The sequence below is a fragment of the Passer domesticus genome, chromosome W (genome assembly GCF_036417665.1).
Source record: "Passer domesticus isolate bPasDom1 chromosome W, bPasDom1.hap1, whole genome shotgun sequence".
Lineage (NCBI taxonomy): Eukaryota > Metazoa > Chordata > Aves > Passeriformes > Passeridae > Passer > Passer domesticus.
Window position 1 is genome coordinate 5002626 of NC_087511.1, and position 69873 is coordinate 5072498.

Genomic DNA, 69873 nt, shown 5'->3' on the forward strand with positions numbered 1-69873 from the left:
AAATCCAGCATTGTTTGCAAATTTCAAGCTTGGGTGTTCAGGGTTGGCCAGGGCGAGTGGCCACGAACAGAGGCCATTTTTCAGGAGACACAGGAGTAATTTCCCCAGGGTCTGGGCATCAGATGAAAGCTAGCATTTGGGGCTCTGAGCACTTTCCTTGGCCTCGTTTCTGGCGGCTTGAGTTTTGGACAAATCCAGCAACATTTTCAATTGTCTATCTTGGGTGGACCGAGTCGTCCAGGGCGTGTGGCCCCCAAAAGAGGCCATTTTCCAGGGGAAACAGGTGTCTTTTCCCTAGGATCTGGGCATCAGATGAAAGCTGGCATTTGGGGCTCTGAGGACTTGCATTGGCCTGGTTTTGACCACTTAATTTTGTAGAAATCCAGCAACATTTTCAATTCTCTAGCTAGGGTGGCCAGGGTAGGCCAGGGCGAATGGCCACAAACAGAGGCCATTTTCCAGGGGAAACAGAAGTCATTTCCCCAGGGTCTGGGCATCAGATGAAAGCTGGCATTTGGGGCTCTGGGGACTTGCGTTGGCCTGGTCATGACCACTTTAGTTTTGGAGAAATCCAGCAACATTTTCAATTCTCTAGCTTGGGTGGCCAGGGTAGGCCAGGGCGAATGGCCACAAACAGAGGCCATTTTCCATGGGAAACAGAAGTCATTTCCCCAGGGTCTTGGTATCAGATGAAAGCTGGCATTTGGGGCTCTGAGGACTTGCCTTGTCCTCGTTTCTGGCAGCTGTCATTTAGGAGAAATCCAGCATTGTTTGCCAATTTCAACCTTGGGTGTCCTGGGTTGGCCAGGGCGAGTGGCCACGAACAGAGGCCATTTTCCAGAGAAAAAAGAAGTCATTTCCCCAGGGTCTGGGCATCAGATGAAAGCTGGCTTTTGGGGCTCTGAGCACTTTCCTTGGAATCGTTTCTGGCGGCTTGAGTTTTGGAGAAATCCAGCAAAATTTTCAATTGTCTCGCTTCGGTGGCCAAGGTTGGCCAGGGCAAGTGACCACAAACAGAGGCCATTTTCCAGGGGAAACACAAGTCATTTCCCCAGGGTCTGGGCATCTGATGAAAGCTGGCATTTGGGGCTCTGAGCACCTGCATTGGCCTGGTTTCTGACCAATTTAGTTTTGGAGAAATCCCGCAAAATTTTCAGTTGTCTGGCTTGGGTGGCCAGGGTCGGCCAGTGCGAGTGGCCCCAAACAGAGGCCATTTTCCAGGGGAAACAGAAGTCATTTCCCCAGTGACTGGTCATCAGATGAAAGCTGGCATTTGGGGCTCTGAGCACTTGCATTTGCCTCGTTTCTGGCAGCTTGAGTTTTTGAGAATTACTACAAAATTTGCAAATGTTTGGTTTGGGTGTCCAGGGTGGGCCAGGGCGAGTGGCCGCAAACAGAGGCCATTTTCCCGAGAAAAAAGAAGTCATTTCCCCAGTGACAGGGCATCAGATGAATGCTGGCGTTTGGGGCTCTGAGCACGTGCATTGGCCTGGTTTCTGACCACGTTAGTTTTGGAGAAAGCCAGCAAAATTTGCAAGTGTCTAGCTTGGGTGGCCCGGGTCAGCCAGGGGATGTGGCCTCAAACAGGGGCCATTTTCCAGGGAAAAAAGAAGTCATTTCCGCAGGATCTGGGTATCAGATGAAAGCTGGCTTTTGGGGCTCTGAGCACTTTCCTTGGAATCGTTTCTGGCGGCTTGAGTTTTGGAGAAATCCAGCAAAATTTTCAATTGCCTAGCTTGGGTGGCCAGGGACGGCAAGGGCGAATGGCTGCAAAGAGAGGCCATTTTCCAGGGAAAAAAGAAGTCATTTCCCCAGGGTCTGGGCATCAGATGAAAGCTGGCTTTTGGGGCTCTGAGGACTTGCATTGGCCTGGTTTTGACCACTTTAGTTTTGGAGAAATCTAGAAATATTTTCAATTGTCTAGCTTGGGTGGACCGAGTCGTCCAGGGTGTGTGGCCCCCAAAAGAGGCCATTTTCCAGGGGAAACAGGTGTCTTTTCCCTAGGATCTGGGCATCAGATGAAAGCTGGCATTTGGGGCTCTGAGCACCTGCATTGGCCTGGTTTCTGACCACTTGAATTTTGGTGAGAGCCAGCAAAATTTTCAATTGTCTAGCTTAGGTGGCCAGTGTGGGCCTTGGCAAATGGCCTCAAACAGAGGCTATTTTCCCGGGAATATAGAGGTCATTTCCCCAGGGTCTGGGCATCAGATGAAAGCTGGCTTTTGGGGCTCTGAGCACCTGCATTGGCCTGGTTTCTGACCACTTGAATTTTGGAGAAAGCCAGCAAAATTTTCAATTGTCTAGCTTAGATGGCCAGTGTGGGCCTTGGCAAATGGCCTCAAACAGAGGCTATTTTCCGGGGAATATAGAGGTCATTTCCCCAGGGTCTGGGCATCAGATGAAAGCTGGCATTTGGGGCTCTGAGGACTTGCATTGGCCTGGTTATGACCACTTTAGTTTTGGAGAAATGCAGCAATATTTTCAATTGTCTAGCTTGGGTGGACCGAGTCTTCCAGGGTGTGTGGCCCCAAAAAGAGGCCATTTTCCAGGGGAAACAGGTGTCATTTCCCCAGGATCTGGGCATCAGATGAAAGCTGGCATTTGGGGCTCTGAGGACTTGCATTGGCCTGGTTTTGACCACTTTAGTTTTGGAGAAATCCAGCAACATTTTCAATTCTCTAGCTTGGGTGGCCAGGGTAGGCCAGGGCGAATGGCCACAAACAGAGGCCATTTTCCAGGGGAAAATGAAGTCATTTCCCCAGGGTCTGGGCATCAGATGAAAGCTGGCATTTGGGGCTCTGAGCACTTTCCTTGTCCTCGTTTCTGGCAGCTGTCATTTAGGAGAAATCCAACATTGTTTGCAAATTTCAAGCTTGGGTGGCCAGGGTTGGCCAGAGCAAGTGACCACAAACAGAGGCCATTTTCCAGGGGAAACACAAGTCATTTCCCCAGGGTCTGGGCATCTGATGAAAGCTGGCATTTGGGGCTCTGAGGACTTGCCTTGTCCTCGTTTCTGGCAACTGTCATTTAGGAGAAATCCAGCATTGTTTGCAAATTTCAAGCTTGGGTGTGCAGGGTTGGCCAGGGCAAGTGGCCACGAACAGAGGCCATTTTTCAGGAGACACAGGAGTATATTCCCCAGGGTCTGGGCATCAGATGAAAGCTAGCATTTGGGGCTCTGGGCACCTGCATTGGCCTGGTTTCTGACCACTTTAGTTTTGGACAAATCCAGCAACATTTTCAATTGTCTAGCTTGGGTGGACCGAGTCGTCCAGGGCGTGTGGCCCCCAAAAGAGGCCATTTTCCAGGGGAAACAGGTGTCTTTTCCCTAGGATCTGGGCATGAGATGAAAGCTGGCATTTGGGGCTCTGAGGACTTGCATTGGCCTGGTTTTGACCACTTAATTTTGTAGAAATCCAGCAACATTTTCAATTCTCTAGCTTGGGTGGCCAGGGTAGGCCAGGGCGAATGGCCACAAACAGAGGCCATTTTCCAGGGGAAACAGAAGTCATTTCCCCAGGGTCTGGGCATCAGATGAAAGCTGGCATTTGGGGCTCTGGGGACTTGCGTTGGCCTGGTCATGACCACTTTAGTTTTGGAGAAATCCAGCAACATTTTCAATTCCCTAGCTTGGGTGGCCAGGGTAGGCCAGGGCGAATGGCCACAAACAGAGGCCATTTTCCAGGGGAAACAGAAGTCATTTCCCCAGGGTCTGGGTATCAGATGAAAGCTGGCATTTGGGGCTCTGGGCACTTGCCTTGTCCTCGTTTCTGGCAGCTGTCATTTAGGAGAAATCCAGCATTGTTTGCCAATTTCAACCTTGGGTGTCCTGGGTTGGCCAGGGCGAGTGGCCACGAACAGAGGCCATTTTCCAGAGAAAAAAGAAGTCATTTCCCCAGGGTCTGGGCATCAGATGAAAGCTGGCTTTTGGGGCTCTGAGCACTTTCCTTGGAATCGTTTCTGGCGGCTTGAGTTTTGGAGAAATCCAGCAAAATTTTCAATTGTCTCGCTTCGGTGGCCAGGGTTGGCCAGGGCAAGTGACCACAAACAGAGGCCATTTTCCAGGGGAAACACAAGTCATTTCCCCAGGGTCTGGGCATCTTATGAAAGCTGGCATTTGGGGCTCTGAGCACCTGCATTGGCCTGGTTTCTGACCACTTTAGTTTTGGAGAAATCCCGCAAAATTTTCAATTGTCTGGCTTGGGTGTCCAGGGTCGGCCAGTGCGAGTGGCCCCAAACAGAGGCCATTTTCCAGGGGAAACAGGTGTCATTTCCCCAGTGACTGGTCATCAGATGAAAGCTGGCGTTTGGGGCTCTGAGCACTTGCATTTGCCTCGTTTCTGGCAGCTTGAGTTTTCGAGAATTGCCACAAAATTTGCAAATGTTTGGTTTGGGTGTCCAGGGTGGGCCAGGGCGAGTGGCCGCAAACAGAGGCCATTTTCCCGAGAAAAAAGAAGTCATTTCCCCAGTGACAGGGCATCAGATGAATGCTGGCGTTTGGGGCTCTGAGCACGTGCATTGGCCTGGTTTCTGACCACGTTAGTTTTGGAGAAAGCCAGCAAAATTTGCAAGTGTCTAGCTTGGGTGGCCCGGGTCAGCCAGGGGATGTGGCCTCAAACAGAGGCCATTTTCCAGGGAAAAAAGAAGTCATTTCCGCAGGATCTGGGTATCAGATGAAAGCTGGCGTTTGGGGCTCTGAGCACTTTCCTTGGAATCGTTTCTGGCGGCTTGAGTTTTGGAGAAATCCAGCAAAATTTTCAATTGCCTAGCTTGGGTGGCCAGGGACGGCAAGGGCGAATGGCTGCAAACAGAGGCCATTTTCCAGGGAAAAAAGAAGTCATTTCCCCAGGGTCTGGGCATCAGATGAAAGCTGGCATCTGGGACTCTGAGGACTTGCATTGGCCTGGTTTCTGACCAATTTAGTTTTGGAGAAAGCCAGCATAATTTGGAAGTGCCTAGCATGAGTTGCATGTGTTGTCCAGGGTGTGTGGCCCCAAACACCGGCCATTTTCCAGGGGAAACAGGTGTCATTTCCCCAGGGTCTGGGCATCAGATGAAAGCTGGCTTTTCGGGCTCTGAGCACGTGCATTGGCCTGGTTTCTGACCACTTGAATTTTGGAGAAAGCCAGCAAAATTTTCAATTGTCTAGCTTGGGTGGCCGGTGTGGGCCTTGGCAAATGGCCTCAAACAGAGGCTATTTTCCGGGGAATATAGAGGTCATTTCCCGAGGGTCTGGGCATCAGATGAAAGCTGGCATTTGGGGCTCTGAGGACGTGCATTGGCCTGGTTTTGACCACTTTAGTTTTGGAGAAATCTAGAAATATTTTCAATTGTCTAGCTTGGGTGGACCGAGTCGTCCAGGGCGTGTGGCCCCCAAAAGAGGCCATTTTCCAGGGGAAACAGGTGTCTTTTCCCTAGGATCTGGGCATCAGATGAAAGCTGGCATTTGGGGCTCTGAGGACTTGCATTGGCCTGGTTTTGACCACTTAATTTTGGAGAAATCCAGCAACATTTTCAATTCTCTAGCTTGGGTGGCCAGGGTCGGCCAGTGCAAATGGCCCCAAACAGAGGCCATTTTCCAGGGGAAAAAGAAGTCATTTCCCCAGGGTCTGGGCATCAGATGAAAGCTGGCTTTTGGGGCTCTGAGCACGCGCATTGGCCTGGTTTCTGACCACTTGAATTTTGGAGAAAGACAGCAAAATTTTCAATTGTCTAGCTTAGGTGGCCAGTGTGGGCCTTGGCAAATGGCCTCAAACAGAGGTGATTTTCCGGGGAATATAGAGGGCATTTCCCCAGGCTCTTGGCATCAGATGAAAGCTGGCTTTTGGGGCTCTGAGCACCTGCATTGGCCTGGTTTCTGACCACTTGAATTTTGGAGAAAGCCAGCAAAATTTTCAATTGTCTAGCTTAGGTGGCCAGTGTGGGCCTTGGCAAATGGCCTCAAACAGAGGCTATTTTCCGGGGAATATAGAGGTCATTTCCCGAGGGTCTGGGCATCAGATGAAAGCTGGCATTTGGGGCTCTGAGGACTTGCCTTGTCCTCGTTTCTGGCAGCTGTCATTTAGGAGAAATCCAGCATTGTTTCCTAATTTCAACCTTGGGTGTCCAGGGTTGGCCAGGGCGAGTGGCCACGAACAGAGGCCATTTTCCAGAGAAAAAAGAAGTCATTTCCCCAGGGTCTGGGCATCAGATGAAAGCTGGCTTTTGGGGCTCTGAGCACTTTCCTTGGAATCGTTTCTGGTGGCTTGAGTTTTGGAGAAATCCAGCAAAATTTTCAATTGTCTAGCTTCGGTGGCCAGGGTTGGCCAGGGCAAGTGACCACAAACAGAGGCCATTTTCCAGGGGAAACACAAGTCATTTCCCCAGGGTCTGGGCATCAGATGAAAGCTGGCGTTTGGGGCTCTGAGTACGTGCATTGGCCTGGTTTCTGACCACTTCAGTTTTGGAGAAAGCCAGCAAAATTTGCAAGTGTCTAGCTTGGGTGGCCCGGGTCAGCCAGGGCATCTGGCCTCAAACAGATGCCATTTTCCAGGGAAAAAAGAAGTCATTTCCGCAGGATCTGGGTATCAGATGAAAGCTGGCTTTTGGGGCTCTGAGCACGTGCATTGGCCTGGTTTCTGACCACTTGAATTTTGTAGAAAGCCAGCAAAATTTTCAATTGTCTAGCTTGGGTGGCCAGGGTGGGCCAGGGCGAATGGCCGCAAACAGAGGCCATTTTCCAGGGAAAAAAGAAGTCATTTCCCCAGGGTCTGGGCATCAGATGAAAGCTGGCTTTTGGGGTTCTGAGCACGTGCATTGGCCTGGTTTCTGACCACTTTAGTTTTGGAGAAAGACAGCAAAATTTTCAAGTGCCTAGCGTGGGTGGCCTGTGTCGTCCAGGGTGTGTGGCCCCAAACAGAGGCCATTTTTCAGGAGACACAGGAGTAATTTCCCCAGGGTGTGGGCATCAGATGAAAGCTGGCATTTGGGGCTCTGGGCACCTGCATTGGCCTGTTTTCTGACCACTTTAGTTTTGGAGAAATCCAGCAACATTTTCAATTGTCTAGCTTGGGTGGCCAGGGTCGGCCAGTGCGAGTGGCCCCAAACAGAGGCCATTTTCCAGAGGACACAGGTGTCATTTCCCCAGTGACTGGGCATCAGATGAAAGCTGGCGTTTGGGGCTCTGAGCACGTGCATTGGCCTGGTTTCTGACCACTTTTGTTTTGGAGAAAGCCAGCAAAATTTGCAAGTGTCTAGCTTGGGTGGCCAGGGTCGGCCAGGGCGAATGGCTTCAAAGGGAGGCCATTTTCCAGGGAAAAAAGAAGTCATTTCCCCAGGGTCTGGGCATCAGATGAAAGCTGGCGTCTGGGACTCTGAGGACTTGCATTGGCCTGGTTTCTGACCACTTTAGTTTTGGAGAAAGCCAGCATAATTTGGAAGTGCCTAGCATGAGTGGCCTGTGTCGTCCAGGGTGTGTGGCCCCAAACACAGGCCATTTTCCAGGGGAAACAGGTGTCATTTCCCCAGGGTCTGGGCATCAGATGAAAGCTGGCTTTTGGGGCTCTGAGCACGCGCATTGGCCTGGTTTCTGACCACTTGAATTTTGGAGAAAGACAGCAAAATTTTCAATTGTCTAGCTTAGGTGGCCAGTGTGGGCCTTGGCAAATGGCCTCAAACAGAGGTGATTTTCCGGGGAATATAGAGGGCATTTCCCCAGGCTCTTGGCATCAGATGAAAGCTGGCTTTTGGGGCTCTGAGCACCTGCATTGGCCTGGTTTCTGACCACTTGAATTTTGGAGAAAGCCAGCAAAATTTTCAATTGTCTAGCTTAGGTGGCCAGTGTGGGCCTTGGCAAATGGCCTCAAACAGAGGCGATTTTCCGGGGAATATAGAGGTCATTTCCCCAGGGTCTGGGCATCTAATGAAAGCTGGCATTTGGGGCTCTGAGGACTTGCCTTGTCCTCGTTTCTGGCAGCTTTTATTTTGGAGTAATCCAGCATTGTTTGCAAATTTCAAGCTTGGGTGTCCAGGGTTGGCCAGGGCGAGTGGCCACGAACAGAGGCCATTTTCTTGAGAAAAAAGAAGTCATTTCCCCAGTGACTGGGCATCAGATGAAAGCTGGCGTTTGGGGCTCTGAGCACGTGCATTGGCCTTGTTTCTGGTGGCTTGAGTTTTGGAGAAATCCAGCAACATTTTCAATTGTCTAGCGTGGGTGGCCAGGGTCGGCCAGGGCGAATGGCTGCAAAGGGAGGCCATTTTCCAGGGAAAACAGAAGTCATTTCCCAAGTGACAGGGCATCAGATGAAAGCTGGCATTTGGGGCTCTGAGGACTTGCGTTGGCCTGGTTTTGACCACTTTAGTTTTGGAGAAATAAAGCAACATTTTCAAAAGTCTAGCTTGGGTGGCCAGGGTTGGCCAGGGCAAGTGGCCACAAACAGAGGCCATTTTACAGGGGAAACAGAAGTCAGTTCCCCAGGGTCTGGGTATCAGATGAAAGCTGGCATTTGGGGCTCTGAGGACTTGCCTTGTCCTCGTTTCTGGCGGCTTGAGTTTTGGAGAAATCTTGCAAAATTTTCAATTGTCTAGGTTCGGTGTCCAGGGTTGGCCAGGGCAAGTGACCACAAACAGAGGCCATTTTCCAGGGGAAAAACAAGTCATTTCCCCAGGGTCTGGGCATCTGATGAAAGCTGGCATTTGGGGCTCTGAGGACATGCATTGGCCTGGTTTCTGACCACTTTAGTTTTGGAGAAATCCAGCAACATTTTCAATTGTCTGGCTTGGGTGGCCCGGGTCAGCCAGTGCGAGTGGCCGCAAACAGAGGCCATTTTCCAGAGGACACAGGTGTCATTTCCCCAGAATCGGGTCATCAGATGAAAGCTGGCATTTGGGGCTCTGAGCACTTGCATTTGCTTCGTTTCTGGCAGCTTGAGTTTTCGAGAATTACCACAAAATTTGCAAATGTTTGGTTTGGGTGTCCAGGGTGGGCCAGTGCGAGTGGCCGCAAACAGAGGCCATTTTCCCGAGAAAAAATAAGTCATTTCCCCAGTGACAGGGCATCAGATGAAAGCTGGCGTTTGGGGCTCTGAACACGTGCATTGGCCTGGTTTCTGACCACTTTTGTTTTGGAGAAAGCCAGCAAAATTTGCAAGTGTCTAACTTGGGTGGCCAGGGTTGGCCAGTGTGTGTGGCCTCAAACAGAGGCCAGTTTCCAGGGAAAAAAGAAGTCATTTCCCCAGGGTCTGGGCATCAGATGAAAGCTGGCTTTTGGGGCTCAGAGCACTTTCCTTGGCCTCGTTTCTGGTGGCTTGAGTTTTGGAGAAAGCCAGCAACATTTTCAATTGTCTAGCTTGGGTGGCCAGTGTGGGCCTTGGCAAATGGCCTCAAACAGAGGCTATTTTCCGGGGAATATAGAGGTCATTTCCCCACGGTCTGGGCATCAGATGAAAGCTGGCATTTGGGGCTCTGAGGACGTGCATTGGCCTGGTTTTGACCACATTAGTTTTGGAGAAATCTAGAAATATTTTCAATTGTCTAGCTTGGGTGGACCGAGTCGTCCAGGGCGTGTGGCCCCCAAAAGAGGCCATTTTCCAGGGGAAACAGGTGTCTTTTCCCTAGGATCTGGGCATCAGATGAAAGCTGGCATTTGGGGCTCTGAGGACTTGCATTGGCCTGGTTTTGACCACTTAATTTTGGAGAAATCCAGCAACATTTTCAATTCTCTAGCTTGGGTGGCCAGGGTCGGCCAGTGCAAATGGCCCCAAACAGAGGCCATTTTCCAGGGGAAACAGGTGTCATTTCCCCAGGGTCTGGGCATCAGATGAAAGCTGGCATTTGGGGCTCTGAGGACTTGCCTTGTCCTCGTTTCTGGCAGCTGTCATTTAGGAGAAATCCAGCATTGTTTCCTAATTTCAACCTTGGGTGTCCAGGGTTGGCCAGGGCGAGTGGCCACGAACAGAGGCCATTTTCCAGAGAAAAAAGAAGTCATTTCCCCAGGGTCTGGGCATCAGATGAAAGCTGGCTTTTGGGGCTCTGAGCACTTTCCTTGGAATCGTTTCTGGTGGCTTGAGTTTTGGAGAAATCCAGCAAAATTTTCAATTGTCTAGCTTCGGTGGCCAGGGTTGGCCAGGGCAAGTGACCACAAACAGAGGCCATTTTCCAGGGGAAACACAAGTCATTTCCCCAGGGTCTGGGCATCAGATGAAAGCTGGCGTTTGGGGCTCTGAGTACGTGCATTGGCCTGGTTTCTGACCACTTCAGTTTTGGAGAAAGCCAGCAAAATTTGCAAGTGTCTAGCTTGGGTGGCCCGGGTCAGCCAGGGCATCTGGCCTCAAACAGATGCCATTTTCCAGGGAAAAAAGAAGTCATTTCCGCAGGATCTGGGTATCAGATGAAAGCTGGCTTTTGGGGCTCTGAGCACGTGCATTGGCCTGGTTTCTGACCACTTTAGTTTTGGAGAAAGACAGCAAAATTTTCAAGTGCCTAGCGTGGGTGGCCTGTGTCGTCCAGGGTGTGTGGCCCCAAACAGAGGCCATTTTTCAGGAGACACAGGAGTAATTTCCCAGGGTGTGGGCATCAGATGAAAGCTGGCATTTGGGGCTCTGGGCACCTGCATTGGCCTGTTTTCTGACCACTTTAGTTTTGGAGAAATCCAGCAACATTTTCAATTGTCTAGCTTGGGTGGCCAGGGTCGGCCAGTGCGAGTGGCCCCAAACAGAGGCCATTTTCCAGAGGACACAGGTGTCATTTCCCCAGTGACTGGGCATCAGATGAAAGCTGGCGTTTGGGGCTCTGAGCATGTGCATTGGCCTGGTTTCTGACCACTTTTCTTTTGGAGAAAGCCAGCAAAATTTGCAAGTGTCTAGCTTGGGTGGCCAGGGTCGGCCAGGGCGAATGGCTTCAAAGGGAGGCCATTTTCCAGGGAAAAAAGAAGTCATTTCCCCAGGGTCTGGGCATCAGATGAAAGCTGGCGTCTGGGACTCTGAGGACTTGCATTGGCCTGGTTTCTGACCAATTTAGTTTTGGAGAAAGCCAGCATAATTTGGAAGTGCCTAGCATGAGTGGCCTGTGTCGTCCAGGGTGTGTGGCCCCAAACACAGGCCATTTTCCAGGGGAAACAGGTGTCATTTCCCCAGGGTCTGGGCATCAGATGAAAGCTGGCTTTTGGGGCTCTGAGCACGTGCATTGGCCTGGTTTCTGACCACTTGAATTTTGGAGAAAGACAGCAAAATTTTCAATTGTCTAGCTTAGGTAGCCATTGTGGGCCTTGGCAAATGGCCTCAAACAGAGGCGATTTTCCGGGGAATATAGAGGGCATTTCCCCAGGCTCTTGGCATCAGTTGAAAGCTGGCTTTTGGGGCTCTGAGCACCTGCATTGGCCTGGTTTCTGACCACTTGAATTTTGGAGAAAGCCAGCAAAATTTTCAATTGTCTAGCTTAGGTGGCCAGTGTGGGCCTTGGCAAATGGCCTCAAACAGAGGCTATTTTCCGGGGAATATAGAGGTCATTTCCCCAGGGTCTGGGCATCAAATGAAAGCTGGCATTTGGCGCTCTGAGGACTTGCCTTGTCCTCGTTTCTGGCAGCTTTTATTTTGGAGTAATCCAGCATTGTTTGCAAATTTCAAGCTTGGGTGTCCAGGGTTGGCCAGGGCGAGTGGCCACGAACAGAGGCCATTTTCTTGAGAAAAAAGAAGTCATTTCCCCAGTGACTGGGCATCAGATGAAAGCTGGCGTTTGGGGCTCTGAGCACGTGCATTGGCCTTGTTTCTGGTGGCTTGAGTTTTGGAGAAATCCAGCAACATTTTCAATTGTCTAGCGTGGGTGGCCAGGGTCGGCCAGGGCGAATGGCTGCAAAGGGAGGCCATTTTCCAGGGAAAACAGAAGTCATTTCCCAAGTGACAGGGCATCAGATGAAAGCTGGCATTTGGGGCGCTGAGGACTTGCGTTGGCCTGGTTTTGACCACTTTAGTTTTGGAGAAATAAAGCAACATTTTCAAAAGTCTAGCTTGGGTGGCCAGGGTTGGCCAGGGCAAGTGGCCACAAACAGAGGCCATTTTACAGGGGAAACAGAAGTCAGTTCCCCAGGGTCTGGGTATCAGATGAAAGCTGGCATTTGGGGCTCTGAGGACTTGCCTTGTCCTCGTTTCTGGCGGCTGGAGTTTTGGAGAAATCTTGCAAAATTTTCAATTGTCTAGGTTCGGTGTCCAGGGTTGGCCAGGGCAAGTGACCACAAACAGAGGCCATTTTCCAGGGGAAAAACAAGTCATTTCCCCAGGGTCTGGGCATCTGATGAAAGCTGGCATTTGGGGCTCTGAGGACATGCATTGGCCTGGTTTCTGACCACTTTAGTTTTGGAGAAATCCAGCAACATTTTCAATTGTCTGGCTTGGGTGGCCCGGGTCAGCCAGTGCGAGTGGCCGCAAACAGAGGCCATTTTCCAGAGGACACAGGTGTCATTTCCCCAGAATCGGGTCATCAGATGAAAGCTGGCATTTGGGGCTCTGAGCACTTGCATTTGCTTCGTTTCTGGCAGTTTGAGTTTTCGAGAATTACCACAAAATTTGCAAATGTTTGGTTTGGGTGTCCAGGGTGGGCCAGGGCGAGGGGCCGCAAACAGAGGACATTTTCCCGAGAAAAAATAAGTCATTTCCCCAGTGACAGGGCATCAGATGAAAGCTGGCGTTTGGGGCTCTGAACACGTGCATTGGCCTGGTTTCTGACCACTTTTGTTTTGGAGAAAGCCAGCAAAATTTGCAAGTGTCTAACTTGGGTGGCCAGGGTTGGCCAGTGCGTGTGGCCTCAAACAGAGGCCAGTTTCCAGGGAAAAAAGAAGTCATTTCCCCAGGGTCTGGGCATCAGATGAAAGCTGGCTTTTGGGGCTCAGAGCACTTTCCTTGGCCTCGTTTCTGGTGGCTTGAGTTTTGGAGAAAGCCAGCAACATTTTCAATTGTCTAGCTTGGGTGGCCAGTGTGGGCCTTGGCAAATGGCCTCAAACAGAGGCTATTTTCCGGGGAATATAGAGGTCATTTCCCCACGGTCTGGGCATCAGATGAAAGCCGGCTTTTGGGGCTCTGAGCACTTTCCTTGGCCTCGTTTCTGGCGGCTTGAGTTTTGGAGAAATCCAGCAAAATTTTCAATTGTCTAGCTTGGGTGGCCAGGGTGGGCCAGGGCGAATGGCTGCAAAGAGAGGCCAGTTTCCAGGGAAAAAGGAAGTCATTTCCCCAGGGTCTGGGCATCAGGTGAAAGCTGGCGTTCGGGGCTCCGAACACGTGCATTGGCCTGGTTTCTGACCACTTTTGTTTTGGAGAAAGCCAGCAAAATTTGCAAGTGTCTAACTTGGGTGGCCCGGGTCGTCCAATGCGTTTGGCCTCAAACAGAGGCCATTTTCCAGGGAAAAAAGAAGTCATTTCCCCAGGGTCTGGGCATCAGATGAAAGCTGGCTTTTGGGGCTCAGAGCACTTTCCTTGGCCTCGTTTCTGGTGGCTTGAGTTTTGGAGAAATCCAGCAACATTTTCAATTGTCTAGCTTGGGTGGCCAGGGTCGTCCAGGGCGAATGGCTGCAAAGGGAGGCCATTTTCCAGGGAAAAAAGAAGTCATTTCCCCAGGGTCTGGGCATCAGATGAAAGCTGGCGTCTGGGACTCTGAGGACTTGCATTGGGCTGGTTTCTGAGCAATTTAGTTTTGGAGAAAGCCAGCATAATTTGGAAGTGCCTAGCATGCGTGGCCTGTGTCGTCCAGGGTGTGTGGCCCCAAACACAGGCCATTTTCCAGGGGAAACAGGTGTCATTTCCCCAGGGTCTGGGCATCAGATGAAAGCTGGCTTTTGAGGCTCTGAGCACCTGCATTGGCCGGGTTTCTGACCACTTGAATTTTGGAGAAAGCCAGCAAAATTTTCAATTGTCTAGCTTAGGTGGCCAGGGTAGGCCAGGGCGAATGGCCACAAACAGAGGCCATTTTCCAGGGGAAACAGAAGTCATTTCCCCAGTGACAGGGCATCAGATGAAACCTGCCTTTTGGGGCTCTGAGCACTTTCCTTGGAATCGTTTCTGGTGGCTTGAGTTTTGGAGAAATCCAGCCAAATTTTCAATTGTCTAGCTTCGGTGGCCAGGGTTGGCCAGGGCAAGTGACCACAAACAGAGGCCATTTTCCAGGGGAAACACAAGTCATTTCCCCAGGGTCTGGGCATCTGATGAAAGCTGGCATTCGCGGCTCTGAGCACGTGCATTGGCCTGGTTTTGACCACTTTAGTTTTGGAGAAATCCAGCAATATTTTCAAAAGTCTAGCTTGGGTGGCCAGGGTTGGCCAGGGCGAATGGCCACAAACAGAGGCCATTTTCCAGGGGAAACAGAAGTCATTTCCCCAGGGTCTAGGTATCAGATGAAAGCTGGCATTTGGGGCTCTGAGGACTTGCCTTGTCCTCGTTTCTGGCAGCTTTCATTTTGGAGAAATCCAGCATTGTTTGCAAATTTCAAGCTTGGGTGTGCAGGGTTGGCCAGGGCGAGTGGCCGCAAACAGAGGCCAATTTCACGAGAAAAAAGAAGTCATTTCCCCAGGGTCTGGGCATCAGATGAAAGCTTTCATTTGGGGCTCTGGGCACCTGCATTGGCCTGGTTTCTGACCTCTTTAGTTTTGGAGAAATCCCGCAACATTTTCAATTGTCTAACTTGGGTGGCCAGGTCGGCCAGTGCGAGTGGCCCCAAACAGAGGCCATTTTCCAGAGGACACAGGTGTCATTTCCCCAGTGACTGGGCATCAGATGAAAGCTGGCATTTGGGGCTCTGAGCACGTGCATTGGCCTGGTTTCTGACCACTTTTGTTTTGGATAAAGCCAGCAAAATTTGCAAGTGTCTAACTTGGGTGGCCAGGGTTGGCCAGTGCGTGTGGCCTCAAACAGAGGCCAGTTTCCAGGGAAAAATAAATCATTTCCCCAGGGTCTGGGCATCAGATGAAAGCTGGCATTTGGGGCTCTGAGGACTTGCATTGGCCTGGTTTCTGACCAATTTAGTTTTGGAGAAAGCCAGCATAATTTGGAAGTGCCTAGCATGAGTGGCCTGTGTCGTCCAGGGTGTGTGGCCCCAAACACAGGCCATTTTCAAGGGGAAACAGAAGTCATTTCCCCAGGGTCTGGGCATCAGATGAAAGCTGGCATTTGGGGCTCTGAGCACGTGCATTGGCCTGGTTTCTGACCAATTTAGTTTTGGAGAAATCCAGCAACATTTTCAATTCTCTAGCTTGGGTGGCCAGGGTAGGCCAGGGCGAATGGCCACAAACAGAGGCCATTTTCCAGGGGAAACAGAAGTCATTTCCCCAGGCTCTGGGCATCAGATGAAAGCTGGCTTTTGGGGCTCTGTGCACTTTCCTTGGAATCGTTTTTGGCGGCTTGAGTTTTGGAGAAATCCAGCAAAATTTTCAATTTTCTCGCTTCGGTGGCCAGGGTTGGCCAGGGCAAGTGACCACAAACAGAGGCCATTTTTCAGGGGAAACACAAGTCATTTCCCCAGGGTCTGGGCATCTGATGAAAGCTGGCATTCGCGGCTCTGAGCACGTGCATTGGCCTGGTTTCTGACCACTTTAGTTTTGGAGAAATCCAGCAAAATTTTCAATTGTCTGGCTTGGGTGGCCAGGGTCGGACATTGCGGGTGGCCCCAAACAGAGGCCATTTTCCATGGGAAACAGAAGTCATTTCCCCAGGGTCTGGGCATCAGATGAAAGCTGGCATTTGGGGCTCTGAGCACGTGCATTGGCCTGGTTTTGACCACTTTAGTTTTGGAGAAATCCAGCAACATTTTCAAAAGTCTAGCTTGGGTGGCCAGGGTTGGCCAGGGCAAGTGGCCACAAACAGAGGCCATTTTCCATGGGAAACAGAAGTCATTTCCCCAGGGTCTGGGCATCAGATGAAAGCTGGCATTTGGGGCTCTGAGGACTTGCGTTGGCCTGGTTTTGACCACTTTAGTTTTGGAGAAATCCAGCAACATTTTCAAAAGTCTAGCTTGGGTGGCCAGGGTTGGCCAGGGCAAGTGGCCACAAACAGAGGCAATTTTCCAGGGGAAACAGAAGTCATTTCCCCAGGGTCTGGGCATCAGATGAAAGCTGGCATTTGGGGCTCTGAGGACTTGCGTTGGCCTGGTTTTGACCACTTTAGTTTTGGAGAAATCCAGCAACATTTTCAAAAGTCTAGCTTGGGTGGCCAGGGTTGGCCAGGGCAAGTGGCCACAAACAGAGGCCATTTTCCAGGGGAAACAGAAGTCATTTCCCCAGGGTCTGGGCATCAGATGAAAGCTGGCGTTTGGGGCTCTGAGGACTTGCATTGGCCTGGTTTCTGACCAATTTAGTTTTGGAGAAAGCCAGCATAATTTGGAAGTGCCTAGCATGAGTGGCCTGTGTCGTCCAGGGTGTGTGGCCCCAAACACAGGCCATTTTCAAGGGGAAACAGAAGTCATTTCCCCAGGGTCTGGGCATCAGATGAAAGCTGGCATTTGGGGCTCTGAGGACTTGCATTGGCCTGGTTTTGACCACTTTAATTTTGGAGAAATCCAGCAACATTTTCAAAAGTCTAGCTTGGGTGGCCAGGGTTGGCCAGGGCAAGTGGCCACAAACAGAGGCCATTTTCCAGGGGAAACAGAAGTCATTTCCCCAGGGTCTGGGTATCTGATGAAAGCTGGCATTCGCGGCTCTGAGCACGTGCATTGGCCTCGTTTCTGACCACTTTAGTTTTGGAGAAAGCCAGCAAAATTTGCAAGTGTCTAACTTGGGTGGCCCGGGTCGTCCAATGCGTTTGGCCTCAAACAGAGGCCATTTTCCAGGGAAAAAAGAAGTCATTTCCCCAGGGTCTGGGCATCAGATGAAAGCTGGCTTTTGGGGCTCAGAGCACTTTCCTTGGCCTCGTTTCTGGTGGCTTGAGTTTTGGAGAAATCCAGCAACATTTTCAATTGTCTAGCTTGGGTGGCCAGGGTCGTCCAGGGCGAATGGCTGCAAAGAGAGGCCATTTTCCAGGGAAAAAAGAAGTCATTTCCCCAGGGTCTGGGCATCAGATGAAAGCTGGCGTCTGGGACTCTGAGGACTTGCATTGGGCTGGTTTCTGAGCAATTTAGTTTTGGAGAAAGCCAGCATAATTTGGAAATGCCTAGCATGCGTGGCCTGTGTCGTCCAGGGTGTGTGGCCCCAAACACAGGCCATTTTCCAGGGGAAACAGGTGTCATTTCCCCAGGGTCTGGGCATCAGATGAAAGCTGGCTTTTGAGGCTCTGAGCACCTGCATTGGCCGGGTTTCTGACCACTTGAATTTTGGAGAAAGCCAGCAAAATTTTCAATTGTCTAGCTTAGGTGGCCAGGGTAGGCCAGGGCGAATGGCCACAAACAGAGGCCATTTTCCAGGGGAAACAGAAGTCATTTCCCCAGTGACAGGGCATCAGATGAAACCTGCCTTTTGGGGCTCTGAGCACTTTCCTTGGAATCGTTTCTGGTGGCTTGAGTTTTGGAGAAATCCAGCAAAATTTTCAATTGTCTCGCTTCGGTGGCCAGGGTTGGCCAGGGCAAGTGACCACAAACAGAGGCCATTTTCCAGGGGAAACACAAGTCATTTCCCCAGGGTCTGGGCATCTGATGAAAGCTGGCATTCGCGGCTCTGAGCACGTGCATTGGCCTGGTTTTGACCACTTTAGTTTTGGAGAAATCCAGCAATATTTTCAAAAGTCTAGCTTGGGTGGCCAGGGTTGGCCAGGGCGAATGGCCACAAACAGAGGCCATTTTCCAGGGGAAACAGAAGTCATTTCCCCAGGGTCTAGGTATCAGATGAAAGCTGGCATTTGGGGCTCTGAGGACTTGCCTTGTCCTCGTTTCTGGCAACTGTCATTTAGGAGAAATCCAGCATTGTTTGCAAATTTCAAGCTTGGGTGTGCAGGGTTGGCCAGGGCGAGTGGCCGCAAACAGAGGCCAATTTCACGAGAAAAAAGAAGTCATTTCCCCAGGGTCTGGGCATCAGATGAAAGTTTTCATTTGGGGCTCTGGGCACCTGCATTGGCCTGGTTTCTGACCTCTTTAGTTTTGGAGAAATCCCGCAACATTTTCAATTGTCTAACTTGGGTGGCCAGGTCGGCCAGTGCGAGTGGCCCCAAACAGAGGCCATTTTCCAGAGGACACAGGTGTCATTTCCCCAGTGACTGGGCATCAGATGAAAGCTGGCATTTGGGGCTCTGAGCACGTGCATTGGCCTGGTTTCTGACCACTTTTGTTTTGGAGAAAGCCAGCAAAATTTGCAAGTGTCTAACTTGGGTGGCCAGGGTTGGCCAGTGCGTGTGGCCTCAAACAGAGGCCAGTTTCCAGGGAAAAATAAATCATTTCCCCAGGGTCTGGGCATCAGATGAAAGCTGGCATTTGGGGCTCTGAGGACTTGCATTGGCCTGGTTTCTGACCAATTTAGTTTTGGAGAAAGCCAGCATAATTTGGAAGTGCCTAGCATGAGTGGCCTGTGTCGTCCAGGGTGTGTGGCCCCAAACACAGGCCATTTTCAAGGGGAAACAGAAGTCATTTCCCCAGGGTCTGGGCATCAGATGAAAGCTGGCATTTGGGGCTCTGAGCACGTGCATTGGCCTGGTTTCTGACCAATTTAGTTTTGGAGAAATCCAGCAACATTTTCAATTCTCTAGCTTGGGTGGCCAGGGTAGGCCAGGGCGAATGGCCACAAACAGAGGCCATTTTCCAGGGGAAACAGAAGTCATTTCCCCAGGCTCTGGGCATCAGATGAAAGCTGGCTTTTGGGGCTCTGTGCACTTTCCTTGGAATCGTTTTTGGCGGCTTGAGTTTTGGAGAAATCCAGCAAAATTTTCAATTTTCTCGCTTCGGTGGCCAGGGTTGGCCAGGGCAAGTGACCACAAACAGAGGCCATTTTCCAGGGGAAACACAAGTCATTTCCCCAGGGTCTGGGCATCTGATGAAAGCTGGCATTCGCGGCTCTGAGCACGTGCATTGGCCTGGTTTCTGACCACTTTAGTTTTGGAGAAATCCAGCAAAATTTTCAATTGTCTGGCTTGGGTGGCCAGGGTCGGACAGTGCGAGTGGCCCCAAACAGAGGCCATTTTCCATGGGAAACAGAAGTCATTTCCCCAGGGTCTGGGCATCAGATGAAAGCTGGCATTTGGGGCTCTGAGCACGTTCATTGGCCTGGTTTTGACCACTTTAGTTTTGGAGAAATCCAGCAACATTTTCAAAAGTCTAGCTTGGGTGGCCAGGGTTGGCCAGGGCAAGTGGCCACAAACAGAGGCCATTTTCCATGGGATACAGAAGTCATTTCCCCAGGGTCTGGGCATCAGATGAAAGCTGGCATTTGGGGCTCTGAGGACTTGCGTTGGCCTGGTTTTGACCACTTTAGTTTTGGAGAAATCCAGCAACATTTTCAAAAGTCTAGCTTGGGTGGCCAGGGTTGGCCAGGGCAAGTGGCCACAAACAGAGGCAATTTTCCAGGGGAAACAGAAGTCATTTCCCCAGGGTCTGGGCATCAGATGAAAGCTGGCATTTGGGGCTCTGAGGACTTGCGTTGGCCTGGTTTTGACCAATTTAGTTTTGGAGAAAGCCAGCATAATTTGGAAGTGCCTAGCATGAGTGGCCTGTGTCGTCCAGGGTGTGTGGCCCCAAACACAGGCCATTTTCAAGGGGAAACAGAAGTCATTTCCCCAGGGTCTGGGCATCAGATGAAAGCTGGCATTTGGGGCTCTGAGGACTTGCATTGGCCTGGTTTTGACCACTTTAATTTTGGAGAAATCCAGCAACATTTTCAAAAGTCTAGCTTGGGTGGCCAGGGTTGGCCAGGGCAAGTGGCCACAAACAGAGGCCATTTTCCAGGGGAAACAGAAGTCATTTCCCCAGGGTCTGGGTATCTGATGAAAGCTGGCATTCGCGGCTCTGAGCACGTGCATTGGCCTCGTTTCTGACCACTTTAGTTTTGGAGAAATCCAGCAAAATTTTCAATTGTCTGGCTTGGGTGGCCAGGGTCGGCCAGTGCGAGTGGCCCCAAACAGAGGCAATTTTCCATGGGAAACAGAAGTCATTTCCCCAGGGTCTGGGCATCAGATGAAAGCTGGCATTTGGGGCTCTGAGGACTTGCGTTGGCCTGGTTTTGACCACTTTAGTTTTGGAGAAATCCAGCAACATTTTCAAAAGTCTAGCTTGGGTGGCCAGGGTTGGCCAGGGCAAGTGGCCACAAACAGAGGCCATTTTCCAGGGGAAACAGAAGTCATTTCCCCAGGGTCTGGGTATCAGATGAAAGCTGGCATTTGGGGCTCTGAGCACGTGCATTGGCCTGGTTTCTGTCCACTTTTGTTTTGGAGAAAGCCAGCAAAATTTGCAAGTGTCTAACTTGGGTGGCCAGGGTTGGCCAGTGCGTGTGGCCTCAAACAGAGGCCAGTTTACAGGGAAAAATAAGTCATTTCCCCAGGGTCTAGGCATCTGATGAAAGCTGGCATTCGCGGCTCTGAGCACGTGCATTGGCCTGGTTTCTGACCACTTTAGTTTTGGAGAAATCCAGCAAAATTTTCAATTGTCTGGCTTGGGTGGCCAGGGTCGGACAGTGCGAGTGGCCCCAAACAGAGGCCATTTTCCATGGGAAACAGAAGTCATTTCCCCAGGGTCTGGGCATCAGATGAAAGCTGGCATTTGGGGCTCTGAGCACGTGCATTGGCCTGGTTTTGACCACTTTAGTTTTGGAGAAAGCCAGCAACATTTTCAATTGTCTAGCTTGGGTGGCCAGGGTTGTCCAGGGCAAGTGGCCACAAACAGAGGCCATTTTCCAGGGGAAACAGAAGTCATTTCCCCAGGGTCTGGGTATCAGATGAAAGCTGGCATTTGGGGCTCTGAGCACGTGCATTGGCCTGGTTTCTGTCCACTTTTGTTTTGGAGAAAGCCAGCGAAATTTGCAAGTGTCTAACTTGGGTGGCCAGGGTTGGCCAGTGCGTGTGGCCTCAAACAGAGGCCAGTTTCCAGGGAAAAATAAGTCATTTCCCCAGGGTCTGGGCATCAGATGAAAGCTGGCGTTTGGGGCTCTGAGGACTTGCATTGGCCTGGTTTCTGACCAATTTAGTTTTGGAGAAAGCCAGCATAATTTGGAAGTGCCTAGCATGAGTGGCCTGTGTCGTCCAGGGTGTGTGGCCCCAAACACAGGCCATTTTCAAGGGGAAACAGAAGTCATTTCCCCAGGGTCTGGGCATCAGATGAAAGCTGGCATTTGGGGCTCTGAGGACTTGCATTGGCCTGGTTTTGACCACTTTAGTTTTGGAGAAATCCAGCAACATTTTCAATTCTCTAGCTTGGGTGGCCAGGGTAGGCCAGGGCGAATGGCCACAAACAGAGGCCATTTTCCAGGGGAAACAGAAGTCATTTCCCGAGGGACAGGGCATCAGATGAAACCTGCCTTTTGGGGCTCTGAGCACTTTCCTTGGAATCGTTTTTGGCGGCTTGAGTTTTTGCGAAATCCAGCCAAATTTTCAATTTTCTCGCTTCGGTGACCAGGGTTGGCCAGGGCAAGTGACCACAAACAGAGGCCATTTTCCAGGGGAAACACAAGTCATTTCCCCAGGGTCTGGGCATCTGATGAAAGCTGGCATTCGCGGCTCTGAGCACGTGCATTGGCCTGGTTTCTGACCACTTTAGTTTTGGAGAAATCCAGCAATATTTTCAAAAGTCTAGCTTGGGTGGCCAGGGTTGGCCAGGGCGAATGGCCACAAACAGAGGCCATTTTCCAGGGGAAACAGAAGTCATTTCCCCAGGGTCTAGGTATCAGATGAAAGCTGGCATTTGGGGCTCTGAGGACTTGCCTTGTCCTCGTTTCTGGCAACTGTCATTTAGGAGAAATCCAGCATTGTTTGCAAATTTCAAGCTTGGGTGTGCAGGGTTGGCCAGGGCGAGTGGCCGCAAACAGAGGCCATTTTCACGAGAAAAAAGAAGTCATTTCCCCAGGGTCTGGGCATCAGATGAAAGCTTTCATTTGGGGCTCTGGGCACCTGCATTGGCCTGGTTTCTGACCTCTTTAGTTTTGGAGAAATCCCGCAACATTTTCAATTGTCTAACTTGGGTGGCCAGGGTCGGCCAGTGCGAGTGGCCCCAAACAGAGGCCATTTTCCAGAGGACACAGGTGTCATTTCCCCAGTGACTGGGCATCAGATGAAAGCTGGCGTTTGGGGCTCTGAGCACGTGCATTGGCCTGGTTTCTGACCACTTTTGTTTTGGAGAAAGCCAGCAAAATTTGCAAGTGTCTAACTTGGGTGGCCAGGGTTGGCCAGTGCGTGTGGCCTCAAACAGAGGCCAGTTTCCAGGGAAAAATAAATCATTTCCCCAGGGTCTGGGCATCAGATGAAAGCTGGCATTTGGGGCTCTGAGGACTTGCATTGGCCTGGTTTCTGACCACTTTAGTTTTGGAGAAATCCAGCATAATTTGGAAGTGCCTAGCATGTGTGGCCTGTGTCGTCCAGGGTGTGTGGCCCCAAACACAGGCCATTTTCAAGGGGAAACAGAAGTCATTTCCCCAGGGTCTGGGCATCAGATGAAAGCTGGCATTTGGGGCTCTGAGGACTTGCATTGGCCTGGTTTCTGACCACTTGAATTTTGGAAAAAGCCAGCAAAATTTTCAATTCTCTAGCTTCGGTGTCCAGGGTTGGCCAGGGCAAGTGACCACAAACAGAGGCCATTTTCCAGGGGAAACACAAGTCATTTCCCCAGGGTCTGGGCATCTGATGAAAGCTGGCATTCACGGCTCTGAGCACGTGCATTGGCCTGGTTTCTGACCACTTTAGTTTTGGAGAAATCCAGCAACATTTTCAATTCTATAGCTTGGGTGGCCAGGGTAGGCCAGGGCGAATGGCTGCAAAGGGAGGCCATTTTCCAGGGAAAAAAGAAGTCATTTCCCCAGGGTCTGGGCATCAGATGAAAGCTGGCTTTTGGGGCTCTGAGCACGTGCATTGGCCTGGTTTCTGACCACTTGAATTTTGGAAAAAGCCAGCAAAATTTTCAATTCTCTAGCTTCGGTGTCCAGGGTTGGCCAGGGCAAGTGACCACAAACAGAGGCCATTTTCCAGGGGAAACACAAGTCATTTCCCCAGGGTCTGGGCATCTGATGAAAGCTGGCATTCACGGCTCTGAGCACGTGCATTGGCCTGGTTTCTGACCACTTTAGTTTTGGAGAAATCCAGCAAAATTTTCAATTGTCTGGCTTGGGTGGCCAGGGTCGGACAGTGCGAGTGGCCCCAAACAGAGGCCATTTTCCATGGGAAACAGAAGTCATTTCCCCAGGGTCTGGGCATCAGATGAAAGCTGGCATTTGGGGCTCTGAGCACGTGCATTGGCCTGGTTTTGACCACTTTAGTTTTGGAGAAATCCAGCAACATTTTCAAAAGTCTAGCTTGGGTGGCCAGGGTTGGCCAGGGCAAGTGGCCACAAACAGAGGCCATTTTCCAGGGGAAACAGAAGTCATTTCCCCAGGGTCTGGGTATCAGATGAAAGCTGGCATTTGGGGCTCTGAGGACTTGCCTTGTCCTCGTTTCTGTCAACTGTCGTTTAGGAGAAATCCAGCATTGTTTGCAAATTTCAAGCTTGGGTGTGCAGGGTTGGCCAGGGCGAGTGGCCACGAACAGAGGCCATTTTTCAGGAGACACAGGAGTAATTTCCCCAGGGTCTGGGCATCAGATGAAAGCTTTCATTTGGGGCTCTGGGCACCTGCATTGGCCTGGTTTCTGACCTCTTTAGTTTTGGAGAAATCCCGCAACATTTTCAATTGTCTAACTTGGGTGGCCAGGGTCGGCCAGTGCGAGTGGCCCCAAACAGAGGCCATTTTCCAGAGGACACAGGTGTCATTTCCCCAGTGACTGGGCATCAGATGAAAGCTGGCGTTTGGGGCTCTGAGCACGTGCATTGGCCTGGTTTCTGACCACTTTTGTTTTGGAGAAAGCCAGCAAAATTTGCAAGTGTCTAACTTGGGTGGCCAGGGTTGGCCAGTGCGTGTGGCCTCAAACAGAGGCCATTTTCCAGGGAAAAAAGAAGTCATTTCCCCAGGGTCTGGGCATCAGATGAAAGCTGGCTTTTGGGGCTCTGAGCACGTGCATTGGCCTGGTTTCTAACCACTTGAATTTTGGAAAAAGCCAGCAAAATTTTCAATTCTCTAGCTTCGGTGGCCAGGGTCGGACAGTGCGAGTGGCCCCAAACAGAGGCCATTTTCCATGGGGAACAAAAGTCATTTCCGCAGGGTCTGAGCATCAGATGAAAGCTGGCATTTGGGGCTCTGAGCACGTGCATTGGCCTGGTTTTGACCACTTTAGTTTTGGAGAAATCCAGCAACATTTTCAAAAGTCTAGCTTGGGTGGCCAGGGTTGGCCAGGGCAAGTGGCCACAAACAGAGGCCATTTTCCAGGGGAAACAGAAGTCATTTCCCCAGGGTCTGGGCATCAGATGAAAGCTGGCATTTGGGGCTCTGAGGACTTGCGTTGGCCTGGTTTTGACCACTTTAGTTTTGGAGAAATCCAGCAACATTTTCAAAAGTCTAGCTTGGGTGGCCAGGGTTGGCCAGGGCAAGTGGCCACAAACAGAGGCCATTTTCCAGGGGAAACAGAAGTCATTTCCCCAGGGTCTGGGTATCAGATGAAAGCTGGCATTTGGGGCTCTGAGCACGTGCATTGGCCTGGTTTCTGTCCACTTTTGTTTTGGAGAAAGCCAGCAAAATTTGCAAGTGTCTAACTTGGGTGGCCAGGGTTGGCCAGTGCGTGTGGCCTCAAACAGAGGCCAGTTTCCAGGGAAAAATAAGTCATTTCCCCAGGGTCTAGGCATCTGATGAAAGCTGGCATTCGCGGCTCTGAGCACGTGCATTGGCCTGGTTTCTGACCACTTTAGTTTTGGAGAAATCCAGCAAAATTTTCAATTGTCTGGCTTGGGTGTGCAGGGTTGGCCAGGGCGAGTGGCCGCAAACAGAGGCCATTTTCACGAGAAAAAAGAAGTCATTTCCCCAGGGTCTGGGCATCAGATGAAAGCTGGCATTTGGGGCTCTGGGCACCTGCATTGGCCTGGTTTCTGACCTCTTTAGTTTTGGAGAAATCCCGCAACATTTTCAATTGTCTAACTTGGGTGGCCAGTGTCGGCCAGGGCGAGTGGCCCCAAACAGAGGCCATTTTCCAGAGGACACAGGTGTCATTTCCCCAGTGACTGGGCATCAGATGAAAGCTGGCGTTTGGGGCTCTGAGCACGTGCATTGGCCTGGTTTCTGACCACTTTTGTTTTGGAGAAAGCCAGCAAAATTTGCAAGTGTCTAACTTGGGTGGCCAGGGTTGGCCAGTGCGTGTGGCCTCAAACAGAGGCCAGTTTCCAGGGAAAAATAAATCATTTCCCCAGGGTCTGGGCATCAGATGAAAGCTGGCATTTGGGGCTCTGAGGACTTGCATTGGCCTGGTTTCTGACCAATTTAGTTTTGGAGAAAGCCAGCATAATTTGGAAGTGCCTAGCATGTGTGGCCTGTGTCGTCCAGGGTGTGTGGCCCCAAACACAGGCCATTTTCAAGGGGAAACAGAAGTCATTTCCCCAGGGTCTGGGCATCAGATGAAAGCTGGCATTTGGGGCTCTGAGGACTTGCATTGGCCTGGTTTTGACCACTTTAGTTTTGGAGAAATCCAGCAACATTTTCAATTCTATAGCTTGGGTGGCCAGGGTAGGCCAGGGCGAATGGCTGCAAAGGGAGGCCATTTTCCAGGGAAAAAAGAAGTCATTTCCCCAGGGTCTGGGCATCAGATGAAAGCTGGCTTTTGGGGCTCTGAGCACCTGCATTGGCCTGGTTTCTGACCACTTGAATTTTGGAAAAAGCCAGCAAAATTTTCAATTCTCTAGCTTCGGTGGCCAGGGTTGGCCAGGGCAAGTGACCACAAACAGAGGCCATTTTCCAGGGGAAACACAAGTCATTTCCCCAGGGTCTGGGCATCTGATGAAAGCTGGCATTCACGGCTCTGAGCACGTGCATTGGCCTGGTTTCTGACCACTTTAGTTTTGGAGAAATCCAGCAAAATTTTCAATTGTCTGGCTTGGGTGGCCAGGGTCGGACAGTGCGAGTGGCCCCAAACAGAGGCCATTTTCCATGGGAAACAGAAGTCATTTCCCCAGGGTCTGGGCATCAGATGAAAGCTGGCATTTGGGGCTCTGAGCACGTGCATTGGCCTGGTTTTGACCACTTTAGTTTTGGAGAAATCCAGCAACATTTTCAAAAGTCTAGCTTGGGTGGCCAGGGTTGGCCAGGGCAAGTGGCCACAAACAGAGGCCATTTTCCAGGGGAAACAGAAGTCATTTCCCCAGGGTCTGGGTATCAGATGAAAGCTGGCATTTGGGGCTCTGAGGACTTGCCTTGTCCTCGTTTCTGGCAACTGTCATTTAGGAGAAATCCAGCATTGTTTGCAAATTTCAAGCTTGGGTGTGCAGGGTTGGCCAGGGCGAGTGGCCACGAACAGAGGCCATTTTTCAGGAGACACAGGAGTAATTTCCCCAGGGTCTGGGCATCAGATGAAAGCTTTCATTTGGGGCTCTGGGCACCTGCATTGGCCTGGTTTCTGACCTCTTTAGTTTTGGAGAAATCCCGCAACATTTTCAATTGTCTAACTTGGGTGGCCAGGGTCGGCCAGTGCGAGTGGCCCCAAACAGAGGCCATTTTCCAGAGGACACAGGTGTCATTTCCCCAGTGACTGGGCATCAGATGAAAGCTGGCGTTTGGGGCTCTGAGCACGTGCATTGGCCTGGTTTCTGACCACTTTTGTTTTGGAGAAAGCCAGCAAAATTTGCAAGTGTCTAACTTGGGTGGCCAGGGTTGGCCAGGGCAAGTGGCCACAAACAGAGGCCATTTTCCAGGGAAAAAAGAAGTCATTTCCCCAGGGTCTGGGCATCAGATGAAAGCTGGCTTTTGGGGCTCTGAGCACGTGCATTGGCCTGGTTTCTGACCACTTGAATTTTGGAAAAAGCCAGCAAAATTTTCAATTCTCTAGCTTCGGTGGCCAGGGTCGGACAGTGCGAGTGGCCCCAAACAGAGGCCATTTTCCATGGGAAACAAAAGTCATTTCCCCAGGGTCTGGGCATCAGATGAAAGCTGGCATTTGGGGCTCTGAGCACGTGCATTGGCCTGGTTTTGACCACTTTAGTTTTGGAGAAATCCAGCAACATTTTCAAAAGTCTAGCTTGGGTGGCCAGGGTTGGCCAGGGCAAGTGGCCACAAACAGAGGCCATTTTCCAGGGGAAACAGAAGTCATTTCCCCAGGGTCTGGGTATCAGATGAAAGCTGGCATTTGGGGCTCTGAGGACTTGCCTTGTCCTCGTTTCTGGGAACTCTCATTTAGGAGAAATCCAGCATTGTTTGCAAATTTCAAGCTTGGGTGTGCAGGGTTGGCCAGGGCGAGTGGCCACGAACAGAGGCCATTTTTCAGGAGACACAGGAGTAATTTCCCCAGGGTCTGGGCATCAGATGAAAGCTTTCATTTGGGGCTCTGGGCACCTGCATTGGCCTGGTTTCTGACCTCTTTAGTTTTGGAGAAATCCCGCAACATTTTCAATTGTCTAACTTGGGTGGCCAGGGTCGGCCAGGGCGAGTGGCCCCAAACAGAGGCCATTTTCCAGAGGACACAGGTGTCATTTCCCCAGTGACTGGGCATCAGATGAAAGCTGGCGTTTGGGGCTCTGAGCACGTGCATTGGCCTGGTTTCTGACCACTTTTCTTTTGGAGAAAGCCAGCAAAATTTGCAAGTGTCTAACTTGGGTGGCCAGGGTTGGCCAGTGCGTGTGGCCTCAAACAGAGGCCAGTTTCCAGGGAAAAATAAATCATTTCCCCAGGGTCTGGGCATCAGATGAAAGCTGGCATTTGGGGCTCTGAGGACTTGCATTGGCCTGGTTTCTGACCAATTTAGTTTTGGAGAAAGCCAGCATAATTTGGAAGTGCCTAGCATGAGTGGCCTGTGTCGTCCAGGGTGTGTGGCCCCAAACACAGGCCATTTTCAAGGGGAAACAGAAGTCATTTCCCCAGGGTCTGGGCATCAGATGAAAGCGGGCATTTGGGGCTCTGAGGACTTGCATTGGCCTGGTTTTGACCACTTTAGTTTTGGAGAAATCCAGCAACATTTTCAATTCTCTAGCTTGGGTGGCCAGGGTAGGCCAGGGCGAATGGCCACAAACAGAGGCCATTTTCCAGGGGAAACAGAAGTCATTTCCCCAGGCTCTGGGCATCAGATGAAAGCTGGCTTTTGGGGCTCTGTGCACTTTCCTTGGAATCGTTTTTGGCGGCTTGAGTTTTGGAGAAATCCAGCAAAATTTTCAATTTTCTCGCTTCGGTGGCCAGGGTTGGCCAGGGCAAGTGACCACAAACAGAGGCCATTTTCCAGGGGAAACACAAGTCATTTCCCCAGGGTCTGGGCATCTGATGAAAACTGGCATTCGCGGCTCTGAGCACGTGCATTGGCCTGGTTTCTGACCAATTTAGTTTTGGAGAAATCCTGCAACATTTTCAATTCTCTAGCTTGGGTGGCCAGGGTAGGCCAGGGCGAATGGCTGCAAAGGGAGGCCATTTTCCAGGGAAAAAAGAAGTCATTTCCCCAGGGTCTGGGCATCTGATGAAAGCTGGCTTTTGGGGCTCTGAGCACGTGCATTGGCCTGGTTTCTGACCACTTGAATTTTGGAAAAAGCCAGCAAAATTTTCAATTCTCTAGCTTCGGTGGCCAGGGTTGGCCAGGGCAAGTGACCACAAACAGAAGCCATTTTCCAGGGGAAACTCAAGTCATTTCCCCAGGGTCTGGGCATCTGATGAAAGCTGGCATTCGCGGCTCTGAGCACGTGCATTGGCCTGGTTTCTGACCACTTTAGTTTTGGAGAAATCCAGCAAAATTTTCAATTGTCTGGCTTGGGTGGCCAGGGTCGGACAGTGCGAGTGGCCCCAAACAGAGGCCATTTTCCATGGGAAACAGAAGTCATTTCCCCAGGGTCTTGGCATCAGATGAAAGCTGGCATTTGGGGCTCTGAGCACGTGCATTGGCCTGGTTTTGACCACTTTAGTTTTGGAGAAATCCAGCAACATTTTCAAAAGTCTAGCTTGGGTGGCCAGGGTTGGCCAGGGCAAGTGGCCACAAACAGAGGCCATTTTCCAGGGGAAACAGAAGTCATTTCCCCAGGGTCTGGGTATCAGATGAAAGCTGGCATTTGGGGCTCTGAGGACTTGCCTTGTCCTCGTTTCTGGGAACTGTCATTTAGGAGAAATCCAGCATTGTTTGCAAATTTCAAGCTTGGGTGTGCAGGGTTGGCCAGGGCGAGTGGCCACGAACAGAGGCCATTTTTCAGGAGACACAGGAGTAATTTCCCCAGGGTCTGGGCATCAGATGAAAGCTTTCATTTGGGGCTCTGGGCACCTGCATTGGCCTGGTTTCTGACGGCTTGAGTTTTGGAGAAATCCCGCAACATTTTCAATTGTCTAACTTGGGTGGCCAGGGTCGGCCAGTGCGAGTGGCCCCAAACAGAGGCCATTTTCCAGAGGACACAGGTGTCATTTCCCCAGTGACTGGGCATCAGATGAAAGCTGGCGTTTGGGGCTCTGAGCACGTGCATTGGCCTGGTTTCTGACCACTTTTGTTTTGGAGAAAGCCAGCAAAATTTGCAAGTGTCTAACTTGGGTGGCCAGGGTTGGCCAGTGCGTGTGGCCTCAAACAGAGGCCAGTTTCCAGGGAAAAATAAATCATTTCCCCAGGGTCTGGGCATCAGATGAAAGCTGGCATTTGGGGCTCTGAGGACTTGCATTGGCCTGGTTTCTGACCAATTTAGTTTTGGAGAAAGCCAGCATAATTTGGAAGTGCCTAGCATGAGTGGCCTGTGTCGTCCAGGGTGTGTGGCCCCAAACACAGGCCATTTTCATGGGGAAACAGAAGTCATTTCCCCAGGGTCTGGGCATCAGATGAAAGCGGGCATTTGGGGCTCTGAGGACTTGCATTGGCCTGGTTTTGACCACTTTAGTTTTGGAGAAATCCAGCAACATTTTCAATTCTCTAGCTTGGGTGGCCAGGGTAGGCCAGGGCGAATGGCCACAAACAGAGGCCATTTTCCAGGGGAAACAGAAGTCATTTCCCCAGGGTCTGGGCATCAGATGAAAGCTGGCTTTTGGGGCTCTGTGCACTTTCCTTGGAATCGTTTTTGGCGGCTTGAGTTTTGGAGAAATCCAGCAAAATTTTCAATTTTCTCGCTTCGGTGGCCAGGGTTGGCCAGGGCAAGTGACCACAAACAGAGGCCATTTTCCAGGGGAAACACAAGTCATTTCCCCAGGGTCTGGGCATCTGATGAAAACTGGCATTCGCGGCCCTGAGCACGTGCATTGGTCTGGTTTCTGACCATTTTAGTTTTGGAGAAATCCAGCAACATTTTCAAAAGTCTAGCTTGGGTGGCCACGGTTGGCCAGGGCAAGTGGCCACAAACAGAGGCCATTTTCCAGAGGACACAGGTGTCATTTCCCCAGTGACTGGGCATCAGATGAAAGCTGGCATTTGGGGCTCTGAGGACTTGCCTTGTCCTCGTTTCTGGCAACTGTCATTTAGGAGAAATCCAGCATTGTTTGCAAATTTCAAGCTTGGGTGTGCAGGGTTGGCCAGGGCAAGTGGCCACAAACAGAGGCCATTTTCCAGAGGACACAGGTGTCATTTCCCCAGTGACTGGGCATCAGATGAAAGCTGGCATTTGGGGCTCTGAGCACGTGCATTGGCCTGGTTTCTGACCACTTTTGTTTTGGAGAAAGCCAGCAAAATTTGCAAGTGTCTAACTTGGGTGGCCAGGGTTGGCCAGTGCGTGTGGCCTCAAACAGAGGCCAGTTTCCAGGGAAAAAAGAAGTCATTTCCCCAGGGTCTGGGCATCAGATGAAAGCTGGCATTTGGGGCTCTGAGGACTTGCATTGGCCTGGTTTTGACCACTTTAGTTTTGGAGAAATCCAGCAACATTTTCAATTCTCTAGCTTGGGTGGCCAGGGTAGGCCTGGGCGAATGGCTGCAAAGGGAGGCCATTTTCCAGGGAAAAAAAGAAGTCATTTCCCCAGGGTCTGGGCATCAGATGAAAGCTGGCTTTTGGGGCTCTGAGCACGTGCATTGGCCTGGTTTCTGACCACTTGAATTTTGGAAAAAGCCAGCAAAATTTTCAATTCTCTAGCTTGGGTGGCCAGTGTGGGCCTTGGCAATTGGCCCCAAACAGAGGCTATTTTCCGGGGAATATAGAGGTCATTTCCCCAGGGTCTGGGCATCAGATGAAAGCTGGCTTTTGGGGCTCTGAGCACCTGCATTGGCCTGGTTTCTGACCACTTTAGTTTTGGAGAAAGCCAGCAAAATTTTCAATTGTCTAGCTTAGGTGGCCAGTGTGGGCCTTGGCAAGTGGCCTCAAACAGAGGCTATTTTCCGGGGAATATAGAGGTCATTTCCCGAGGGTCTGGGCATCAGATGAAAGCTGGCATTTGGGGCTCTGAGGACTTGCCTTGTCCTCGTTTCTGGCAGCTTTCATTTTGGAGAAATCCAGCATTGTTTGCAAATTTCAAGCTTGGCAGTACAGGGTTGGCCGGGGTGAGTGTCCGCAAACAGAGGCCATTTTCCTGAGAAAAAAGAAGTCATTTCCCCAGTGACTGGGCATCAGATGAAAGCTGGCGTTTGGGGCTCTGAGCACGTGCATTGGCCTCGTTTCTGGTGGCTTCAGTTTTGGAGAAATAAAGCAACATTTTCAATTGTCTAGCTTGGGTGGCCAGGGTTGGCCAGGGCAAGTGACCACAAACAGAGGCCATTTTCCAGGGGAAACACAAGTCATTTCCCCAGGGTCTGGGCATCTGATGAAAGCTGGCATTCGCGGCTCTGAGGACATGCATTGGCCTGGTTTCTGACCATTTTAGTTTTGGAGAAATCCAGCAAAATGTTCAATTGTCTGGCTTGGGTGGCCAGGGTCGGCCAGTGCGAGTGGCCCCAAACAGAGGCCATTTTCCATGGGAAACAGAAGTCATTTCCCCAGGGTCCGGGCATCAGATGAAAGCAGGCATTTGGGGCTCTGAGGACTTGCGTTGGCCTGGTTTTGACCACTTTAGTTTTGGAGAAAACTAGAAATATTTTCAATTGTCTAGCTTGGGTGGACCGAGTCGTCCAGGGCGTGTGGCCCCAAAAAGAGCCCATTTTCCAGGGGAAACAGGTGTCATTTCCCCAGGATCTGGGCATCAGATGAAAGCTAGCATTTGGGGCTCTGAGGACTTGCATTGGCCTGGTTTTGACCACATAATTTTGGAGAAATCCAGCAACATTTTCAATTCTCTAGCTTGGGTGGCCAGGGTAGGCCAGGGCGAATGGCCACAAACAGAGGCCATTTTCCAGGGGAAACAGAAGTCATTTCCCCAGGGTCTGGGCATCAGATGAAAGCTGGCATTTGAGGCTCTGGGGACTTGCCTTGTCCTCGTTTCTGGCAGCTGTCATTTAGGAGAAATCCAGCTTTGTTTGCAAATTTCAACCTTGGGTGTGCAGGGTTGACCTGGGCGAGTGGTCACGAACAGAGGCCATTTTCCCGAGAAAAAAGAAGTCATTTCCCCAGGGTCTGGGCATCAGATGAATGCTGGCTTTTGGGGCTCTGAGCACTTTCCTTGGAATCGTTTCTGGCGGCTTGAGTTTTGGAGAAATCCAGCAAAATTTTCAATTGTCTAGCTTGGGTGGCCAGGGTCGGCCAGGGCGAATGGCTGCAAAGAGAGGCCATTTTCCAGGGAAAAAAGAAGTCATTTCCCCAGGGTCTGGGCATCAGATGAAAGCTGGCTTTTGGGGCTCTGAGCACCTGCATTGGCCTGGTTTCTGACCAATTTAGTTTTGGAGAAATCCCACAAAATTTTCAATTGTCTGGCTTGGGTGGCCAGGGTTGGTCAGAGCGAGTGGCCCCAAACAGAGGCCATTTTCCAGGGGAAACAGATGTCATTTCCCCAGTGACTGGTCATCAGATGAAAGCTGGCATTTGGGGCTCTGAGCTCTTGCATTTGCCTCGTTTCTGGCAGCTTGAGTTTTCGAGAATTACCACAGAATTTGCAAATGTTCGGTTTGGGTGTCCAGGGTGGGCCAGGGCGAGTGGCCGCAAACAGAGGCCATTTTCCCGAGAAAAAAGAAGTCATTTCCCCAGTGACAGGGCATCAGATGAATGCTGGCGTTTGGGGCTCTGAGCACGTGCATTGGCGTGGTTTCTGACCACTTTAGTTTTGGAGAAAGCCAGCAAAATTTGCAAGTGTGTAGATTGGGTGGCCACGGTGGGCCAGGGCGAGTGGCCGCAAACAGAGGCCATTTTCCAAAAAAAAAAAGAAGTCATTTCCCCAGTGACTGGGCATCAGATGAAAGCTGGGGTTTGGGGCTCTGAGCACGTGCATTGGCCTGGTTTCTGACCACTTTAATTTTGGAGAAAGCCAGCAAAATTTGCAAGTGTCTAGCTTGGGTGGCCCGGGTCAGCCAGGGCATGTGGCCTCAAACAGAGGCCATTTTCCAGGGAAAAAAGAAGTCATTTCCACAGGATCTGGGTATCAGATGAAAGCTGGCTTTTGGGGCTCTGAGCACTTTCCTTGGCCTCGTTTCTGGCGACTTGAGTTTTGGAGAAATCCAGCAAAATTTTCAATTGTCTAGCTTGGGTGGCCAGGGTCGGCCAGGGCGAATGGCTGCAAAGAGAGGCCATTTTCCAGGGAAAAAAGAAGTCATTTCCCCAGGGTCTGGGCATCAGATGAAAGCTGGCTTTTGGGGCTCTGAGCACTTTCCTTGGAATCGTTTCTGGCGGCTTGAGTTTTGGAGAAATCCAGCAAAATTTTCAATTGTCTCGCTTCGGTGGCCAGGGTTGACCAGGGCAAGTGACCACAAACAGAGGCCATTTTCCAGGGGAAACACAAGTCATTTCCCCAGGGTCTGGGCATCTGATGAAAGCTGGCATTTGGGGCTCTGAGCACCTGCATTCGCCTGGTTTCTGACCACTTTAGTATTGGAGAAATCCCGCAAAATTTTCAATTGTCTGGCTTGGGTGGCCGGGTGGCCAGGGTTGGCCAGTGCGAGTGGCCCCAAACAGAGGCCATTTTCCAGGGGAAACAGATGTCATTTCCCCAGTGACTGGTCATCAGATGAAAGCTGGCATTTGGGGCTCTGTGCACTTGCATTTGCCTCGTTTCTGGCAGCTTGAGTTTTCGAGAATTACCACAAAATTTGCAAACGTTTGGTTTGGGTGTCCAGGGTAGGCCAGGGCGAGTGGCCGCAAAGAGAGGCCATTTTCCAGGGAAAAAAGAAGTCATTTCCCCAGTGACAGGGCATCAGATGAATGCTGGCGTTTGGGGCTCTGAGCACGTGCATTGGCGTGGTTTCTGACCACTTTTGTTTTGGAGAAAGCCAGCAAAATTTGCAAGTGTCTAGCTTGGGTGGCCCGGGTCAGCCAGGGCATGTGGCCTCAAACAGAGGCCATTTTCCAGGGAAAAAAGAAGTCATTTCCGCAGGATCTGGGTATCAGATGAAAGCTGGCTTTTGGCGCTCTGAGCACTTTCCTTGGCCTCGTTTCTGGCGACTTGAATTTTGGAGAAATCCAGCGAAATTTTCAATTGTCTAGCTTGGGTGGCCTGGGCCGGCCAGGGCGAATGGCTGCAAAGAGAGGCAATTTTCCTGGGAAAAAAGAAGTCATTTCCCCAGGGTCTGGGCATCAGATGAAAGCTGGCGTCTGGGACTCTGAGGAATTGCATTGGCCTGGTTTCTGACCCATTTAGTTTTGGGGAAAGCCAGCATAATTTGGAAGTGCCTAGCATGAGTTTCCTGTGTCGTCCAGGGTGTGTGGCCCCAAAAAGAGGCCATTTTCCAGGGGAAACAGGTGTCATTTCCCCAGGATCTGGGCATCAGATGAAAGCTGGCATTTGGGGCTCTGAGGACTTGCATTGGCCTGGTTTTGACCACTTTAGTTTTGGAGAAATCCAGCAACATTTTCAATTCTCTAGCTTGGGTGGCCAGGGTAGGCCAGGGCGAATGGCCACAAACAGAGGCCATTTTCCAGGGGAAACAGAAGTCATTTCCCCAGGGTCTGGGCATCAGATGAAAGCTGGCATTTGGGGCTCTGGGGACTTGCCTTGTCCTCGTTTCTGGCAGCTGTCATTTAGGAGAAATCCAGCTTTGTTTGCAAATTTCAACCTTGGGTGTCCAGGGTTGGCCAGGGCGAGTGGCCACGAACAGAGGCCATTTTCCAGGGGAAACACAAGTCATTTCCCCAGGGTCTGGGCATCAGATGAAAGCTGGCTTTTGGGGCTCTGAGCACTTTCCTTGGAATCGTTTCTGGCGGCTTGAGTTTTGGAGAAATCCAGCAAAATTTTCAATTGTCTCGCTTCGGTGGCCAGGGTTGGCCAGGGCAAGTGACCACAAACAGAGGCCATTTTCCAGGGGAAACACAAGTCATTTCCCCAGGGTCTGGGCATCTTATGAAAGCTGGCATTTGGGGCTCTGAGCACCTGCATTGGCCTGGTTTCTGACCACTTTAGTTTTGGAGAAATCCCGCAAAATTTTCAATTGTCTGGCTTGGGTGGCCAGGGTCGGCCAGTGCGAGTGGCCCCAAACAGAGGCCATTTTCCAGGGGAAACACAAGTCATTTCCCCAGGGTCTGGGCATCTTATGAAAGCTGGCATTTGCGGCTCTGAGCACCTGCAATGGCCTGGTTTCTGACCACTTTAGTTTTGGAGAAATCCCGCAAAATTTTCAATTGTCTGGCTTGGGTGGCCAGGGTCGGCCAGTGCGAGTGGCCCCAAAAAAGAAGTCATTTCCCCAGTGACAGGGCATCAGATGAATGCTGGCGTTTGGGGCTCTGAGCACGTGCATTGGCCTGGTTTCTGACCACTTTAGTTTTGGAGAAAGACAGCAAAATTTGCAAGTGCCTAGCATGGGTGGCCTGTGTCGTCCAGGGTGTGTGGCCCCAAACAGAGGCCATTTTTCAGGAGACACAGGAGTAATTTCCCCAGGGTCTGGGCATCAGATGAAAGCTGGCATTTGGGGCTCTGGGCACCTGCATTGGCCTGGTTTCTGACCACTTTAGTTTTCGACAAATCCAGCAACATTTTCAATTGTCTAGCTTGGGTGGCCAGGGTCGGCCAGTGCGAGTGCCCCCAAACAGAGGCCATTTTCCAGAGGACACAGGTGTCATTTCCCCAGTGACTGGGCATCAGATGAAAGCTGGCGTTTGGGGCTCTGAGCACTTTCCTTGGCCTCGTTTCTGGCGGCTTGAGTTTTGGAGAAATCCAGCAACATTTTCAATTCTCTAGCTTGGGTGGCCAGGGTAGGCCAGGGCGAATGGCCACAAACAGAGGCCATTTTCCAGGGGAAACAGAAGTCATTTCCCCAGGGTCTGGGTAGCAGATGAAAGCTGGCATTTGGGGCTCTGAGGGCTTGCCTTGTCCTCGTTTCTGGCAGCTGTCATTTAGGAGAAATCCAGCATTGTTTGCCAATTTCAACCTTGGGTGTCCTGGGTTGGCCAGGGCGAGTGGCCACGAACAGAGGCCATTTTCCAGAGAAAGAAGAAGTCATTTCCCCAGGGTCTGGGCATCAGATGAAAGCTGGCTTTTGGGGCTCTGAGCACTTTCCTTGGAATCGTTTCTGGCGGCTTGAGTTTTGGAGAAATCCAGCAAAATTTTCAATTGTCTCGCTTCGGTGGCCTGGATTGGCCAGGGCATGTGACCACAAACAGAGGCCATTTTCCAGGGGAAACACAAGTCATTTCCCCAGGGTCTGGGCATCTGATGAAAGCTGGCATTTGGGGCTCTGAGCACCTGCATTGGCCTGGTTTCTGACCAATTTAGTTTTGGAGAAATCCCACAAAATTTTCAATTGTCTGGCTTGGGTGGCCAGGGCTGGTCAGTGCGAGTGGCACCAAACAGAGGCCATTTTCCAGGGGAGACAGGTGTCATTTCCCCAGTGACTGGTCATCAGATGAAAGCTGGCATTTGTGGCTCTGAGCACTTGCATTTGCCTCGTTTCTGGCAGCTTGAGTTTTCGAGAATTACCACAAAATTTGCAAATGTTTGGTTTGGGTGTCCAGGGTGGGCCAGGGCGAGTGGCCGCAAACAGAGGCCATTTTCCCGGGAAAAAAGAAGTCATTTCCCCAGTGACAGGGCATCAGATGAATGCTGGCTTTTGGGGCTCTGAGCACCTGCATTGGCCTGGTTTCTGACCACTTTAGTTTTGGAGAAAGCCAGCAAAATTTTCAATTGTCTAGCTTAGGTGGCCAGTGTGGGCCTTGGCAAGTGGCCTCAAACAGAGGCTATTTTCCGGGGAATATAGAGGTCATTTCCCGAGGGTCTGGGCATCAGATGAAAGCTGGCATTTGGGGCTCTGAGGACTTGCCTTGTCCTCGTTTCTGGCAGCTTTCATTTTGGAGAAATCCAGCATTGTTTGCAAATTTCAAGCTTGGCAGTACAGGGTTGGCCGGGGTGAGTGTCCGCAAACAGAGGCCATTTTCCTGAGAAAAAAGAAGTCATTTCCCCAGTGACTGGGCATCAGATGAAAGCTGGCGTTTGGGGCTCTGAGCACGTGCATTGGCCTCGTTTCTGGTGGCTTCAGTTTTGGAGAAATAAAGCAACATTTTCAATTGTCTAGCTTGGGTGGCCAGGGTTGGCCAGGGCAAGTGACCACAAACAGAGGCCATTTTCCAGGGGAAACACAAGTCATTTCCCCAGGGTCTGGGCATCTGATGAAAGCTGGCATTCGCGGCTCTGAGGACATGCATTGGCCTGGTTTCTGACCATTTTAGTTTTGGAGAAATCCAGCAAAATGTTCAATTGTCTGGCTTGGGTGGCCAGGGTCGGCCAGTGCGAGTGGCCCCAAACAGAGGCCATTTTCCATGGGAAACAGAAGTCATTTCCCCAGGGTCCGGGCATCAGATGAAAGCAGGCATTTGGGGCTCTGAGGACTTGCGTTGGCCTGGTTTTGACCACTTTAGTTTTGGAGAAAACTAGAAATATTTTCAATTGTCTAGCTTGGGTGGACCGAGTCGTCCAGGGCGTGTGGCCCCAAAAAGAGGCCATTTTCCAGGGGAAACAGGTGTCATTTCCCCAGGATCTGGGCATCAGATGAAAGCTAGCATTTGGGGCTCTGAGGACTTGCATTGGCCTGGTTTTGACCACTTAATTTTGGAGAAATCCAGCAACATTTTCAATTCTCTAGCTTGGGTGGCCAGGGTAGGCCAGGGCGAATGGCCACAAACAGAGGCCATTTTCCAGGGGAAACAGAAGTCATTTCCCCAGGGTCTGGGCATCAGATGAAAGCTGGCATTTGGGGCTCTGGGGACTTGCCTTGTCCTCGTTTCTGGCAGCTGTCATTTAGGAGAAATCCAGCTTTGTTTGCAAATTTCAAACTTGGGTGTCCAGGGTTGGCCAGGGCGAGTGGCCACGAACAGAGGCCATTTTCCAGGGGAAACACAAGTCATTTCCCCAGGGTCTGGGCATCAGATGAAAGCTGGCTTTTGGGGCTCTGAGCACTTTCCTTGGAATCGTTTCTGGCGGCTTGAGTTTTGGAGAAATCCAGCAAAATTTTCAATTGTCTCGCTTCGGTGGCCAGGGTTGGCCAGGGCAAGTGACCGCAAACAGAGGCCATTTTCCAGGGGAAACACAAGTCATTTCCCCAGGGTCTGGGCATCTTATGAAAGCTGGCATTTGGGGCTCTGAGCACCTGCATTGGCCTGGTTTCTGACCACTTTAGTTTTGGAGAAATCCCGCAAAATTTTCAATTGTCTGGCTTGGGTGGCCAGGGTCGGCCAGTGCGAGTGGCCCCAAACAGAGGCCATTTTCCAGGGGAAACACAAGTCATTTCCCCAGGGTCTGGGCATCTTATGAAAGCTGGCATTTGCGGCTCTGAGCACCTGCAATGGCCTGGTTTCTGACCACTTTAGTTTTGGAGAAATCCCGCAAAATTTTCAATTGTCTGGCTTGGGTGGCCAGGGTCGGCCAGTGCGAGTGGCCCCAGACAGAGGCCATTTTCCCGAGAAAAAAGAAGTCATTTCCCCAATGACAGGGCATCAGATGAATGCTGGCGTTTGGGGCTCTGAGCACGTGCATTGGCCTGGTTTCTGACCACTTTAGTTTTGGAGAAAGACAGCAAAATTTGCAAGTGCCTAGCGTGGGTGGCCTGTGTCGTCCAGGGTGTGTGGCCCCAAACAGAGGCCATTTTTCAGGAGACACAGGAGTAATTTCCCCAGGGTCTGGGCATCAGATGAAAGCTGGCATTTGGGGCTCTGGGCACCTGCATTGGCCTGGTTTCTGACCACTTTAGTTTTCGACAAATCCAGCAACATTTTCAATTGTCTAGCTTGGGTGGCCAGGGTCGGCCAGTGCGAGTGCCCCCAAACAGAGGCCATTTTCCAGAGGACACAGGTGTCATTTCACCAGTGACTGGGCATCAGATGAAAGCTGGCGTTTGGGGCTCTGAGCACTTTCCTTGGCCTCGTTTCTGGCGGCTTGAGTTTTGGAGAAATCCAGCAACATTTTCAATTCTCTAGCTTGGGTGGCCAGGGTAGGCCAGGGCGAATGGCCACAAACAGAGGCCATTTTCCAGGGGAAACAGAAGTCATTTCCCCAGGGTCTGGGTAGCAGATGAAAGCTGGCATTTGGGGCTCTGAGGGCTTGCCTTGTCCTCGTTTCTGGCAGCTGTCATTTAGGAGAAATCCAGCATTGTTTGCCAATTTCAACCTTGGGTGTCCTGGGTTGGCCAGGGCGAGTGGCCACGAACAGAGGCCATTTTCCAGAGAAAGAAGAAGTCATTTCCCCAGGGTCTGGGCATCAGATGAAAGCTGGCTTTTGGGGCTCTGAGCACTTTCCTTGGAATCGTTTCTGGCGGCTTGAGTTTTGGAGAAATCCAGCAAAATTTTCAATTGTCTCGCTTCGGTGGCCAGGATTGGCCAGGGCATGTGACCACAAACAGAGGCCATTTTCCAGGGGAAACACAAGTCATTTCCCCAGGGTCTGGGCATCTGATGAAAGCTGGCATTTGGGGCTCTGAGCACCTGCATTGGCCTGGTTTCTGACCAATTTAGTTTTGGAGAAATCCCACAAAATTTTCAATTGTCTGGCTTGGGTGGCCAGGGTTGGTCAGTGCGAGTGGCACCAAACAGAGGCCATTTTCCAGGGGAGACAGGTGTCATTTCCCCAGTGACTGGTCATCAGATGAAAGCTGGCATTTGTGGCTCTGAGCACTTGCATTTGCCTCGTTTCTGGCAGCTTGAGTTTTCGAGAATTACCACAAAATTTGCAAATGTTTGGTTTGGGTGTCCAGGGTGGGCCAGGGCGAGTGGCCGCAAACAGAGGCCATTTTCCCGGGAAAAAAGAAGTCATTTCCCCAGTGACAGGGCATCAGATGAATGCTGGCTTTTGGGGCTCTGAGCACCTGCATTGGCCTGGTTTCTGACCACTTTAGTTTTGGAGAAAGCCAGCAAAATTTTCAATTGTCTAGCTTAGGTGGCCAGTGTGGGCCTTGGCAAGTGGCCTCAAACAGAGGCTATTTTCCGGGGAATATAGAGGTCATTTCCCGAGGGTCTGGGCATCAGATGAAAGCTGGCATTTGGGGCTCTGAGGACTTGCCTTGTCCTCGTTTCTGGCAGCTTTCATTTTGGAGAAATCCAGCATTGTTTGCAAATTTCAAGCTTGGCAGTACAGGGTTGGCCGGGGTGAGTGTCCGCAAACAGCGGCCATTTTCCTGAGAAAAAAGAAGTCATTTCCCCAGTGACTGGGCATCAGATGAAAGCTGGCGTTTGGGGCTCTGAGCACGTGCATTGGCCTCGTTTCTGGTGGCTTCAGTTTTGGAGAAATAAAGCAACATTTTCAATTGTCTAGCTTGGGTGGCCAGGGTTGGCCAGGGCAAGTGACCACAAACAGAGGCCATTTTCCAGGGGAAACACAAGTCATTTCCCCAGGGTCTGGGCATCTGATGAAAGCTGGCATTCGCGGCTCTGAGGACATGCATTGGCCTGGTTTCTGACCATTTTAGTTTTGGAGAAATCCAGCAAAATGTTCAATTGTCTGGCTTGGGTGGCCAGGGTCGGCCAGTGCGAGTGGCCCCAAACAGAGGCCATTTTCCATGGGAAACAGAAGTCATTTCCCCAGGGTCCGGGCATCAGATGAAAGCAGGCATTTGGGGCTCTGAGGACTTGCGTTGGCCTGGTTTTGACCACTTTAGTTTTGGAGAAAACTAGAAATATTTTCAATTGTCTAGCTTGGGTGGACCGAGTCGTCCAGGGCGTGTGGCCCCAAAAAGAGGCCATTTTCCAGGGGAAACAGGTGTCATTTCCCCAGGATCTGGGCATCAGATGAAAGCTAGCATTTGGGGCTCTGAGGACTTGCATTGGCCTGGTTTTGACCACTTAATTTTGGAGAAATCCAGCAACATTTTCAATTCTCTAGCTTGGGTGGCCAGGGTAGGCCAGGGCGAATGGCCACAAACAGAGGCCATTTTCCAGGGGAAACAGAAGTCATTTCCCCAGGGTCTGGGCATCAGATGAAAGCCGGCATTTGGGGCTCTGGGGACTTGCCTTGTCCTCGTTTCTGGCAGCTGTCATTTAGGAGAAATCCAGCTTTGTTTGCAAATTTCAACCTTGGGTGTGCAGGGTTGGCCTGGGCGAGTGGTCACGAACAGAGGCCATTTTCCCGAGAAAAAAGAAGTCATTTCCCCAGGGTCTGGGCATCAGATGAATGCTGGCTTTTGGGGCTCTGAGCACTTTCCTTGGAATCGTTTCTGGCGGCTTGAGTTTTGGAGAAATCCAGCAAAATTTTCAATTGTCTCGCTTCGGTGGCCAGGGTTGGCCAGGGCAAGTGACCACAAACAGAGGCCATTTTCCAGGGGAAACACAAGTCATTTCCCCAGGGTCTGGGCATCTGATGAAAGCTGGCATTTGGGGCTCTGAGCACCTGCATTCGCCTGGTTTCTGACCACTTTAGTTTTGGAGAAATCCCGCAAAATTTTCAATTGTCTGGCTTGGGTGGCCGGGTGGCCAGGGTTGGCCAGTGCGAGTGGCCCCAAACAGAGGCCATTTTCCAGGGGAAACAGATGTCATTTCCCCAGTGACTGGTCATCAGATGAAAGCTGGCATTTGGGGCTCTGTGCACTTGCATTTGCCTCGTTTCTGGCAGCTTGAGTTTTCGAGAATTACCACAAAATTTGCAAACGTTTGGTTTGGGTGTCCAGGGTGGGCCAGGGCGAGTGGCCGCAAAGAGAGGCCATTTTCCAGGGAAAAAAGAAGTCATTTCCCCAGTGACAGGGCATCAGATGAATGCTGGCGTTTGGGGCTCTGAGCACGTGCATTGGCGTGGTTTCTGACCACTTTTGTTTTGGAGAAAGCCAGCAAAATTTGCAAGTGTCTAGCTTGGGTGGCCCGGGTCAGCCAGGGCATGTGGCCTCAAACAGAGGCCATTTTCCAGGGAAAAAAGAAGTCATTTCCGCAGGATCTGGGTATCAGATGAAAGCTGGCTTTTGGGGCTCTGAGCACTTTCCTTGGCCTCGTTTCTGGCGACTTGAATTTTGGAGAAATCCAGCGAAATTTTCAATTGTCTAGCTTGGGTGGCCTGGGTCGGCCAGGGCGAATGGCTGCAAAGAGAGGCAATTTTCCTGGGAAAAAAGAAGTCATTTCCCCAGGGTCTGGGCATCAGATGAAAGCTGGCGTCTGGGACTCTGAGGAATTGCATTGGCCTGGTTTCTGACCCATTTAGTTTTGGGGAAAGCCAGCATAATTTGGAAGTGCCTAGCATGAGTTTCCTGTGTCGTCCAGGGTGTGTGGCCCCAAAAAGAGGCCATTTTCCAGGGGAAACAGGTGTCATTTCCCCAGGATCTGGGCATCAGATGAAAGCTGGCATTTGGGGCTCTGAGGACTTGCATTGGCCTGGTTTTGACCACTTTAGTTTTGGAGAAATCCAGCAACATTTTCAATTCTCTAGCTTGGGTGGCCAGGGTAGGCCAGGGCGAATGGCCACAAACAGAGGCCATTTTCCAGGGGAAACAGAAGTCATTTCCCCAGGGTCTGGGCATCAGATGAAAGCTGGCATTTGGGGCTCTGGGGACTTGCGTTGGCCTGGTTTTGACCACTTTAGTTTTGGAGAAATCCAGCAACATTTTCAAAAGTCTAGCTTGGGTGGCCAGGGTTGGCCAGGGCAAGTGGCCACAAACAGAGGCCATTTTCCAGGGGAAACAGAAGTCATTTCCCCAGGGTCTGGGCATCAGATGAAAGCTGGCATTTGGGGCTCTGGGGACTTGCCTTGTCCTCGTTTCTGGCAGCTGTCATTTAGGAGAAATCCAGCTTTGTTTGCAAATTTCAACCTTGGGTGTCCAGGGTTGGCCAGGGCGAGTGGCCACGAACAGAGGCCATTTTCCAGGGGAAACACAAGTCATTTCCCCAGGGTCTGGGCATCAGATGAAAGCTGGCTTTTGGGGCTCTGAGCACTTTCCTTGGAATCGTTTCTGGCGGCTTGAGTTTTGGAGAAATCCAGCAAAATTTTCAATTGTCTCGCTTCGGTGGCCAGGGTTGGCCAGGGCAAGTGACCACAAACAGAGGCCATTTTCCAGGGGAAACACAAGTCATTTCCCCAGGGTCTGGGCATCTTATGAAAGCTGGCATTTGGGGCTCTGAGCACCTGCATTGGCCTCGTTTCTGACCACTTTAGTTTTGGAGAAATCCCGCAAAATTTTCAATTGTCTGGCTTGGGTGGCCAGGGTCGGCCAGTGCGAGTGGCCCCAAACAGAGGCCATTTTCCAGGGGAAACAGATGTCATTTCCCCAGTGACTGGTCATCAGATGAAAGCTGGCATTTGGGGCTCTGTGCACTTGCATTTGCCTCGTTTCTGGCAGCTTGAGTTTTCGAGAATTACCACAAAATTTGCAAACGTTTGGTTTGGGTGTCCAGGGTGGGCCAGGGCGAGTGGCCGCAAAGAGAGGCCATTTTCCAGGGAAAAAAGAAGTCATTTCCCCAGTGACAGGGCATCAGATGAATGCTGGCGTTTGGGGCTCTGAGCACGTGCATTGGCGTGGTTTCTGACCACTTTTGTTTTGGAGAAAGCCAGCAAAATTTGCAAGTGTCTAGCTTGGGTGGCCCGGGTCAGCCAGGGCATGTGGCCTCAAACAGAGGCCATTTTCCAGGGAAAAAAGAAGTCATTTCCGCAGGATCTGGGTATCAGATGAAAGCTGGCTTTTGGGGCTCTGAGCACTTTCCTTGGCCTCGTTTCTGGCGACTTGAATTTTGGAGAAATCCAGCGAAATTTTCAATTGTCTAGCTTGGGTGGCCTGGGTCGGCCAGGGCGAATGGCTGCAAAGAGAGGCAATTTTCCTGGGAAAAAAGAAGTCATTTCCCCAGGGTCTGGGCATCAGATGAAAGCTGGCGTCTGGGACTCTGAGGAATTGCATTGGCCTGGTTTCTGACCCATTTAGTTTTGGGGAAAGCCAGCATAATTTGGAAGTGCCTAGCATGAGTTTCCTGTGTCGTCCAGGGTGTGTGGCCCCAAAAAGAGGCCATTTTCCAGGGGAAACAGGTGTCATTTCCCCAGGATCTGGGCATCAGATGAAAGCTGGCATTTGGGGCTCTGAGGACTTGCATTGGCCTGGTTTTGACCACTTTAGTTTTGGAGAAATCCAGCAACATTTTCAATTCTCTAGCTTGGGTGGCCAGGGTAGGCCAGGGCGAATGGCCACAAACAGAGGCCATTTTCCAGGGGAAACAGAAGTCATTTCCCCAGGGTCTGGGCATCAGATGAAAGCTGGCATTTGGGGCTCTGGGGACTTGCGTTGGCCTGGTTTTGACCACTTTAGTTTTGGAGAAATCCAGCAACATTTTCAAAAGTCTAGCTTGGGTGGCCAGGGTTGGCCAGGGCAAGTGGCCACAAACAGAGGCCATTTTCCAGGGGAAACAGAAGTCATTTCCCCAGGGTCTGGGCATCAGATGAAAGCTGGCATTTGGGGCTCTGGGGACTTGCCTTGTCCTCGTTTCTGGCAGCTGTCATTTAGGAGAAATCCAGCTTTGTTTGCAAATTTCAACCTTGGGTGTCCAGGGTTGGCCAGGGCGAGTGGCCACGAACAGAGGCCATTTTCCAGGGGAAACACAAGTCATTTCCCCAGGGTCTGGGCATCAGATGAAAGCTGGCTTTTGGGGCTCTGAGCACTTTCCTTGGAATCGTTTCTGGCGGCTTGAGTTTTGGAGAAATCCAGCAAAATTTTCAATTGTCTCGCTTCGGTGGCCAGGGTTGGCCAGGGCAAGTGACCACAAACAGAGGCCATTTTCCAGGGGAAACACAAGTCATTTCCCCAGGGTCTGGGCATCTTATGAAAGCTGGCATTTGGGGCTCTGAGCACCTGCATTGGCCTCGTTTCTGACCACTTTAGTTTTGGAGAAATCCCGCAAAATTTTCAATTGTCTGGCTTGGGTGGCCAGGGTCGGCCAGTGCGAGTGGCCCCAAACAGAGGCCATTTTCCAGGGGAAACACAAGTCATTTCCCCAGGGTCTGGGCATCTTATGAAAGCTGGCATTTGCGGCTCTGAGCACCTGCAATGGCCTGGTTTCTGACCGCTTTAGTTTTGGAGAAATCCCGCAAAATTTTCAATTGTCTGGCTTGGGTGGCCAGGGTCGGCCAGTGCGAGTGGCCCCAGACAGAGGCCATTTTCCCGAGAAAAAAGAAGTCATTTCCCCAATGACAGGGCATCAGATGAATGCTGGCGTTTGGGGCTCTGAGCACGTGCATTGGCCTGGTTTCTGACCACTTTAGTTTTGGAGAAAGACAGCAAAATTTGCAAGTGCCTAGCGTGGGTGGCCTGTGTCGTCCAGGGTGTGTGGCCCCAAACAGAGGCCATTTTTCAGGAGACACAGGAGTAATTTCCCCAGGGTCTGGGCATCAGATGAAAGCTGGCATTTGGGGCTCTGGGCACCTGCATTGGCCTGGTTTCTGACCACTTTAGTTTTCGACAAATCCAGCAACATTTTCAATTGTCTAGCTTGGGTGGCCAGGGTCGGCCAGTGCGAGTGCCCCCAAACAGAGGCCATTTTCCAGAGGACACAGGTGTCATTTCACCAGTGACTGGGCATCAGATGAAAGCTGGCGTTTGGGGCTCTGAGCGCTTTCCTTGGCCTCGTTTCTGGCGGCTTGAGTTTTGGAGAAATCCAGCAACATTTTCAATTCTCTAGCTTGGGTGGCCAGGGTAGGCCAGGGCGAATGGCCACAAACAGAGGCCATTTTCCAGGGGAAACAGAAGTCATTTCCCCAGGGTCTGGGTAGCAGATGAAAGCTGGCATTTGGGGCTCTGAGGGCTTGCCTTGTCCTCGTTTCTGGCAGCTGTCATTTAGGAGAAATCCAGCATTGTTTGCCAATTTCAACCTTGGGTGTCCTGGGTTGGCCAGGGCGAGTGGCCACGAACAGAGGCCATTTTCCAGAGAAAGAAGAAGTCATTTCCCCAGGTTCTGGGCATCAGATGAAAGCTGGCTTTTGGGGCTCTGAGCACTTTCCTTGGAATCGTTTCTGGCGGCTTGAGTTTTGGAGAAATCCAGCAAAATTTTCAATTGTCTCGCTTCGGTGGCCAGGATTGGCCAGGGCATGTGACCACAAACAGAGGCCATTTTCCAGGGGAAACACAAGTCATTTCCCCAGGGTCTGGGCATCTGATGAAAGCTGGCATTTGGGGCTCTGAGCACCTGCATTCGCCTGGTTTCTGACCAATTTAGTTTTGGAGAAATCCCACAAAATTTTCAATTGTCTGGCTTGGGTGGCCAGGGTTGGTCAGTGCGAGTGGCACCAAACAGAGGCCATTTTCCAGGGGAGACAGGTGTCATTTCCCCAGTGACTGGTCATCAGATGAAAGCTGGCATTTGTGGCTCTGAGCACTTGCATTTGCCTCGTTTCTGGCAGCTTGAGTTTTCGAGAATTACCACAAAATTTGCAAATGTTTGGTTTGGGTGTCCAGGGTGGGCTAGGGCGAGTGGCCGCAAACAGAGGCCATTTTCCCGGGAAAAAAGAAGTCATTTCCCCAGTGACAGGGCATCAGATGAATGCTGGCTTTTGGGGCTCTGAGCACCTGCATTGGCCTGGTTTCTGACCACTTTAGTTTTGGAGAAAGCCAGCAAAATTTTCAATTGTCTAGCTTAGGTGGCCAGTGTGGGCCTTGGCAAGTGGCCTCAAACAGAGGCTATTTTCCGGGGAATATAGAGGTCATTTCCCGAGGGTCTGGGCATCAGATGAAAGCTGGCATTTGGGGCTCTGAGGACTTGCCTTGTCCTCGTTTCTGGCAGCTTTCATTTTGGAGAAATCCAGCATTGTTTGCAAATTTCAAGCTTGGCAGTACAGGGTTGGCCGGGGTGAGTGTCCGCAAACAGAGGCCATTTTCCTGAGAAAAAAGAAGTCATTTCCCCAGTGACTGGGCATCAGATGAAAGCTGGCGTTTGGGGCTCTGAGCACGTGCATTGGCCTCGTTTCTGGTGGCTTCAGTTTTGGAGAAATAAAGCAACATTTTCAATTGTCTAGCTTGGGTGGCCAGGGTTGGCCAGGGCAAGTGACCACAAACAGAGGCCATTTTCCAGGGGAAACACAAGTCATTTCCCCAGGGTCTGGGCATCTGATGAAAGCTGGCATTCGCGGCTCTGAGGACATGCATTGGCCTGGTTTCTGACCATTTTAGTTTTGGAGAAATCCAGCAAAATGTTCAATTGTCTGGCTTGGGTGGCCAGGGTCGGCCAGTGCGAGTGGCCCCAAACAGAGGCCATTTTCCATGGGAAACAGAAGTCATTTCCCCAGGGTCCGGGCATCAGATGAAAGCAGGCATTTGGGGCTCTGAGGACTTGCGTTGGCCTGGTTTTGACCACTTTAGTTTTGGAGAAAACTAGAAATATTTTCAATTGTCTAGCTTGGGTGGACCGAGTCGTCCAGGGCGTGTGGCCCCAAAAAGAGGCCATTTTCCAGGGGAAACAGGTGTCATTTCCCCAGGATCTGGGCATCAGATGAAAGCTAGCATTTGGGGCTCTGAGGACTTGCATTGGCCTGGTTTTGACCACTTAATTTTGGAGAAATCCAGCAACATTTTCAATTCTCTAGCTTGGGTGGCCAGGGTAGGCCAGGGCGAATGGCCACAAACAGAGGCCATTTTCCAGGGGAAACAGAAGTCATTTCCCCAGGGTCTGGGCATCAGATGAAAGCCGGCATTTGGGGCTCTGGGGACTTGCCTTGTCCTCGTTTCTGGCAGCTGTCATTTAGGAGAAATCCAGCTTTGTTTGCAAATTTCAAACTTGGGTGTCCAGGGTTGGCCAGGGCGAGTGGCCACGAACAGAGGCCATTTTCCAGGGGAAACACAAGTCATTTCCCCAGGGTCTGGGCATCAGATGAAAGCTGGCTTTTGGGGCTCTGAGCACTTTCCTTGGAATCGTTTCTGGCGGCTTGAGTTTTGGAGAAATCCAGCAAAATTTTCAATTGTCTCGCTTCGGTGGCCAGGGTTGGCCAGGGCAAGTGACCACAAACAGAGGCCATTTTCCAGGGGAAACACAAGTCATTTCCCCAGGGTCTGGGCATCTTATGAAAGCTGGCATTTGGGGCTCTGAGCACCTGCATTGGCCTCGTTTCTGACCACTTTAGTTTTGGAGAAATCCCGCAAAATTTTCAATTGTCTGGCTTGGGTGGCCAGGGTCGGCCAGTGCGAGTGGCCCCAAACAGAGGCCATTTTCCAGGGGAAACACAAGTCATTTCCCCAGGGTCTGGGCATCTTATGAAAGCTGGCATTTGCGGCTCTGAGCACCTGCAATGGCCTGGTTTCTGACCGCTTTAGTTTTGGAGAAATCCCGCAAAATTTTCAATTGTCTGGCTTGGGTGGCCAGGGTCGGCCAGTGCGAGTGGCCCCAGACAGAGGCCATTTTCCCGAGAAAAAAGAAGTCATTTCCCCAATGACAGGGCATCAGATGAATGCTGGCGTTTGGGGCTCTGAGCACGTGCATTGGCCTGGTTTCTGACCACTTTAGTTTTGGAGAAAGCCAGCAAAATTTGCAAGTGCCTAGCGTGGGTGGCCTGTGTCGTCCAGGGTGTGTGGCCCCAAACAGAGGCCATTTTTCAGGAGACACAGGAGTAATTTCCCCAGGGTCTGGGCATCAGATGAAAGCTGGCATTTGGGGCTCTGGGCACCTGCATTGGCCTGGTTTCTGACCACTTTAGTTTTCGACAAATCCAGCAACATTTTCAATTGTCTAGCTTGGGTGGCCAGGGTCGGCCAGTGCGAGTGCCCCCAAACAGAGGCCATTTTCCAGAGGACACAGGTGTCATTTCACCAGTGACTGGGCATCAGATGAAAGCTGGCGTTTGGGGCTCTGAGCACTTTCCTTGGCCTCGTTTCTGGCGGCTTGAGTTTTGGAGAAATCCAGCAACATTTTCAATTCTCTAGCTTGGGTGGCCAGGGTAGGCCAGGGCGAATGGCCACAAACAGAGGCCATTTTCCAGGGGAAACAGAAGTCATTTCCCCAGGGTCTGGGTAGCAGATGAAAGCTGGCATTTGGGGCTCTGAGGGCTTGCCTTGTCCTCGTTTCTGGCAGCTGTCATTTAGGAGAAATCCAGCATTGTTTGCCAATTTCAACCTTGGGTGTCCTGGGTTGGCCAGGGCGAGTGGCCACGAACAGAGGCCATTTTCCAGAGAAAGAAGAAGTCATTTCCCCAGGGTCTGGGCATCAGATGAAAGCTGGCTTTTGGGGCTCTGAGCACTTTCCTTGGAATCGTTTCTGGCGGCTTGAGTTTTGGAGAAATCCAGCAAAATTTTCAATTGTCTCGCTTCGGTGGCCAGGATTGGCCAGGGCATGTGACCACAAACAGAGGCCATTTTCCAGGGGAAACACAAGTCATTTCCCCAGGGTCTGGGCATCTGATGAAAGCTGGCATTTGGGGCTCTGAGCACCTGCATTCGCCTGGTTTCTGACCAATTTAGTTTTGGAGAAATCCCACAAAATTTTCAATTGTCTGGCTTGGGTGGCCAGGGTTGGTCAGTGCGAGTGGCACCAAACAGAGGCCATTTTCCAGGGGAGACAGGTGTCATTTCCCCAGTGACTGGTCATCAGATGAAAGCTGGCATTTGTGGCTCTGAGCACTTGCATTTGCCTCGTTTCTGGCAGCTTGAGTTTTCGAGAATTACCACAAAATTTGCAAATGTTTGGTTTGGGTGTCCAGGGTGGGCTAGGGCGAGTGGCCGCAAACAGAGGCCATTTTCCCGGGAAAAAAGAAGTCATTTCCCCAGTGACAGGGCATCAGATGAATGCTGGCTTTTGGGGCTCTGAGCACCTGCATTGGCCTGGTTTCTGACCACTTTAGTTTTGGAGAAAGCCAGCAAAATTTTCAATTGTCTAGCTTAGGTGGCCAGTGTGGGCCTTGGCAAGTGGCCTCAAACAGAGGCTATTTTCCGGGGAATATAGAGGTCATTTCCCGAGGGTCTGGGCATCAGATGAAAGCTGGCATTTGGGGCTCTGAGGACTTGCCTTGTCCTCGTTTCTGGCAGCTTTCATTTTGGAGAAATCCAGCATTGTTTGCAAATTTCAAGCTTGGCAGTACAGGGTTGGCCGGGGTGAGTGTCCGCAAACAGAGGCCATTTTCCTGAGAAAAAAGAAGTCATTTCCCCAGTGACTGGGCATCAGATGAAAGCTGGCGTTTGGGGCTCTGAGCACCTGCATTGGCCTCGTTTCTGGTGGCTTCAGTTTTGGAGAAATAAAGCAACATTTTCAATTGTCTAGCTTGGGTGGCCAGGGTTGGCCAGGGCAAGTGACCACAAACAGAGGCCATTTTCCAGGGGAAACACAAGTCATTTCCCCAGGGTCTGGGCATCTGATGAAAGCTGGCATTCGCGGCTCTGAGGACATGCATTGGCCTGGTTTCTGACCATTTTAGTTTTGGAGAAATCCAGCAAAATGTTCAATTGTCTGGCTTGGGTGGCCAGGGTCGGCCAGTGCGAGTGGCCCCAAACAGAGGCCATTTTCCATGGGAAACAGAAGTCATTTCCCCAGGGTCCGGGCATCAGATGAAAGCAGGCATTTGGGGCTCTGAGGACTTGCGTTGGCCTGGTTTTGACCACTTTAGTTTTGGAGAAAACTAGAAATATTTTCAATTGTCTAGCTTGGGTGGACCGAGTCGTCCAGGGCGTGTGGCCCCAAAAAGAGGCCATTTTCCAGGGGAAACAGGTGTCATTTCCCCAGGATCTGGGCATCAGATGAAAGCTAGCATTTGGGGCTCTGAGGACTTGCATTGGCCTGGTTTTGACCACTTAATTTTGGAGAAATCCAGCAACATTTTCAATTCTCTAGCTTGGGTGGCCAGGGTAGGCCAGGGCGAATGGCCACAAACAGAGGCCATTTTCAGGGGAAACAGAAGTCATTTCCCCAGGGTCTGGGCATCAGATGAAAGCCGGCATTTGGGGCTCTGGGGACTTGCCTTGTCCTCGTTTCTGGCAGCTGTCATTTAGGAGAAATCCAGCTTTGTTTGCAAATTTCAAACTTGGGTGTCCAGGGTTGGCCAGGGCGAGTGGCCACGAACAGAGGCCATTTTCCAGGGGAAACACAAGTCATTTCCCCAGGGTCTGGGCATCAGATGAAAGCTGGCATTTGGGGCTCTGAGCACTTTCCTTGGAATCGTTTCTGGCGGCTTGAGTTTTGGAGAAATCCAGCAAAATTTTCAATTGTCTGGCTTGGGTGGCCAGGGTCGGCCAGTGCGAGTGGCCCCAAACAGAGGCCATTTTCCAGGGGAAACACAAGTCATTTCCCCAGGGTCTGGGCATCTTATGAAAGCTGGCATTTGCGGCTCTGAGCACCTGCAATGGCCTGGTTTCTGACCGCTTTAGTTTTGGAGAAATCCCGCAAAATTTTCAATTGTCTGGCTTGGGTGGCCAGGGTCGGCCAGTGCGAGTGGCCCCAGACAGAGGCCATTTTCCCGAGAAAAAAGAAGTCATTTCCCCAATGACAGGGCATCAGATGAATGCTGGCGTTTGGGGCTCTGAGCACGTGCATTGGCCTGGTTTCTGACCACTTTAGTTTTGGAGAAAGACAGCAAAATTTGCAAGTGCCTAGCGTGGGTGGCCTGTGTCGTCCAGGGTGTGTGGCCCCAAACAGAGGCCATTTTTCAGGAGACACAGGAGTAATTTCCCCAGGGTCTGGGCATCAGATGAAAGCTGGCATTTGGGGCTCTGGGCACCTGCATTGGCCTGGTTTCTGACCACTTTAGTTTTCGACAAATCCAGCAACATTTTCAATTGTCTAGCTTGGGTGGCCAGGGTCGGCCAGTGCGAGTGCCCCCAAACAGAGGCCATTTTCCAGAGGACACAGGTGTCATTTCACCAGTGACTGGGCATCAGATGAAAGCTGGCGTTTGGGGCTCTGAGCACTTTCCTTGGCCTCGTTTCTGGCGGCTTGAGTTTTGGAGAAATCCAGCAACATTTTCAATTCTCTAGCTTGGGTGGCCAGGGTAGGCCAGGGCGAATGGCCACAAACAGAGGCCATTTTCCAGGGGAAACAGAAGTCATTTCCCCAGGGTCTGGGTAGCAGATGAAAGCTGGCATTTGGGGCTCTGAGGGCTTGCCTTGTCCTCGTTTCTGGCAGCTGTCATTTAGGAGAAATCCAGCATTGTTTGCCAATTTCAACCTTGGGTGTCCTGGGTTGGCCAGGGCGAGTGGCCACGAACAGAGGCCATTTTCCAGAGAAAGAAGAAGTCATTTCCCCAGGGTCTGGGCATCAGATGAAAGCTGGCTTTTGGGGCTCTGAGCACTTTCCTTGGAATCGTTTCTGGCGGCTTGAGTTTTGGAGAAATCCAGCAAAATTTTCAATTGTCTCGCTTCGGTGGCCAGGGTTGGCCAGGGCATGTGACCACAAACAGAGGCCATTTTCCAGGGGAAACACAAGTCATTTCCCCAGGGTCTGGGCATCTGATGAAAGCTGGCATTTGGGGCTCTGAGCACCTGCATTGGCCTGGTTTCTGACCAATTTAGTTTTGGAGAAATCCCACAAAATTTTCAATTGTCTGGCTTGGGTGGCCAGGGTTGGTCAGTGCGAGTGGCACCAAACAGAGGCCATTTTCCAGGGGAGACAGGTGTCATTTCCCCAGTGACTGGTCATCAGATGAAAGCTGGCATTTGTGGCTCTGAGCACTTGCATTTGCCTCGTTTCTGGCAGCTTGAGTTTTCGAGAATTACCACAAAATTTGCAAATGTTTGGTTTGGGTGTCCAGGGTGGGCCAGGGCGAGTGGCCGCAAACAGAGGCCATTTTCCCGGGAAAAAAGAAGTCATTTCCCCAGTGACAGGGCATCAGATGAATGCTGGCTTTTGGGGCTCTGAGCACCTGCATTGGCCTGGTTTCTGACCACTTTAGTTTTGGAGAAAGCCAGCAAAATTTTCAATTGTCTAGCTTAGGTGGCCAGTGTGGGCCTTGGCAAGTGGCCTCAAACAGAGGCTATTTTCCGGGGAATATAGAGGTCATTTCCCGAGGGTCTGGGCATCAGATGAAAGCTGGCATTTGGGGCTCTGAGGACTTGCCTTGTCCTCGTTTCTGGCAGCTTTCATTTTGGAGAAATCCAGCATTGTTTGCAAATTTCAAGCTTGGCAGTACAGGGTTGGCCGGGGTGAGTGTCCGCAAACAGCGGCCATTTTCCTGAGAAAAAAGAAGTCATTTCCCCAGTGACTGGGCATCAGATGAAAGCTGGCGTTTGGGGCTCTGAGCACGTGCATTGGCCTCGTTTCTGGTGGCTTCAGTTTTGGAGAAATAAAGCAACATTTTCAATTGTCTAGCTTGGGTGGCCAGGGTTGGCCAGGGCAAGTGACCACAAACAGAGGCCATTTTCCAGGGGAAACACAAGTCATTTCCCCAGGGTCTGGGCATCTGATGAAAGCTGGCATTCGCGGCTCTGAGGACATGCATTGGCCTGGTTTCTGACCATTTTAGTTTTGGAGAAATCCAGCAAAATGTTCAATTGTCTGGCTTGGGTGGCCAGGGTCGGCCAGTGCGAGTGGCCCCAAACAGAGGCCATTTTCCATGGGAAACAGAAGTCATTTCCCCAGGGTCCGGGCATCAGATGAAAGCAGGCATTTGGGGCTCTGAGGACTTGCGTTGGCCTGGTTTTGACCACTTTAGTTTTGGAGAAAACTAGAAATATTTTCAATTGTCTAGCTTGGGTGGACCGAGTCGTCCAGGGCGTGTGGCCCCAAAAAGAGGCCATTTTCCAGGGGAAACAGGTGTCATTTCCCCAGGATCTGGGCATCAGATGAAAGCTAGCATTTGGGGCTCTGAGGACTTGCATTGGCCTGGTTTTGACCACTTAATTTTGGAGAAATCCAGCAACATTTTCAATTCTCTAGCTTGGGTGGCCAGGGTAGGCCAGGGCGAATGGCCACAAACAGAGGCCATTTTCCAGGGGAAACAGAAGTCATTTCCCCAGGGTCTGGGCATCAGATGAAAGCCGGCATTTGGGGCTCTGGGGACTTGCCTTGTCCTCGTTTCTGTCAGCTGTCATTTAGGAGAAATCCAGCTTTGTTTGCAAATTTCAACCTTGGGTGTGCAGGGTTGGCCTGGGCGAGTGGTCACGAACAGAGGCCATTTTCCCGAGAAAAAAGAAGTCATTTCCCCAGGGTCTGGGCATCAGATGAATGCTGGCTTTTGGGGCTCTGAGCACTTTCCTTGGAATCGTTTCTGGCGGCTTGAGTTTTGGAGAAATCCAGCAAAATTTTCAATTGTCTCGCTTCGGTGGCCAGGGTTGGCCAGGGCAAGTGACCACAAACAGAGGCCATTTTCCAGGGGAAACACAAGTCATTTCCCCAGGGTCTGGGCATCTGATGAAAGCTGGCATTTGGGGCTCTGAGCACCTGCATTGGCCTGGTTTCTGACCAATTTAGTTTTGGAGAAATCCCACAAAATTTTCAATTGTCTGGCTTGGGTGGCCAGGGTTGGTCAGTGCGAGTGGCACCAAACAGAGGCCATTTTCCAGGGGAGACAGGTGTCATTTCCCCAGTGACTGGTCATCAGATGAAAGCTGGCATTTGTGGCTCTGAGCACTTGCATTTGCCTCGTTTCTGGCAGCTTGAGTTTTCGAGAATTACCACAAAATTTGCAAATGTTTGGTTTGGGTGTCCAGGGTGGGCCAGGGCGAGTGGCCGCAAACAGAGGCCATTTTCCCGGGAAAAAAGAAGTCATTTCCCCAGTGACAGGGCATCAGATGAATGCTGGCTTTTGGGGCTCTGAGCACCTGCATTGGCCTGGTTTCTGACCACTTTAGTTTTGGAGAAAGCCAGCAAAATTTTCAATTGTCTAGCTTAGGTGGCCAGTGTGGGCCTTGGCAAGTGGCCTCAAACAGAGGCTATTTTCCGGGGAATATAGAGGTCATTTCCCCAGGGTCTGGGCATCAGATGAAAGCTGGCATTTGGGGCTCTGAGGACTTGCCTTGTCCTCGTTTCTGGCAGCTTTCATTTTGGAGAAATCCAGCATTGTTTGCAAATTTCAAGCTTGGCAGTACAGGGTTGGCCGGGGTGAGTGTCCGCAAACAGCGGCCATTTTCCTGAGAAAAAAGAAGTCATTTCCCCAGTGACTGGGCATCAGATGAAAGCTGGCGTTTGGGGCTCTGAGCACGTGCATTGGCCTCGTTTCTGGTGGCTTCAGTTTTGGAGAAATAAAGCAACATTTTCAATTGTCTAGCTTGGGTGGCCAGGGTTGGCCAGGGCAAGTGACCACAAACAGAGGCCATTTTCCAGGGGAAACACAAGTCATTTCCCCAGGGTCTGGGCATCTGATGAAAGCTGGCATTCGCGGCTCTGAGGACATGCATTGGCCTGGTTTCTGACCATTTTAGTTTTGGAGAAATCCAGCAAAATGTTCAATTGTCTGGCTTGGGTGGCCAGGGTCGGCCAGTGCGAGTGGCCCCAAACAGAGGCCATTTTCCATGGGAAACAGAAGTCATTTCCCCAGGGTCCGGGCATCAGATGAAAGCAGGCATTTGGGGCTCTGAGGACTTGCGTTGGCCTGGTTTTGACCACTTTAGTTTTGGAGAAAACTAGAAATATTTTCAATTGTCTAGCTTGGGTGGACCGAGTCGTCCAGGGCGTGTGGCCCCAAAAAGAGGCCATTTTCCAGGGGAAACAGGTGTCATTTCCCCAGGATCTGGGCATCTGATGAAAGCTGGCATTCGCGGCTCTGAGGACATGCATTGGCCTGGTTTCTGACCATTTTAGTTTTGGAGAAATCCAGCAAAATGTTCAATTGTCTGGCTTGGGTGGCCAGGGTCGGCCAGGGCGAATGGCCACAAACAGAGGCCATTTTCCAGGGGAAACAGAAGTCATTTCCCCAGGGTCTGGGCATCAGATGAAAGCCGGCATTTGGGGCTCTGGGGACTTGCCTTGTCCTCGTTTCTGGCAGCTGTCATTTAGGAGAAATCCAGCTTTGTTTGCAAATTTCAACCTTGGGTGTGCAGGGTTGGCCTGGGCGAGTGGTCACGAACAGAGGCCATTTTCCCGAGAAAAAAGAAGTCATTTCCCCAGGGTCTGGGCATCAGATGAATGCTGGCTTTTGGGGCTCTGAGCACTTTCCTTGGAATCGTTTCTGGCGGCTTGAGTTTTGGAGAAATCCAGCAAAATTTTCAATTGTCTCGCTTCGGTGGCCAGGGTTGGCCAGGGCAAGTGACCACAAACAGAGGCCATTTTCCAGGGGAAACACAAGTCATTTCCCCAGGGTCTGGGCATCTGATGAAAGCTGGCATTTGGGGCTCTGAGCACCTGCATTGGCCTGGTTTCTGACCACTTTAGTTTTGGAGAAAGCCAGCAAAATTTTCAATTGTCTAGCTTAGGTGGCCAGTGTGGGCCTTGGCAAGTGGCCTCAAACAGAGGCTATTTTCCGGGGAATATAGAGGTCATTTCCCCAGGGTCTGGGCATCAGATGAAAGCTGGCATTTGGGGCTCTGAGGACTTGCCTTGTCCTCGTTTCTGGCAGCTTTCATTTTGGAGAAATCCAGCATTGTTTGCAAATTTCAAGCTTGGCAGTACAGGGTTGGCCGGGGTGAGTGTCCGCAAACAGCGGCCATTTTCCTGAGAAAAAAGAAGTCATTTCCCCAGTGACTGGGCATCAGATGAAAGCTGGCGTTTGGGGCTCTGAGCACGTGCATTGGCCTCGTTTCTGGTGGCTTCAGTTTTGGAGAAATAAAGCAACATTTTCAATTGTCTAGCTTGGGTGGCCAGGGTTGGCCAGGGCAAGTGACCACAAACAGAGGCCATTTTCCAGGGGAAACACAAGTCATTTCCCCAGGGTCTGGGCATCTGATGAAAGCTGGCATTCGCGGCTCTGAGGACATGCATTGGCCTGGTTTCTGACCATTTTAGTTTTGGAGAAATCCAGCAAAATGTTCAATTGTCTGGCTTGGGTGGCCAGGGTCGGCCAGTGCGAGTGGCCCCAAACAGAGGCCATTTTCCATGGGAAACAGAAGTCATTTCCCCAGGGTCCGGGCATCAGATGAAAGCAGGCATTTGGGGCTCTGAGGACTTGCGTTGGCCTGGTTTTGACCACTTTAGTTTTGGTAGAAAACTAGAAATATTTTCAATTGTCTAGCTTGGGTGGACCGAGTCGTCCAGGGCGTGTGGCCCCAAAAAGAGGCCATTTTCCAGGGGAAACAGGTGTCATTTCCCCAGGATCTGGGCATCAGATGAAAGCTAGCATTTGGGGCTCTGAGGACTTGCATTGGCCTGGTTTTGACCACTTGAATTTTGGAGAAATCCAGCAACATTTTCAATTCTCTAGCTTGGGTGGCCAGGGTAGGCCAGGGCGAATGGCCACAAACAGAGGCCATTTTCCAGGGGAAACAGAAGTCATTTCCCCAGGGTCTGGGCATCAGATGAAAGCCGGCATTTGGGGCTCTGGGGACTTGCCTTGTCCTCGTTTCTGGCAGCTGTCATTTAGGAGAAATCCAGCTTTGTTTGCAAATTTCAACCTTGGGTGTGCAGGGTTGGCCTGGGCGAGTGGTCACGAACAGAGGCCATTTTCCCGAGAAAAAAGAAGTCATTTCCCCAGGGTCTGGGCATCAGATGAATGCTGGCTTTTGGGGCTCTGAGCACTTTCCTTGGAATCGTTTCTGGCGGCTTGAGTTTTGGAGAAATCCAGCAAAATTTTCAATTGTCTCGCTTCGGTGGCCAGGGTTGGCCAGGGCAAGTGACCACAAACAGAGGCCATTTTCCAGGGGAAACACAAGTCATTTCCCCAGGGTCTGGGCATCTGATGAAAGCTGGCATTTGGGGCTCTGAGCACCTGCATTGGCCTGGTTTCTGACCAATTTAGTTTTGGAGAAATCCCACAAAATTTTCAATTGTCTGGCTTGGGTGGCCAGGGTTGGTCAGAGCGAGTGGCCCCAAACAGAGGCCATTTTCCAGGGGAAACAGATGTCATTTCCCCAGTGACTGGTCATCAGATGAAAGCTGGCATTTGGGGCTCTGAGCACTTGCATTTGCCTCGTTTCTGGCAGCTTGAGTTTTCGAGAATTACCACAGAATTTGCAAATGTTCGGTTTGGGTGTCCAGGGTGGGCCAGGGCGAGTGGCCGCAAACAGAGGCCATTTTCCCGAGAAAAAAGAAGTCATTTCCCCAGTGACAGGGCATCAGATGAATGCTGGCGTTTGGGGCTCTGAGCACGTGCATTGGCCTGGTTTCTGACCACTTTAGTTTTGGAGAAAGCCAGCAAAATTTGCAAGTGTGTAGATTGGGCGGCCACGGTGGGCCAGGGCGAGTGGCCGCAAAGAGAGGCCATTTTCCAAAAAAAAAAAGAAGTCATTTCCCCAGGGTCTGGGCATCAGATGAAAGCTGGGGTTTGGGGCTCTGAGCACGTGCATTGGCCTGGTTTCTGACCACTTTAATTTTGGAGAAAGCCAGCAAAATTTGCAAGTGCCTAGCTTGGGTGGCCCGGGTCAGCCAGGGCATGTGGCCTCAAACAGAGGCCATTTTCCAGGGAAAAAAGAAGTCATTTCCACAGGATCTGGGTATCAGATGAAAGCTGGCTTTTGGGGCTCTGAGCACTTTCCTTGGCCTCGTTTCTGGCGACTTGAGTTTTGGAGAAATCCAGCAAAATTTTCAATTGTCTAGCTTGGGTGGCCAGGGTCGGCCAGGGCGAATGGCTGCAAAGAGAGGCCATTTTCCAGGGAAAAAAGAAGTCATTTCCCCAGGGTCTGGGCATCAGATGAAAGCTGGCTTTTGGGGCTCTGAGCACTTTCCTTGGAATCGTTTCTGGCGGCTTGAGTTTTGGAGAAATCCAGCAAAATTTTCAATTGTCTCGCTTCGGTGGCCAGGGTTGGCCAGGGCAAGTGACCACAAACAGAGGCCATTTTCCAGGGGAAACACAAGTCATTTCCCCAGGGTCTGGGCATCTGATGAAAGCTGGCATTTGGGGCTCTGAGCACCTGCATTGGCCTGGTTTCTGACCACTTTAGTTTTGGAGAAATCCCGCAAAATTTTCAATTGTCTGGCTTGGGTGGCCGGGTGGCCAGGGTTGGCCAGTGCGAGTGGCCCCAAACAGAGGCCATTTTCCAGGGGAAACAGATGTCATTTCCCCAGTGACTGGTCATCAGATGAAAGCTGGCATTTGGGGCTCTGTGCACTTGCATTTGCCTCGTTTCTGGCAGCTTGAGTTTTCGAGAATTACCACAAAATTTGCAAACGTTTGGTTTGGGTGTCCAGGGTGGGCCAGGGCGAGTGGCCGCAAAGAGAGGCCATTTTCCAGGGAAAAAAGAAGTCATTTCCCCAGTGACAGGGCATCAGATGAATGCTGGCGTTTGGGGCTCTGAGCACGTGCATTGGCCTGGTTTCTGACCACTTTTGTTTTGGAGAAAGCCAGCAAAATTTGCAAGTGTCTAGCTTGGGTGGCCCGGGTCAGCCAGGGCATGTGGCCTCAAACAGAGGCCATTTTCCAGGGAAAAAAGAAGTCATTTCCGCAGGATCTGGGTATCAGATGAAAGCTGGCTTTTGGGGCTCTGAGCACTTTCCTTGGCCTCGTTTCTGGCGACTTGAGTTTTGGAGAAATCCAGCGAAATTTTCAATTGTCTAGCTTGGGTGGCCTGGGTCGGCCAGGGCGAATGGCTGCAAAGAGAGGCAATTTTCCTGGGAAAAAAGAAGTCATTTCCCCAGGGTCTGGGCATCAGATGAAAGCTGGCGTCTGGGACTCTGAGGAATTGCATTGGCCTGGTTTCTGACCCATTTAGTTTTGGGGAAAGCCAGCATAATTTGGAAGTGTCTAGCATGAGTTGCCTGTGTCGTCCAGGGTGTGTGGCCCCAAAAAGAGGCCATTTTCCAGGGGAAACAGGTGTCATTTCCCCAGGATCTGGGCATCAGATGAAAGCTGGCATTTGGGGCTCTGAGGACTTGCATTGGCCTGGTTTTGACCACTTTAGTTTTGGAGAAATCCAGCAACATTTTCAATTCTCTAGCTTGGGTGGCCAGGGTAGGCCAGGGCAAGTGGCCACAAACAGAGGCCATTTTCCAGGGGAAACAGAAGTCATTTCCCCAGGGTCTGGGTATCAGATGAAAGCTGGCATTTGGGGCTCTGAGGACTTGCCTTGTCCTCGTTTCTGGCAGCTGTCATTTAGGAGAAATCCAGCATTGTTTGCAAATTTCAAGCTTGGGTGTGCAGGGTTGGCCAGGGCGAGTGGCCACGAACAGAGGCCATTTTCCAGGGGAAACACAAGTCATTTCCCCAGGGTCTGGGCATCAGATGAAAGCTGGCTTTTGGGGCTCTGAGCACTTTCCTTGGAATCGTTTCTGGCGTCTTGAGTTTTGGAGAAATCCCGCAAAGTTTTCAATTGTCTAGCTTCGGTGGCCAGGGTTGGCCAGGGCAAGTGACCACAAACAGAGGCCATTTTCCAGGGGAAACACAAGTCATTTCCCCAGGGTCTGGGCATCTTATGAAAGCTGGCATTTGGGGCTCTGAGCACCTGCATTGGCCTGGTTTCTGACCACTTTAGTTTTGGAGAAATCCCGCAAAATTTTCAATTGTCTGGCTTGGGTGGCCAGGGTCGGCCAGTGCGAGTGGCCCCAAACAGAGGCCATTTTCCAGGGGAAACACAAGTCATTTCCCCAGGGTCTGGGCATCTTATGAAAGCTGGCATTTGGGGCTCTGAGCACCTGCAATGGCCTGGTTTCTGACCACTTTAGTTTTGGAGAAATCCCGCAAAATTTTCAATTGTCTGGCTTGGGTGGCCAGGGTCGGCCAGTGCGAGTGGCCCCAAACAGAGGCCATTTTCCCGAGAAAAAAGAAGTCATTTCCCCAGTGACAGGGCATCAGATGAATGCTGGCGTTTGGGGCTCTGAGCACGTGCATTGGCCTGGTTTCTGACCACTTTAGTTTTGGAGAAAGACAGCAAAATTTGCAAGTGCCTAGCGTGGGTGGCCTGTGTCGTCCAGGGTGTGTGGCCCCAAACAGAGGCCATTTTTCAGGAGACACAGGAGTAATTTCCCCAGGGTCTGGGCATCAGATGAAAGCTGGCATTTGGGGCTCTGGGCACCTGCATTGGCCTGGTTTCTGACCACTTTAGTTTTCGACAAATCCAGCAACATTTTCAATTGTCTAGCTTGGGTGGCCAGGGTCGGCCAGTGCGAGTGCCCCCAAACAGAGGCCATTTTCCAGAGGACACAGGTGTCATTTCACCAGTGACTGGGCATCAGATGAAAGCTGGCGTTTGGGGCTCTGAGCACTTTCCTTGGCCTCGTTTCTGGTGGCTTGAGTTTTGGAGAAATCCAGCAAAATTTTCAATTGTCTAGCTTGGGTGGCCAGGGTAGGCCAGGGCGAATGGCCACAAACAGAGGCCATTTTCCAGGGGAAACAGAAGTCATTTCCCCAGGGTCTGGGTAGCAGATGAAAGCTGGCATTTCGGTCTCTGAGGACTTGCCTTGTCCTCGTTTCTGGCAGCTGTCATTTAGGAGAAATCCAGCATTGTTTGCCAATTTCAACCTTGGGTGTCCTGGGTTGGCCAGGGCGAGTGGCCACGAACAGAGGCCATTTTCCAGAGAAAGAAGAAGTCATTTCCCCAGGGTCTGGGCATCAGATGAAAGCTGGCTTTTGGGGCTCTGAGCACTTTCCTTGGAATCGTTTCTGGCGGCTTGAGTTTTGGAGAAATCCAGCAAAATTTTCAATTGTCTCGCTTCGGTGGCCAGGGTTGGCCAGGGCATGTGACCACAAACAGAGGCCATTTTCCAGGGGAAACACAAGTCATTTCCCCAGGGTCTGGGCATCTGATGAAAGCTGGCATTTGGGGCTCTGAGCACCTGCATTGGCCTGGTTTCTGACCAATTTAGTTTTGGAGAAATCCCACAAAATTTTCAATTGTCTGGCTTGGGTGGCCAGGGTTGGTCAGTGCGAGTGGCACCAAACAGAGGCCATTTTCCAGGGGAGACAGGTGTCATTTCCCCAGTGACTGGTCATCAGATGAAAGCTGGCATTTGGGGCTCTGAGCACTTGCATTTGCCTCGTTTCTGGCAGCTTGAGTTTTCGAGAATTACCACAAAATTTGCAAATGTTTGGTTTGGGTGTCCAGGGTGGGCCAGGGCGAGTGGCCGCAAACAGAGGCCATTTTCCCGGGAAAAAAGAAGTCATTTCCCCAGTGACAGGGCATCAGATGAATGCTGGCGTTTGGGGCTCTGAGCACGTGCATTGGCCTGGTTTCTGACCACTTTAGTTTTGGAGAAAGCCAGCAAAATTTGCAAGTGTCTAGCGTGGGTGGCCCGGGTCAGCCAGGGCATGTGGCCTCAAACAGAGGCCATTTTCCAGGGAAAAAAGAAGTCATTTCCGCAGGATCTGGGTATCAGATGAAAGCTGGCTTTTGGGGCTCTGAGCACTTTCCTTGGCCTCGTTTCTGGCGACTTGAGTTTTGGAGAAATCCAGCAAAATTTTCAATTGTCTAGCTTGGGTGGCCAGGGTCGGCCAGGGCGAATGGCTGCAAAGAGAGGCCATTTTCCAGGGAAAAAAGAAGTCATTTCCCCAGGGTCTGGGCATCAGATGAAAGCTGGCGTCTGGGACTCTGAGGAATTGCATTGGCCTGGTTTCTGACCCATTTAGTTTTGGGGAGAGCCAGCATAATTTGGAAGTTCCTAGCATGAGTTGCCTGTGTCGTCCAGGGTGTGTGGCCCCAAACACAGGCCATTTTCCAGTGGAAACAGGTGTCATTTCCCCAGGGTCTGGGCATCAGATGAAAGCTGGCTTTTGGGGCTCTGAGCACCTGCATTGGCCTGGTTTCTGACCACTTGAATTTTGGAGAAAGCCAGCAAAATTTTCAATTGTCTAGCTTGGGTGGCCAGTGTGGGCATTGGCAAATGGCCTCAAACAGAGGCTATTTTCCGGGGAATATAGAGGTCATTTCCCGAGGGTCTGGGCATCAGATGAAAGCTAGCATTTGGGGCTCTGAGGACTTGCATTGGCCTGGTTTTGACCACTTTAGTTTTGGAGAAATCTAGAAATATTTTCAATTGTCTAGCTTGGGTGGACCGAGTCGTCCAGGGCGTGTGGCCCCCAAAAGAGGCCATTTTCCAGGGGAAACAGGTGTCTTTTCCCTAGGATCTGGGCATCAGATGAAAGCTGGCATTTGGGGCTCTGAGGACTTGCATTGGCCTGGTTTTGACCACTTAATTTTGGAGAAATCCAGCAACATTTTCAATTCTCTAGCTTGGGTGGCCAGGGTAGGCCAGGGCGAATGGCCACAAACAGAGGCCATTTTCCAGGGGAAACAGAAGTCATTTCCCCAGGGTCTGGGCATCTTATGAAAGCTGGCATTTGGGGCTCTGAGCACCTGCATTGGCCTGGTTTCTGACCACTTTACTTTTGGAGAAATCCCGCAATATTTTCAATTGTCTGGCTTGGGTGGCCAGGGTCGGCCAGTGCGAGTGGCCCCAAACAGAGGCCATTTTCCAGGGGAAACACAAGTCATTTCCCCAGGGTCTGGGCATCTTATGAAAGCTGGCATTTGGGGCTCTGAGCACTTGCATTTGCCTCGTTTCTGGCAGCTTGAGTTTTCGAGAATTACCACAAAATTTGCAAATGTTTGGTTTGGGTGTCCAGGGTGGGCCAGGGCGAGTGGCCGCAAACAGAGGCCATTTTCCCGAGAAAAAAGAAGTCATTTCCCCAGTGACAGGGCATCAGATGAATGCTGGCGTTTGGGGCTCTGAGCACGTGCATTGGCCTGGTTTCTGACCACTTTAGTTTTGGAGAAAGACAGCAAAATTTGCAAGTGCCTAGCGTGGGTGGCCTGTGTCGTCCAGGGTGTGTGGCCCCAAACAAAGGCCATTTTTCAGGAGACACAGGAGTAATTACCCCAGGGTCTGGGCATCAGATGAAAGCTGGCATTTGGGGCTCTGGGCACCTGCATTGGCCTGGTTTCTGACCACTTGAGTTTTGGAGAAATCCAGCAACATTTTCAATTGTCTAGCTTGGGTGGCCAGGGTCGGCCAGTGCGAGTGGCCCCAAACAGAGGCCATTTTCTAGGGGACACAGGTGTCATTTACCCAGTGACTGGGCATCAGATGAAAGCTGGCGTTTGGGGCTCTGAGCACTTTCCTTGGCCTCGTTTCTGGCGGCTTGAGTTTTGGAGAAATCCAGCAAAATTTTCAATTGTCTAGCGTGGGTGGCCAGGATCGGCCAGGGCGAATGGCTGCGAAGGGAGGCCATTTTCCAGGGAAAAAAGAAGTAATTTCCCCAGGGTCTGGGCATCAGATGAAAGCTGGCGTCTGGGTCTCTGAGGACTTGCATTGGCCTGGTTTCTGACCAATTTAGTTTTGGAGAAAGCCAGCATAATTTGGAAGTGCCTAGCATGAGTGGCCTGTGTCGTCCAGGGTGTGGGGCCCCAAACACAGGCCATTTTCCAGGGGAAACAGGTGTCATTTGCCCAGGGTCTGGGCATCTGATGAAAGCTGGCTTTTGGGGCTCTGAGCACCTGCATTGGCCTGGTTTCTGACCACTTGAATTTTGGTGAAAGCCAGCAAAATTTTCAATTGTCTAGCTTAGGTGGCCAGTGTGGGCCTTGGCAAATGGCCTCAAACAGAGGCTATTTTCCAGAGAAATATAGAGGTCATTTCCCCAGGGTCTGGGCATCAGATGAAAGCTGGCTTTTGGGGCTCTGAGCACCTGCATTGGCCTGGTTTCTGACCACTTGAATTTTGGAGAAATCCAGCAATATTTTCAATTGTCTAGCTTGGGTGGACCGAGTCGTCCAGGGTGTGTGGCCCCAAAAAGAGGCCATTTTCCAGGGGAAACAGGTGTCATTTCCCCAGGGTCTGGGCATCAGATGAAAGCTGGCATTTGGGGCTCTGAGGACTTGCATTGGCCTGGTTTTGACCACTTTAGTTTTGGAGAAATCCAGCGAAATTTTCAATTGTCTAGCTTGGGTGGCCTGGGTCGGCCAGGGCGAATGGCTGCAAAGAGAGGCTATTTTCCTGGGAAAAAAGAAGTCATTTCCCCAGGGTCTGGGCATCAGATGAAAGCTGGCGTCTGGGACTCTGAGGAATTGCATTGGCCTGGTTTCTGACCCATTTAGTTTTGGGGAAAGCCAGCATAATTTGGAAGTGTCTAGCATGAGTTGCCTGTGTCGTCCAGGGTGTGTGGCCCCAAAAAGAGGCCATTTTCCAGGGGAAACAGGTGTCATTTCCCCAGGATCTGGGCATCAGATGAAAGCTGGCATTTGGGGCTCTGAGGACTTGCATTGGCCTGGTTTTGACCACTTTAGTTTTGGAGAAATCCAGCAACATTTTCAATTCTCTAGCTTGGGTGGCCAGGGTAGGCCAGGGCAAGTGGCCACAAACAGAGGCCATTTTCCAGGGGAAACAGAAGTCATTTCCCCAGGGTCTGGGTATCAGATGAAAGCTGGCATTTGGGGCTCTGAGGACTTGCCTTGTCCTCGTTTCTGGCAGCTGTCATTTAGGAGAAATCCAGCATTGTTTGCAAATTTCAAGCTTGGGTGTGCAGGGTTGGCCAGGGCGAGTGGCCACGAACAGAGGCCATTTTCCAGGGGAAACACAAGTCATTTCCCCAGGGTCTGGGCATCAGATGAAAGCTGGCTTTTGGGGCTCTGAGCACTTTCCTTGGAATCGTTTCTGGCGTCTTGAGTTTTGGAGAAATCCCGCAAAGTTTTCAATTGTCTAGCTTCGGTGGCCAGGGTTGGCCAGGGCAAGTGACCACAAACAGAGGCCATTTTCCAGGGGAAACACAAGTCATTTCCCCAGGGTCTGGGCATCTTATGAAAGCTGGCATTTGGGGCTCTGAGCACCTGCATTGGCCTGGTTTCTGACCACTTTAGTTTTGGAGAAATCCCGCAAAATTTTCAATTGTCTGGCTTGGGTGGCCAGGGTCGGCCAGTGCGCGTGGCCCCAAACAGAGGCCATTTTCCAGGGGAAACACAAGTCATTTCCCCAGGGTCTGGGCATCTTATGAAAGCTGGCATTTGGGGCTCTGAGCACCTGCAATGGCCTGGTTTCTGACCACTTTAGTTTTGGAGAAATCCCGCAAAATTTTCAATTGTCTGGCTTGGGTGGCCAGGGTCGGCCAGTGCGAGTGGCCCCAAACAGAGGCCATTTTCCCGAGAAAAAAGAAGTCATTTCCCCAGTGACAGGGCATCAGATGAATGCTGGCGTTTGGGGCTCTGAGCACGTGCATTGGCCTGGTTTCTGACCACTTTAGTTTTGGAGAAAGACAGCAAAATTTGCAAGTGCCTAGCGTGGGTGGCCTGTGTCGTCCAGGGTGTGTGGCCCCAAACAGAGGCCATTTTTCAGGAGACACAGGAGTAATTTCCCCAGGGTCTGGGCATCAGATGAAAGCTGGCATTTGGGGCTCTGGGCACCTGCATTGGCCTGGTTTCTGACCACTTTAGTTTTCGACAAATCCAGCAACATTTTCAATTGTCTAGCTTGGGTGGCCAGGGTCGGCCAGTGCGAGTGCCCCCAAACAGAGGCCATTTTCCAGAGGACACAGGTGTCATTTCACCAGTGACTGGGCATCAGATGAAAGCTGGCGTTTGGGGCTCTGAGCACTTTCCTTGGCCTCGTTTCTGGCGGCTTGAGTTTTGGAGAAATCCAGCAAAATTTTCAATTGTCTAGCTTGGGTGGCCAGGGTAGGCCAGGGCGAATGGCCACAAACAGAGGCCATTTTCCAGGGGAAACAGAAGTCATTTCCCCAGGGTCTGGGTAGCAGATGAAAGCTGGCATTTCGGTCTCTGAGGACTTGCCTTGTCCTCGTTTCTGGCAGCTGTCATTTAGGAGAAATCCAGCATTGTTTGCCAATTTCAACCTTGGGTGTCCTGGGTTGGCCAGGGCGAGTGGCCACGAACAGAGGCCATTTTCCAGAGAAAGAAGAAGTCATTTCCCCAGGGTCTGGGCATCAGATGAAAGCTGGCTTTTGGGGCTCTGAGCACTTTCCTTGGAATCGTTTCTGGCGGCTTGAGTTTTGGAGAAATCCAGCAAAATTTTCAATTGTCTCGCTTCGGTGGCCAGGGTTGGCCAGGGCATGTGACCACAAACAGAGGCCATTTTCCAGGGGAAACACAAGTCATTTCCCCAGGGTCTGGGCATCTGATGAAAGCTGGCATTTGGGGCTCTGAGCACCTGCATTGGCCTGGTTTCTGACCAATTTAGTTTTGGAGAAATCCCACAAAATTTTCAATTGTCTGGCTTGGGTGGCCAGGGTTGGTCAGTGCGAGTGGCACCAAACAGAGGCCATTTTCCAGGGGAGACAGGTGTCATTTCCCCAGTGACTGGTCATCAGATGAAAGCTGGCATTTGGGGCTCTGAGCACTTGCATTTGCCTCGTTTCTGGCAGCTTGAGTTTTCGAGAATTACCACAAAATTTGCAAATGTTTGGTTTGGGTGTCCAGGGTGGGCCAGGGCGAGTGGCCGCAAACAGAGGCCATTTTCCCGGGAAAAAAGAAGTCATTTCCCCAGTGACAGGGCATCAGATGAATGCTGGCGTTTGGGGCTCTGAGCACGTGCATTGGCCTGGTTTCTGACCACTTTAGTTTTGGAGAAAGCCAGCAAAATTTGCAAGTGTCTAGCGTGGGTGGCCCGGGTCAGCCAGGGCATGTGGCCTCAAACAGAGGCCATTTTCCAGGGAAAAAAGAAGTCATTTCCGCAGGATCTGGGTATCAGATGAAAGCTGGCTTTTGGGGCTCTGAGCACTTTCCTTGGCCTCGTTTCTGGCGACTTGAGTTTTGGAGAAATCCAGCAAAATTTTCAATTGTCTAGCTTGGGTGGCCAGGGTCGGCCAGGGCGAATGGCTGCAAAGAGAGGCCATTTTCCAGGGAAAAAAGAAGTCATTTCCCCAGGGTCTGGGCATCAGATGAAAGCTGGCGTCTGGGACTCTGAGGAATTGCATTGGCCTGGTTTCTGACCCATTTAGTTTTGGGGAGAGCCAGCATAATTTGGAAGTTCCTAGCATGAGTTGCCTGTGTCGTCCAGGGTGTGTGGCCCCAAACACAGGCCATTTTCCAGTGGAAACAGGTGTCATTTCCCCAGGGTCTGGGCATCAGATGAAAGCTGGCTTTTGGGGCTCTGAGCACCTGCATTGGCCTGGTTTCTGACCACTTGAATTTTGGAGAAAGCCAGCAAAATTTTCAATTGTCTAGCTTGGGTGGCCAGTGTGGGCATTGGCAAATGGCCTCAAACAGAGGCTATTTTCCGGGGAATATAGAGGTCATTTCCCGAGGGTCTGGGCATCAGATGAAAGCTAGCATTTGGGGCTCTGAGGACTTGCATTGGCCTGGTTTTGACCACTTTAGTTTTGGAGAAATCTAGAAATATTTTCAATTGTCTAGCTTGGGTGGACCGAGTCGTCCAGGGCGTGTGGCCCCCAAAAGAGGCCATTTTCCAGGGGAAACAGGTGTCTTTTCCCTAGGATCTGGGCATCAGATGAAAGCTGGCATTTGGGGCTCTGAGGACTTGCATTGGCCTGGTTTTGACCACTTAATTTTGGAGAAATCCAGCAACATTTTCAATTCTCTAGCTTGGGTGGCCAGGGTAGGCCAGGGCGAATGGCCACAAACAGAGGCCATTTTCCAGGGGAAACAGAAGTCATTTCCCCAGGGTCTGGGCATCTTATGAAAGCTGGCATTTGGGGCTCTGAGCACCTGCATTGGCCTGGTTTCTGACCACTTTACTTTTGGAGAAATCCCGCAATATTTTCAATTGTCTGGCTTGGGTGGCCAGGGTCGGCCAGTGCGAGTGGCCCCAAACAGAGGCCATTTTCCAGGGGAAACACAAGTCATTTCCCCAGGGTCTGGGCATCTTATGAAAGCTGGCATTTGGGGCTCTGAGCACTTGCATTTGCCTCGTTTCTGGCAGCTTGAGTTTTCGAGAATTACCACAAAATTTGCAAATGTTTGGTTTGGGTGTCCAGGGTGGGCCAGGGCGAGTGGCCGCAAACAGAGGCCATTTTCCCGAGAAAAAAGAAGTCATTTCCCCAGTGACAGGGCATCAGATGAATGCTGGCGTTTGGGGCTCTGAGCACGTGCATTGGCCTGGTTTCTGACCACTTTAGTTTTGGAGAAAGACAGCAAAATTTGCAAGTGCCTAGCGTGGGTGGCCTGTGTCGTCCAGGGTGTGTGGCCCCAAACAAAGGCCATTTTTCAGGAGACACAGGAGTAATTACCCCAGGGTCTGGGCATCAGATGAAAGCTGGCATTTGGGGCTCTGGGCACCTGCATTGGCCTGGTTTCTGACCACTTGAGTTTTGGAGAAATCCAGCAACATTTTCAATTGTCTAGCTTGGGTGGCCAGGGTCGGCCAGTGCGAGTGGCCCCAAACAGAGGCCATTTTCTAGGGGACACAGGTGTCATTTACCCAGTGACTGGGCATCAGATGAAAGCTGGCGTTTGGGGCTCTGAGCACTTTCCTTGGCCTCGTTTCTGGCGGCTTGAGTTTTGGAGAAATCCAGCAAAATTTTCAATTGTCTAGCGTGGG